Source organism: Natator depressus, chromosome 1, assembly GCF_965152275.1.
Source record: "Natator depressus isolate rNatDep1 chromosome 1, rNatDep2.hap1, whole genome shotgun sequence".
Taxonomy (NCBI): domain Eukaryota; kingdom Metazoa; phylum Chordata; order Testudines; family Cheloniidae; genus Natator; species Natator depressus.
The window spans coordinates 264184046-264256134 of NC_134234.1; the positions used below are offsets into that span (position 1 = coordinate 264184046).

A 72089-nucleotide genomic window follows, 5' to 3' on the forward strand; every position below is an offset into this window, starting at 1 on the left:
AAAAATTATTCTTTTTGGCTCAACCTAAAAGGGAATTTGTTTGTTTGTTTTTTCCTTGCTGAAACTAAAACAACAAAAACCAATCTCATTTTGGGTTGAACTAAATATTTCATTCTATACAGAATATCCCCCCCCCCCATTTTCTGTTTTGTTTCAGTTTTAGGTGGCACCTTTTTTGTGTTTTTAATAAATGTAGCTAATTTAAAAATGAAACGTAGTTTTGAAATGAAAAGTCAAAATGTTTCGAAAACGTTGAGATGACACAGTTTGACATTTTCAGTATTTCCCCCCCCCCCCAGCCAAAACTGGTCACTGATTTTGATCTGAATTCACAAATAGTTTCAGTGACCCTGAAACTGCATTTTTTTGGTTAATAAACTATTTGAATATGTCCCCCCAGTTCTACTCTGTATCTTATTTTTTTTAAAAAAATGTTTGATATTAGACACAGGGTTAAAAACCACATGTTCATGACGTTGTTTCAACAATGCAGCATTGCAAGAAACATCTAAAAATCACTTACAACCAGCATCAGTACTACAAAAGCCCATGGCAGAGCACACTTTAAATGAGCAGCCCTATTGCAAAATACAGGTGCTAAACCATGACAGGGAACCTTAAAAGATTCAGACTTTGGAACTGGTATGGGTAAGCTAAACACTCAGACACCAGAGGCAAGGAAGGCATGGGAGGGAGCGGAGATTGCTGTCCATCCAGGGGCTCTTGGGAAAACAAAGACAGATTCAGCTGTTTGTCACACAGCAACAGCCAAGAAAGTGGCCCTGTGAGGATGGGAAGCAAAAAGCAGAACAGGCAACCTGTTTCAACCCTGGAGAGAGGATCAAACAGGTGGAGGGGGGGGGGGGGGAAGAGCCATGCATGAGATTCTCACTTCAGGCAGGAGTCCTGGCAGTTGTGCACCCAGGTGGTGTCTTTTGTTTGCTTGGAATTCTGTATATTTCTGATTGGTGCATGATCACATGACACTATTTAGCTTGTTGCGCTCTACTTCACTGCATAAGAAACTGCAAGAAAACACAATCATTAGGCAATCTGGGAATGACATTTCCTAGCAACAAAAGAACGGCATTCGTTTCACTTGACTGAAAACTTTATGGGCAGCATAAAGTTGCTAGTAAAACAAATATTCTGCACACCAAGTACACTTACAGTTATCCAGATCTGGATTCAAGGCCTGAATTGGACTGGCGTGCACCAATTTAGCAACTTGGTATTTGTTCTGAAGATGTCATCGAATGGTTCAGAATTTCAGCTTTCAGAAAAAAATTAGTGACCACTACATGCCTACATGAGGATCTCTCCAGCACTGTTCACAACCAGGCTAGGCTGAGTGACAGGTTCCTTGCAGAAAATTCTGTCAATTTCCTCATAAAAGGGATCTTGTGTGAGTTCCTATAGGAGCTGTTTTGGTCCTATGCATCTCTCTAGGTCTGTCAGAGGTTTCATCACTGCATTTCATCTTGGGGCTACCTCCGTTTGGTCATCTGTCCAAACAGCTGCTTCTAAATCTTTCCAAAGGATCATAGGGTTAGAAGGGACCTCAAGGGCCATGTAGTCTAAGCCCCTGCCAAGATGCAGGATTTGTTGTGTCTAAACCATCCGAGACAGATGGCTAGCCAGTCTCCTTTTGAAGACCTCCAGTGATCCTGGCATGTCTTCTCTGGCATGGACTGGGCATGCTACTCATCCCACAGAACAATGCACCGGCAGGCTCCAGCCAGAGGCAATGACACATGCTGCACAAAGGAAAAGTGCTCTTCACTCATTCTGAAAGCAACTCACTTGCAAATGGGACTCGTGCATTTGCCAGAAGCACTACTTGAACGGGTGGGTGACCTCTAGTCCAAATGACCCCAAAGCAGTGGAGGGCAGAATACTAACCGAACAGGTCACTTCTGCAGTGATTAGAGCAGTTTAGGATAAATGGGAAGGACTATTTGCTCCCGTTTAGTTAAATCAGAAGTGCGACGTGACCATACTGCCACAAAGCCTTTACTTCTCACCAATATGTTGTTACTTCAGATGTGATACGGAGTAGATTCTGCTAAAGTCCAGAGAGCCAATGATGGGAAAGAATTTGTGTGTGGACACATGGTAGTTCCCACTGATATGAGGACAATTATACTAAGGCAATTTTCATCTAAAGACAAGGCCTAAGTCAGTTGCAAGGAAAACCATGAAAATATGAACGGTATAACCAATACAAAAATGTCCACCTGAGTTTGTACAGAGAGCTGGAGACAAAAGATCTTAGACATATGAACTGCCCATTCATCTCAGTGGGGATTTAATTCAGATGCCTGTTGGTGATCATTTAAACGTTGGCTTTAAGTATTTCACTGCAGATCAAAGCATGTAAGAAAGGAGAGGGACAATTATATTATGAGATCTGCACAATAGTCTGTGACACCTTAGTTTAGTGCTATGAATGGATGATGCTTGGAGGACACCACTATTTTTCTGTCCTACTGTTCCAAGGGGGTATGACTGGCAACAAATGCTCCTCAAAATGCCACCTAGAGGAGGCAGTAGTGGTTGTTGGAGGTCTCCGCTTCTCTTCCCTGGCACCTAGGGAAAACAGGAGACACCCGGAATGGTGACTGGCACTAGGTTGTCTCTCCTCACAGCAATGGTGGCAAAGCCTCACTGAGGAGCAACAGCATGGAGACTTGAAAACCATAGTGACCGAATCTGCTCTAGTAGTAGGGGTATGGGGCACAGTAATTTTCTTCCTAGGGGCTGCTGCCAGCTCTTTGAAGGCTCATACAGACATCAGAGTGTGATGTCTGTGAGCTACAGCCCTGTTACATTATCGCGTGTTTCTTAGCTTCCACGAGGGACAGAACTATAACTTTTTTTTAAATGAAAGCTTAGATACTGATGTCATCACCTGACTCTAGAACTGGGGTCACAGGAGGGGCCTGTTGTCATTATGCCTTAATCCAGCTCTGTCGAGGGGTGTATCCAAACTTTGTGGAGCAGGAACCAAACCTGAGGCGTTTAGCTGAGCCTAACAGCCCATTCTTGATCATATTTTTGAATGGTTGCACACACTGCTGTGAGTGGTGTCTTGTTTTGGTGTCTCAAATGGGTGGGGCTTGGTTTGTGGGAAAAGCTTGGAAAAGTACCACCTCTTTTCCCCTCCATTTCCCCAAACCAGAGGACTATGTAACTCCTCTTTTGGTGCACTGATGGTTGCACTAATTTGGTACTTATACAGATTTCGGTTCAAGGCTTAAACTGGATTGGGTTGTACGGAATCAGTGTCCTGGTACTCCTATTTTATTTGAGGCTGCCATCTTGTTCTATAGTGTAAACTCATGCTATGGCATTATTAACTCAGGATACAGTAAGAGACCTTCAGGGGTTCTTCAGCATTGTAGTCTCTTCTGGAAACCATCCAACGTAGTAAATCACCAGCTAGACCTTTTAAAGCTCCAATATCTGAATGCTTAAAATCCATACCAGACGTTTGTTGAAAAAAGTTAATGTTCATGTGCAAAGAAAACAATGTAATCAGTGTTAATATTTTTGAAACCAACGTGCTCTAAAGCACCAGTCCATGGTCAAGATTGATAAGCTCAAAGACGTTAGTTTAAAGAGCAAAGCCTTTAAAAAAATAATTCTCACCAGTGTTTAACAGCATGTCTGCTCCTCTCAGTGGGCATTTGAGATGGAAAACCAGATTACTAATGCCAAGGAGCAAATGACTAGAGTAAAAATATATTTGATACTATCAAATTTTACTCTTTTCTCCACTCTTCTAATATTAACAAAAAAAGGTGGCAGCTGGACTCCCCTTCCCCCACACATATTAAAAATATTCCTGGAAAATACTATGTCACTGAACTGAAACCTTGTATTACAAATCCAAGTTTTAGCTTGAAGCAATATTTTCCAATAGTCAAATGTGAAATCCCTGAAAATAGGGACTTCGGTGAAAATGCACTCTTACCTAAATGATATTATACATGTTGCTGTTTTACTGTGTCTTATTTTCAATAATAGTGTACGAGGGGCAAAGATGCTTCCCATCTACGTTAATTTGCTAAATTAACACCTCCAAGTCATTTGCAACTCACTCTAATCCCTCCAGTGTAGCACAGACAGTTCCATAGTCCTACATAATATGCATCAGCTGAATGGATTCCAATTTATCAGGAAACTATAAATTGCAAAATACCAGGCTGAAACAGAAGTAATAAACCCAGTGATCACTGTCCCATACATTTTAGGCTGTTATTTTGAGCCTCCTGGGATATCAATGCTATATAAAACATTTCTCAAGAATCCTGTCAGCTATATGAATCCTTTGCAACTGCTTTCACTAATATATTACAACTTGTTCATGAAACAGAATTACCATGGTCACTGTGGGATGGGAAATGATGTGAAAACTATCTGGATAGAGTCTCCTTTTTCCTTCCTGCATATGAACATACTAAAAGAGCATGCAGGTATTCATTTCCCCCTCAAGCCTGCCTTTTAGGTGCCCAAAAAGATTGTAGTAGAGTTATATAGACCTTTTGAGACATTCTTACTGGCAGATTTGTGCTCAGCAGGGCTAAGCCATGCTGAAGTTGCCCGTGATACCATGGATATGATACTATTTATACTTGTCCTAGCTCTCATTGAGTATGTGCACATGAGCTGGATATCACACCCCTTGTCATAGTATAGACCTAGCCTAAGCCATATGCTTAAATTCATCCCTATCCAAAGCCACACTTAAAGAATGTGCTTTACTGTAAGCGCATTAAGTCCCATTGACTCCAATGGGATTTAAGCACAGGCTTGAAAAGTATGTGTTTAAATGCCTTTTCTGAATTAGGCAACTTCCCTGAATCGGGGCCTAAATTATCACACACGTCTCTTAAAAAGCCCAGATAGAGCACTGGAATAAATCAAGGGTTTTGACACTCAGCACGTGACCTAATCAGCTCCATTCTGGATCTCCGAATAGAGGGACTGCCAACAAATTTAAAATGTAGCACATGTAAGATAAAGGGAGATAAACACATTGGTCTTTTCTGGTAGGAGGCAGTGTATTTTTATGTTTTCTTCTGATAAAAATAATGGAAAAGGCTATTTATTTTTCACAAAGTATTAAAGAAGAAACAAACGATTTAACTTACATGGTCCTAGCTCTGTGACACTATTCTATAAAAAATCAGGGTCCATTTCCCATGAAAACAGCTTCTCTACTTCTCCCACCCCACCCTTAGTGACTCCCAGGAGGCAGCCACAATGAGGTAGTTGCCATCATCCTAATTCATATACATATATATAATGGAATCCCTTGAAGGAGAGTATTGTACAGGACTTTAGAATACATATAATTGTAAGAAGAGTTCAGCTGCAGGTGATATTTCGACCAAATTGTTGTAAGTATCTATTAAAACTTTATCTTTGCCGCAGTCATAATTGTATGAGCAAGGTACAGTGTTTATCTTTATAGTGTTATAACTCAAATAACTACTGGATTGTGCTTTGAATTCAAACCCATAAACTAGTTGTCTGCAGTATTCTGTCAAAAGGGACCACACTACTTTGATTAATAGAGTTAAACTCTAAGTAAAGATTTTTAAAAAATCTTGAGTCTTAGGGCCTTTCTAAAAATGACAATGATATTGACTTTACATAGTGATATTCATCATGGATGACCCCAAAGTGCCCTACACACACACACACACTGTCAGCAGACTGGGTCATAGGCGGTCAGGCCTCATGGTCCGAGTGAGAGTCAGGCTTAGTGCCAGAGCCAAGGGTTGAGGCAGAATTGGAGTCAAGCATCAGAGCTGAGGGTTGGAACCAGATTACCAAGAGTCAGCAAAGGCAAGAGCAGGGCTGGTTCTCAGGCAGGAGCCATGCTGGAATAGGATGGGAACAAGGCTTGGTGCAGGGCAGAATCTGGGCTGGAGCTGTGAGGAGCAAAGAAGGAGCATGGCTTGGAGAGACAAGCACAAGAAGGCAAAGAGTCTGTCAGCATCTGCGTTGAGCAGCCAGCAAGCTACTGCTGCTGCTATGTTTAAGAACCAGCCTGCTGGCTTCCTCAGCCAATCAGTCAGGGTGGTCCATCAGGCAGTCTAGCTGGGTCCTTAGGACATCAGAAGTTCTGAGCAGGCGTAGCTGAGGGCCTTACTCCTGACACACATACACACATATGAACAATGGACAGGAGCACTTTCTCCCACCACTGAAACGTAGCCATTGTTGGGGTGAAATTCAGAAACCATTTAACAATGCAGAATAAAATTACACAGAAAGTGTTGAATAACGTTTCCAACTGAAACTACAGGGAGAACTTAAGGTAGCAGAACAGATTCATCCAGACTGGAATTTGTTCGAGACATCAACTTTAACAACCCGACTCTTAGAGACAGTGACAAATATCTTTAATAAACAGAGGTGGTGCTATAGGTCTCATCTGCAAGATGGCATCTCCAGCAGTACGGCACCCTCTGACACCATTACGGGCGGGCACTTCTCCCTCTGACTGAGAGGGAAAAATTCAGTCTACTGAAACCCCACCACTGCTTTCTGCAGAACCTAGGTGTTCCTTCGAGGTTTCCCATCTAAGTAATGATGATTTACCCTTCCTTAGCTTAGTGAGGTCTGAGAGGGTCACTGCATAAGAGGGTAGAGTTGAAAACCAATCAACAACTGATATTCTGCACACTGTACCTGACGAATGTTATATGTTTTGCAGAGTTAGTATGGCAAAAAACGTAAACCACATGGGCCACACACATTATATATGAAATTAACAGAGAACTTCATAAAAATATCAGTATCAAGTCAAAATCAAGTCAACCGAATTTTTTCCATTTTTCGTTTCAGGAGTTGTCCAATGTATTAAAAATTGAACTGAGCTATTGTTTTGATGTTATAAAATGTCAGCTATCCCAAAGTAGATTCTTTATATTATGAAAAGTATTGACATTCCTTCATCTGCATGGAGTTTTAAGGTAACTGAAGTAAAGTTCCATAAATCATATTTTTCATATGAATTTAAGACAATAAAAATCAGGGTGCCTTTTGAGAAAAATGGATCAAAAGTGGAACTTCTGAAGTGTCTTCAAATGAAACTGCACATTTCAAAAGATCTACTAAATTAAAAACAAGACTCTGACTGGCCAGAGGCATTCGAAGCCATTGGGAATCTATGAAATTGCTCTATATATGTGCAACAATGAAAATATTTTGCACAAGCAAATGCTGGAGGATTAGTTTTTCTGGCCAAATGAAGCCCCATGGACTACAGACTTGAGAGTGGCTTATTAATGTTTTGGCAGCTGACATGCACCTAGGAGTATTCAATAGAGATTACCTCATTTCTAGTAATACTACTAGATTTCTGGTGAAAGCACTGTTAGTAAGTGAAGGCAAACAGAATTATTGGGAGTATCTGGGCTTTAAGCAGGTGGAATGTGGAGTGGTTGTTAAAATGATATCCAGCCCCACAACCGAGGGCCAATCTCCCACCTTACTCCCTCACAGATGCTATGCCAGCCTTTCAGTTGGAATCGCAGCTGTAGCTCATCCATGGTTAGTTGTACAGGGTACTGGGGACACTAGACATATAAATATGGATCTATGCCCCAGCCCTTACCCCTGCACCACCTCTGACCAACTCTTATTGTGGCCTTCTGCACTGGCCTATTTTCAGTTCCAGTGGTAAGATAAGAACAATGCAGCTCTGTTCTTGGATGGCAGTAAGTTTGTAGTGTGTTTTCCTTGGCTGACTTGGTAAAATCTAGAAACAGTGATAACCACAACTCACTATTATGGGCAGCATAATGATAATAAGCTTCGTCATCAAAATGAAATTATGATGTGTTACTCACTACCATTGGGAATCCTTTCTCCTCAGGCTTCGGCATATCAGTGGAGAGAATATGCCATATAAAATCATGAAGACAAGGGGGTTTTAATGTCTCATGCTATTCTTTTAAAAATAGTTTATCTTAGGGACCTCGATGTCAGGAACACTAACAAAAAGAGTGGCACGAAAAGAACTGTCACTGTGCAAATATCATGGAATGGAGTGCATATTTTCTAATTTCAGTACATGACCAATGATAGATAGTTAAGAATGATTCTTCTCTTAAGGCACAGTCACACAGTAAAGGACAAAAAAGCCAGCTGGAGAGTATAAAAACCCTTTGGTCTGCTTTGAAATTTAGAATGCAGTCTTTGACTTTGTTAAGATAAAGTCAAAAGAAGGAATGAATTATTTATATAAATGTTGCCTTAGTAACACTGCAGCAAATAAAATAATGAAAGCTGCCTCTTGTTTTTAAGGAAAGCGTAAGTTTTAGCTCATTGGCTCTGAAAGTTAAGCATGCTCTTAAGGCAATTGTCAGGCAATTTTCCTATCCGGTCATACAGGCAAACAGTATCATAACTGCATATGCCTGACTTACTGTATGTGGTCATTTATTGTTCATGTTGAATAAAGGAGGACTTGACAGGAACTGATGCCTCACTGAGACTCATCTTGTGTGGGGCAGACCATTCCAATGTTGTCTAACACCTACTTCCACATTTTGGAATCTTTTTCTATTGTTCTTCTTTTTTCAATAACCTAATACATTCATTGCAAAAATATTTATTAAAAGAATACTAAGGCTTCAAAGCAAAGGACTCAAAATCAAGAAATGACAAAGTTAAAAGCTAAAAAATAACCAGTTTTATGGTAACACCTGTAGATCCAGAGGCTGGGATTTCCAAAGAAATGTAAGGCAGTTAGGTACCCACATCACATGGAAAATTAACAGGATATGGGTGACTGACTCTTAAAATATGGCTGGAATTATTCAGAGTAACATGTATACATACATGTGGGGGGGGGGCATGCATGCGCGCTCACCATAAACATGTTGGTTTATAGCTTAATAGAAAACATTTTAGTTTACACGAAGCATAAGAAACCATGGTAAACACCAGGGGACAAAATCTGACTTCATATCATCCATGTGAATGTCAAAAAGGTTAAGCAAGCAGCTTCAGAAAGGATCATACCACCCTCCTCCCCCACTGACTACAGGGGATGTATTCCAATTCGCCTTGGCAAAAACAACAATTGGTCACATCCCATTACTTCTAACAATGGTAAACTAAAGAGAAAAAAAAAAAAGAGAGATGAGCTTAGGCAAGGTGTGTATATATTTAAATACTGTGCAGATAGGATAGCTCCACATTTAACTTATGCCATTTATCAGCTAGAATGAGTTCCTTTACAGCATATTATGTTTGCTTTGTCTTTCCCTCTCTACTTCCCCCTCCTGCTCTCCTCCCCTCTCCCCCAGATATGCTACCATACACTGAGTACATTGAGAATACTTTTACCTGTACCATTGAGGCTAGTGGGGAGCAAGGAAGAGAGTTAGTGGGGGATGCTCAGAGTTTCCTGGCCTACAGATCTTGCCAGGGTAGATTGTAGGGGAGGCAGGGATACATTCCTCACGCCCAACACCCTGTAGATTTTGAGAATCCCGCATTACCAGTCCAAAACGCTGGCTCATTTTTGTGCCTGCTGTATATAGATTTCTCATTTCTATGAGCCAAGAGAGAATGTGGACCCACACATTTACTTTATCTTATTCAATAATAATAATAAAAAATAATCTTGATCTGTTTGAATACTTTCAAAACAGCGTTTGCAAATATTAATTGACATGCTAATCCCTGTTTGGTTCAGCCGTCCTCATATGCCTTATTCTTTGTTAGGGCCACACTGGTTTGGGGGGACTCAGGCAAAATCTGAAACCTAGAACCCCCTACTTTTCAAAAACAAATGATCACCGAAAGGAGCCCCTGGGGGGGATTGGAAAACTAGCCTGCCCCACACTCACCCCACAACAGTGACTCCTGTCTCTTGGGGATGAGCCCGGCTCCCTGCACCAGGTGCTGCCCTGCTGGTCATGATGGAGGCAGGGGGGCAGACCTAATCTGAGTGATGCTTTGATCCTGTGCACCTGGATATAAAGTCACTTGATTTGAGGCCCCTCTCAAACCGGGAGCCAGGGAAAAGTGCTCTTCCCCCGGCCTCTCCGACAGCCATATTCTTTGTTATTCACAAATACTTATATGAATGGAATATTTTCACGTCTCATTTCCACACAAACAAGGGTATTTATGCCTAGACAAAAGTATTTGCTATTCATTATTCAGCTGTTTAAAACATGCGTGTAATCCAATCAAGGAACAGAACCAATGCCATGTGACTTAGGTGGCTATTCGTATACCATGAATAATGAATACTCAGTGCTCAGTTTGTGAACAGCCCATGGTCTGAAATTTGTTTCCATAAAGGTTCTTATAGGTTTTATGTGTTTATTTTGCAAGTCTGCTTCAATTTTCCTTTTTCTTTTTTCAGATCCCTAATAAATAGCCCAGTAATAGTGTTTGTCTCTGTAAATAAGTATTGGGCCAGATCTGCAGCTGAGGTTCTGGCCCATTTTAAAAAAATCTCTTCTTCCCTTTCTCCTAACTTGTAAAATCTCATTATTTTAAACACCTGTACTAAAATAAAAAAGGAGATAGAGTCTAATATGACTGCCTTTGAAGCACACTACTTAGTATTCAAAGAGAGATTAATTGAAATGACCTTTAGCACTGGAGAATTTAAAACACTTAAATAAGGTCAGTTTGATGGCAACAAAAATTTAAATTATTTTATCCTCTAATAATAAAGATTGTATTGTCTGGCCAGATGACTGAATGTGGTCATCATATATAGCATTAATACATCCTCCATGTCTAGTGTTTTTCTCCTTCATTATCGTCTGAGCTAAAACAGTGTTTTTAAGAATTAACAAAATAGCTTAATTTAGATCAGTTTAAAACAACATCTATTAGTTTCAGGGTTAACATGGATGTTATGAAGTTCTGTTAAAAAGTTAGCACAACATATACATTCACTGGTTAAAATACACTTTATGGACAATTTATTTGTAACCCACACACCTCCTAGGTGTGGTGTTCTGTCCCATATAGTGGCACCAAGACCACTTAGACAGAGATTATGAGTTTGCTCTACAGCCTTAGCTAACAGCTAGTTGGCTTTTAGCTCATTCAGTAGAGGCTTATGCACTAAGCTCCAGACGTCCCAGGTTCAATCCCACCTGCCAACGACCAGGGTCTGTCAGTGTTACATGTCATTTTAGCAAGGTTGATGGAAATCAGAATTTAAAATAAGTTAAATGTCAAGGATATTTGTTTGGAGTAATTGGGCTTATTATTGTAGCCTCAACTTGATGACATTAAAGACAGTGGGGGTAGCTAATTCTAGGGTCTGTGCTGGTTTCTGCTGGAGTAGGCCATAACAAAGAGCCTCTCGCAGTAGTGAGTCTACCTGCACAAGGCACTCAAACCCCGAGGAAGACTGGACCCAGTCAGCTCAGACTAAAGAATAAACAGAGCTGGATGGAGAGGTGACATTGCCAGAACACCTAATGGATCAGCATCCTTCCTCAGCAGGGCTCCTATGGCACTCAAGCCACAAATCAAAGTGACCATCTGTGAATGGAACCCCAGGGAGTGAGGTTATACAATAATTACCTCCCTCCCACAAGGATGAATGCCCCACTGGTGCAGAAACTGCAGTTTGTAATCCTTCCATGAGCAGGGTTGAATCAGGCCCCCAAGTCAGCAAAAGCATTAGGTGCATTTCTAGTTGTTGTTTTTTAATTCACTAAAGATAATAAATTAATTGCGGAGCCAGGCACAGTATAGACAGGCTCCCTGCAAGTTTTGCCACACCAGTTCACATCAGGTGTCATATGGAACCTGGTGTTATTCCAATCTAAAATCTCTTCTGGGTACAGGCTACCTTTCAGACCATATTATGCTCAACTGGTTGGTGGAGTCTGTGATATAAACAAATGGCTACTGGGGACTGTACGGAAACTACCAAACTCATTTTGCTTATCATAAATTTGAACCCAAATCTCTAGAAGTGAAAATCTAGTGTGGATTAATCCCTTCGCCACACAGCTCCTCTACGATAATGCTTTTTAAAACATTCTCCATCGTGAATAAAAGTTTCATTAGAGGTTGGAAAAATAAATTGGTGAGGTGACAGATTCTATGATATGACGGAAGCTCAATTATAAGTGAATAACATAATATAACAAGTGCAGATGAAATCCTATTAAGGTCTGAAAATCCAATATCTCATCTCCATGACTTTTAATTGATCTTTACACAAATTGTCATTGCAGTCAAATATCTGAGATGATTCCCGTACACATAAACAAATGTAAACACATTAACTCTGTTAATAATTTTAACAAGTAATTTGTATTTCCCATTAGACTGTCTTACATTTTGCTTTCATATAATTAAAGATATCATCAGTGATAAGTTTAATGTGTTATTTAAAGTCTGTTTGTTTATAAGGTTTGCTTTTATCATTAACTGCAGTTTGATAAGATCTATGTATTTCCTCATCAAGAAATTAGATTTTATGCCTCCAAAGAAAATAAGATGCTCAGGTGGCAAAGGATTGTCAATGGTTCCATAAATCCAAACCATAGATTCTTCTTTATGTTGATCGGTGTTCAGCAAAACAGGTGGGTTGCATTACTGTGTTTCAATTTGCTTTACCAAGATAACAATGCGGTGACCCACACTGTATATTTTTCTTTTGGCATCACATTGCGTCTTCCTATTCTCTCCCGTCATGATGGGTGAGAGGAGATCATTCCACAAAGACCACGAGGAAAACTTCTTTTTGAGGCAGACAAAATCAAAGATTGTTTCTCTTTTCAGGGGTATGGCAAAGCTCTTTGAAGAATTGAAATTCTTTTGGTCTTGGGATCTCAAAAACCCGACAGCAGGGTTTTAAAAAACTCACCAAACCTACAAAGGAAACATGTGAGATACGGGGCTGTTTAAATCCTTTGTAAATAGGTTACTGTGTAAGCCTTAACAAGCTAACCACAGAAAATGCTGCTATGCCTAAATAACACAATGGAAATCAACATGATAAAAAACCTGCCTTTTGTCCATTTTTGTCTTCACATGTCTGTTAAATGTAAATGTGTCCTGACATGATTTTTGAGATGATTTTTTTTACATTACTTGCCAAGGAAAGAAAGAGAATTAATATGTATGTTTCCCGCTTGGGGTCTGAACTATTTGTTTATGGTACAAATGTGACATTTGGGATCTCTCTTTAGATATACAGGATACAGCCAAGCTATACACAAAAACAACCTTTTAACACCAGCTCTGACTAATCCATTACTTTATTTCAATAAGTAGAACAAACATTTGATTCATAATTAGGGCCCTACCAAAGTCAGGGTCTATTTTGGTCAATTTCATGGTCATAGGATTTTAAAAATCATAAATTTCATTATTTCAGCTATTTAAATCTGAAATTTCACGGTGTTGTAGTTGTAGGGGTCCTGACCCAAAAAGGAGTTGTATGTGCGTGTCTGTGTGTGTGTGCGTGGGGGGGTGTCACGCAAAGTTACTGTAGGGGGTTACAGTTCTGCTATCCTTCCTTCTGCGCTGCTGCTGTCAGTGGCACTGCCTTCAGAGCTGGGCAGCTGGAGAGCGGCGACTGCTGGCCAGGAGCTCAGCCCTGAAGGCAGGGCCACCGCCAGCCGCAGAGCAGAAGTACGGATGGCAGGGTATGGTATTGCCACCCTTACTTGTGCTTTGCAGCCTGCAGAGCTGGGCCCTCAGTCAGCAGCCGCCACTCGCCGGCCTCTGAGCATTGAAGGCTGCAGTGCAAAAGGGTGGCATGATACAGCGTTGCCACCCTGACTTCTGCGCAGGGCACTGCCTTCAGAGCTGGGCACCTAGCCAACAGCCACTGCTCTCTGGCTGCCCAGCTCTGAAGGCAGCACAGAAATAAGGGAGGCAATACATGGACCCCCGCCCCCGCAACCGCCTTTTGGTCAGGACCCCCAATTTGAGAAACCCTGGTCTCCCCTGTGAAATCTGTATAATATAGGGTAAAAGACCAGATTTCACGGTGGGAGACCAGATTTCATGGTCCGTGATGCGTTTTTCATGGCCGAGAATTTGGTAGGGCCCTATTCATAATAAAACAGTTGAATTTAGCATGCAAGCCTGAGAAAAGATTTCTGTTTAAATTGATAATGTTTTCATATAGAGGTTATCTCAGTAAATAAACTGATTGTGTGGGTGGAACACGAGGTGAGGGTAATTTTTCCAAGTATAGAATATACTGTACTTTGTTTTTCATTTGTGTGTTTTGATTCCACTAATGCAGCACCTGTTTCTGTCTACTTGTCCTCAATCTCTGGAGCAGAGGAGATGATTTGGACCTTAGTTACCACAACAACCAAAATTTCTTTTCACAGAAAGGCATTAAGGTCGAAGCATTTTCCTAGGAACATTTCATACAATGAAAAATTTCACTTGCCCTAGTTTTGAAAATACATAGATTCAAAGATATTTAGGTCAGAAGGGACCATTATGATCATCTAGTCTGATCTCCTGCACAACGCAGGCCACAGAATTTCACCCACCCACTCCTGTGAAAAACCTCACACCTATATCTGTGCTATTGAAGTCCTCAAATCGTAGTTTAAAGACTTCAAGGAGCAGAGAATTCTCCAGCAAGTGACCCGTGCCCCATGCTACAGAGGAAGTCGAAAAACCTCCAGGGCCTCTTCCAATCTGCCCTGGAGGAAAATTCCTTCCTGATGCCAAATATGGCGATCAGCTTAACCCTGAGCATATGAGCAAGATTCATCAGCCAGATACATCTAGGATTCCTCCAAAAATTCAAAAGATTCCCCCCCAAAATGCAAAGATGCTCTAGGTCAGCAATAGATTGGTGATCTCTTGTTGCATTTGATTAGTCAGAGCAACAAAACTGATGCCTCTTCATCCCTGAGACCTCGATTTCCTCTCCTCTGTACTGAACATTTTCAAATCTATTGATTGAAATATAACGCTAACTCAGAACTGTTTATGTATTTGTGTTGTTATAATTTTGTATGGATTTTATGTAAAGTTTAACAAAACACAGTTTGCATAGCTTAAAGATGACTTTGGGGAGTTCCTAATAAATTGCATTTCAAATCCTTAATGGAGCATTAGTAATTATTGGACACGATGTGATTAAAATCCATTTAGAAATAACAAAAAGAGAGGTTGAGTACAATATTACAATTTGATATCTCTGACAATTTGTATTCTATGAGGCACAGAAAATGCCTATCATATATCTCGCAGATAATGTATACTAGGAAAGACTTTTCCACTATCTTACCAGTTCTCAAACAATTCATATGTTATGTCATTTGTAATGTATTGTAATTTTATATATTATTTTCTTACCTAAAATCTGCTATGATTCCATAAGCATTCTAAAGGTATAAATGTTTAATATGGATATGGTCCAATGCATATAGAAGACTGCACCACAAACTTACACCGATTTTCAACAAAATCCAAGTGAAAGTGACGAGGTGTACAGCCGCTAAAAGAAAAACAAATATTATATACACATTTCAATCAAACTGAGCACAGATCCCCCATTGAGACATAATGATCTAAAACTCTTGCATGGGGCAGATACTTGTTTTATGGTAGCTGTACACCACCACCAGTGATGATTCAACCTGGTGATATTCTGAACAAAAAGAGCTCTCAACCTTGCTTTTGGCAGTTTCCATCACTTCACATTTACTCAACAGATGTTTTAGGCCACACAGAGTGACAACCTTGAACTCTTATTGTATAGATGGTGCTGTGGCTTCAGCTCCGATTCTCATTCACCATCACAATCTCTTTTCCATCCTCATCCTGTTTGCAAGACTAACTTTCATTGCTCCTTTCTGTGCTACTTCCTACCCCACCTCTTCCATGTCTGTATTCGAATGATTTTCTCTCCATCTTCCTACTCTCCCTGTGTGCCTTACTATACTTTCCCCCCAACCTCTAATCTCCCATGCCCACTCCTTGTTCATCCAACCCCTATTTCTATACCTTCCTCTCTCTTTCTTTCCTATCACATCTTCAGTCTCTTCTCTCCTTTATCCCTTTTCACTATTTCTCTTTGACTTACTACCACTCAACCCTCATTATATTCCCACTCCATCCATAGCAAGCTTTGCCCAGTCCCCCAATAAATTCCAGCTAACCCCCCTTGCCTTTTATCACTTTCTTCTCTGGGAAATTTCTTGCCCTTTACTTGGCCCCTGTTGGAGTAACTGAGTTCCTGTCAAATCTAACCAGCTATCTTAAGCATTTATAGTGCTCCAGTCATTACAGAACATAGGCACTGCAACCTCCCCCTAAATCACCACATCCCATTAGACTCACTTCCTTAAAACTTATTCAATGAATGAGATATTCTTACTGGTATACATACTGCTTTCTCAGTCTCTCCCACAGTGATAAATTAATATTCTTAGTGTGACACAAACAAAGAAACAAATAAGAAGTCCACATGGACCAATGAAAAGCTGGGAGACTAACTATCCTAGTTATCTTCCACTGTACCGGACTGGACAGCATGAAACAATATCAGTGCCTCCTATCACCCATCTAAATATCGGTAGATCCACTGGGCCAGACCCCCTGCCCACTTGCCAGTGACCTCAGTGGGCATTGAATCAATTTCATTATGCCCATCATCAGTCAGAAAAGGAAAGCAAGTAACGATATTAAGCAAAAATTCTTCAGATTTAAGAGAAATTTTATTTTATGCACATTTTGAGTGTGGTACTAAGCTGGTGCATGTTGACTCACTATAATTGTGGGACTGTCCCTCAGAAACACAAAATTCATAGATGCATTCCATACAGCTATCAGTCTCTAGAAAGAAATAAACCATATACTACAAGCCGAGAGTTTTCTCTGTTGTATGTCCTACCCTAAATCTGCTTATTCCCATGTGATACAGAACACTTCCTAGGTAGGTCTAAAACAAGGCAGAGATTGATTGGGGAAAGAACTGCTATATAACTTAGACATTATCTTGCTTTCCACTACCCGAACCACAAAGTTACAACAGCATTCAAGTGACAAACCAATTTAAAAACAATTTGACCCCCAAGACAATCAGAAAAAGGAAAGACTAAGTTGCGGCAGGTATTCCAATGCAATTACCATCATTAACCCTTTGGCCCAGCAGCAAATCAGGAGTTTCCACTGCTAAGAGTTTCTTTAAAATGTCTGGTATTGGCAAATTGATTTCCAGCAGTGAGGAGTTAACACTGTGGCAATCTCTTCCTTACAGATTTTTAACGGGCTCCAGGTGGTAAGATCTATCTATACACAATATGTTAGTACTCGAATCTCAGTTTGTAAGATACAGCATTCAGCTTCTTGACTGAATATACTGAACAGAGTATCATGGCAACTGCAACTGTAATAATATGATGAAACATTAAAATTAGGGTTAATATAATAATTCACTGTGTTTTCTTCCATATGACAAATTATTTTAACAATTAAGCTAAATCCCATCTGCTTCTTCAGAAGGAAAACATAATAAAACAGAAAGTTCACAGTCATGAACCATTATCTCTGGAAATCACATAATACAGGTTCAGTATTGATGGCGTCAATTCAACAAACACTATAGGGGAACACATATATGTCAGGTCAAATCAATGTGTGAACTGCAAACATGGTTACATGTGGGACAGACAAGACTGTCCAGGACCATACAGACTCTTGTATCCTTGCTTTGTACTGTTCGCATTTTTCACCTAAGATGTTAATGTGCCTTGCTTCAAAGTGGTTAACAATGACATGAAAAGCCTGCTGACACCTTGCTGTGTTCTGGGCTGTTGCTTCCCAGTTGCTGGGGTCTACCTGACTTTCTTTCAAGTTTGACTTTGGTGTGTCTTTATATCATTTTTACTGGCCACCATGAGACTAGTTCCCTTGCTTCAGCTGACCATAAAATATGGCACTGGGTATTCTCGAGTTGGCTGTATAAACAAGACGCCTAGACCAATACAGCTGAATTTTTGTGAGCATGCTTTGAATTCCAGACATCTGACAACGATTAAGGATTTCGATATTTGGAATCTTGTCCCACCATTTGACCCTGCAAACAGTCAAACAGCACATATGGAACTGATCAGGTTCGCTATTGAACATACCAGTGGTCATCTATATGAAATCTGCTGGATTAAAAAACATTTTCTCTCTCATGCTAACACTGATGTTGAGAGAAGGAGCTTGCTTTCTAATTTCTATCTCACCAAAGGATCTTAAGAGCTGGTGGATAATTCAAACCATAAAGAAGCTCTGACAACATTCAGAATTGCACAACACTGTCATTCATCCTGAAGATGTGAAAAGGCCACAGCAGAACTGAAAACAGCAAAAAGTACAGATTTAAATATTTCCTGAACTGAAGATACTGTCAATTCAGGATACTACTCATTCTGTAGCAATAACAAGACAAATAGTATAGTCCACCCACCTAATGGGTGTGCTGTTCTTTGGTTTATATTTAAATACATTGACAGTATGGATCTGGAGAGCTTTTATCTTTATAACACCCGACAAGAAGTATGATTACTGCTGTATGTGTATCAGAATAACAACAACAAAAAAGTCCTGTCTATGAACCTTGTTATTTACCACACTTTGAAATGCATGTCTAACTCGATAGAAATTATTTGTAAAATTGCCTTAAAATAATTATTTTCCTTCCCCCCAGATGATATGTGAGTCACACAGATCTGACCTGCACTGTCTGTTTCTGTCCTCATGTGACCTTTTCTGGCCGTTTTGTACCCAGCGCAATCTGAACTAGCCATGACCATACTAAAACCACAGCTTCTATAGCGATCATTCCACACTTGCAACAAACAATAAAAATGATCATCATTGCATCAGAAAAATATGAAAAAACTAAGAAAAATTGCTAACTGCAAATTTATTTCCACATTTACTGTGCCACAAAAAGCACGGGATGCGAACATTGGATTCATTTTGCAGGCAACTGCCTGCTGGGATACATGCAACCAAAAATTAAACACTGGGCCTAATGTTCAAATATGGCCTCCTCAGTAAATCCTGCATTTTCACATGAAAATCAACACTCAGATGTGCAAAACAGGAATCTGCATTGCTGATTTAATTCTCCAGCTGGAAGATCTGGCAGTCTTATTAAAGCCTCCTTCTGCGAAACTTGAAACTCATTGTTAGCCCTCTAAAGTGCCCTCTTTTTCGGAACCTTCTTTTCTAAGGAGATAGGCTTTCCACCCTTTACTTCGTTGCATGCCTGCTGGATTCTAACACAGAAGCACCTCAGTAAATCCTCTTAAAACAGTTATGAATCTGAGTGCAACACATCTACCTGTGTCACCGAGTCCTAGGTTTTGCATTTGGATCTGGCTTACTTAAGTTGAAAAATAAAAGGGTAAAAAGCTCATGTAGCCTGAAAGCTCCCTATTAGCTACACAAATAAGGAGACTCAAAAGAAAAAAATATTCCTGCCAATTATGATTTAAGTTCACTGATTTGCCTCTGGATTCATGTCTCCCAAAGAACAGAATGTGGAAACACATATGTACTTGCTCAAAATGCTCATTTTAGCATTAACCATGCTTCCTCTAGGAGATCCACTAACACGATACAGATTGGGATGTGGAGCTGAGCCATAGTTTCTGATCAGTGTTTTACTGCAAAATATTTTTGTACTTCTGATATCCACAGTGTGGATCTGCGAGGAGCATTTGCCCCTGAATATACATACACAGCCAGTGTAAATCAGGATATTTGCATTGGCTTCATATTTAGATTGGCATTCTACAGAAGCTGAACAATTGCCATTTTTCACTGAAGAGCATAAAATGGTTTAAAAATGACTCTCCTCTCTCAGTCCCCTCTTTAAAACCCATTTCTTAGAAAAGGCCTTTTTTCCACAGCACTCTCCCCTGACAAGTGTTAATAAACTAGATGACTGAAAATCTTTATGCCTTAGAAAAAATTCTAACAAAATCATGGAATGACTAAGAGGTGCACTATCCTTCACCGCTCAGTCACACTGCTTTTGTTGCTTCACTTCCTGCCTTCCTTTGTCTCCATATTGTCTGCCTAGGTTGCAAGCTCTTTGGATCAGGGATCTTATCCTCTGACCCGCCTGAAAAAGCACCGCAGATATTGCTTTGCTATGCTAATCCATAATTAATATATAATAACCATTAATTCAGCAAATGCACATTCAGGCAAGTGGTGAAGTGGTATTTATACTGAAGACAGGGTCACCGATAAAAGATCAATTGTGGCCTGTTGCATTATTCACCACATGCGCTCGTGGTATTTTTTAAATGATAAAGTAAAACAAAAATGAATTCAGAGAGAAATAATACCATGTATATGCCATTAAAATTGAGATATAAACCACCAGAAGCCAGGAAATGCAAAGACACAGCTATCATTTTTGCTGACACTGAGCAGTGTGACACAGTGTCAGACTTCACTTTGAATTTCCTGGCTTTGCTTAGTTTGTGTTTCAACCCTGAGACATCATTTAAATGTAGTTTGTTGTCTGCGACTATAACTATAACTCTTATATATCAATAATAATAAGGTACTTCCCCCCTTCGGGGCAAACTCTCAAACAAATGGCTTGTGAATCAATAAACACCTTAGTCTGCTCTCTCTGAATTTATTTATTCATGAGATGCTTATCTCTTTGTAAAGTCCTTAGGAAAAATCCTTAAGCCTACCATATTGAATTGACTGTTTATCAGTTTTAAATTAGATCTTTTTAATTTTTTCCTTGCTGGAAATGTATCTCATATGATATATTTTTGTAGAGAATTAAATTTATTTTTGTCTTCCTTTTCTCTCCCTGGGACTAAACTCACCAGTTAAGAACAGGAGTTAAGTTATGGCTGCAAGCTCCCATACATAACTGTGCTTGTATTTGGATATCCTATAAGCTACACGACCACCTACATGTAAACGTTTGAATGCTATAACACAAGCTCACCAATGCTTGGCTTTTCACTCATCAGTGACAGGCTGATCTGGTTTTCCCTTTGTTTTATTGCCGCTCGTTGGCAGCTGCTCTAAGCTGAGACCAGCTGTATCATGGCTGAGCACAATTATATTTATAGGGTACAAAGGCACTTACAAACCCTTAAGTATAAAACCAAATCTGATGTTCAGGTCTTACCTACTGACTGTGGCAGGAAATGCTTGCTCAAGATCTAGGACCTCAAAAAATAATGTTTTCCTGTGGGCTCATTTGAATAATCTCACCACTTATTAAACACAGCTGCAAGGCAAGGAATGACAGAGTTCAAAAGGCAAACCAAGGGAATATATTAGTAATAGAATTATTGTCAGAGCCTTTAGGCATGTTTCCCCAGTATCCCCATACACGTCAGCACCATTAATTACAATAAGAATAATTTTGTTATTTGCAAATGTTTAAAAAGACTATAAGAAATGTAGCACAAATGTATATACTTAGAAACCCTGTAATTAGGATATTGTAACAGTCTGTACATTTTGGCAATCAGCCAGAATGAGTTTTCATGATTGTTGAGTTTTAAAACCCACATAATGTGTTATTTTCTGAAAACATTTGCTGATTCCATTTAAAGTATATTGTTTAATCCTAGAAGCTAGAAACTGCATGAAAAACCCTCTACTCAGGGATGTAAGTAAGGTCATATTTTGCTTGTGTTTTTATATATTATTATCATTAGGACATGTGTTCATAATCTGTATCCAAATGGAAGCCACTGGCACATCAAAAATGCACCATTTCCTGCCTTTTGTCAAACTGGTGGCATGCTTTTGACACATATTTACTAACACACCTGTTAAAGCAAGATGATAGCTTGGGAATAGAACTGTTTCTCTCAATTCAATTTATACAATTTGAGAATGCCAAAATGCTTTCAGGGTACCGAAGTGTTGATACCTTTAGTGCAATTTCATCACTCTCTTTGCTAAATAAAATAAACTATCAATATGGCTCTGGAGATTGGAGTGTTGCCTTTTTTCTCTCTCTACAAATCAAAAGGGTTTTCATTCTTTGATATTTATCAACTCGCAACCAGAGGGAAATGTCAAAACCACAAATTTCCCCCCCCACAAAAGGCACTTGGATTCTAGAAGTAGTGATTTTAATATATCCTATATTTTGGGAAGGTGGGTGTGGGGAGAACTTTGGGGACACTTGTGGTAGTGGACATTTCCCCAATACACTATTGTAATCAGAAGTGGAAGTGGCCAGAAGGTATTTTCTACACAGTACTGCTACTGAGCTAACAAATGGAGTATGGGGATTGCTTGTGAAAATATTGTAATTCTGAGGACATCTACCTGGCTACAAACCATAAGAAGTTTAATAGATGCTTCTAATTTAGGAAGAATTAAATGCAGGTGAAGAAAGTGAATGGAAAACCTGTCTTATGAAAGGAGACTCAAAGAGCTTGGCTTGGCTTGTTTAGCCTAACCAAAAGAAGGTTGAGGGGAGATATGGTTGCTCTCTATAAATATATCAGAGGGATAAATACCAGGGAGGGAGAGGAATTATTTAAGCTCAGTACCAATGTGGACACAAGAACAAATGGATATAAACTGGCCATCAGGAAGTTTAGACTTGAAATTAGACGAAGGTTTCTAACCATCAGGGGAGTGAAGTTCTGAAACAGCCTTCCAAGGGAAGCAGTGGGGGCAAAAGACATATCTGGCTTCAAGACTAAGCTTGATAAGTTTATGGAGGGGATGGGATAGCCTAATTTTGGCAATCTTTGACTGTTAGCGGTAAATATGCCCAATGGCCTATGATGGGATGTTAGATGGGGTGGGATCTGATTTACTACACAGAATTCTTTCCTGGGTGTCTGGCTGGTGAGTCTTGCCCACATGCTCAGGGTTTAGCTGATTGCCAGATCTGGCATCGGGAAGGAATTTTCCTCCAGGGCAGATTGGCAGAGGCCCTGGGTTTTTTTTCGCATTCCTTTACAGTGTGGGGCAAGGGGCACTTGCTGGAGGATTCTCTGCACCCTGAAGTCTTTAAATTATGATTTGAGGATTTCAATAGCTCAGACATAGGTTAGGGGTTTGTTACAGGAGTTGGTGGGTGAGATTCTGTGGCCTGCGTTGTGCAGGGGGTCAGACTAGATGATCATAATGGTCTCTTCTGACCTTAAAGTCTATACGTCTATAAGTTATATTATGAAAACTTTAAATAAAAGGGACTGCTGAGGAAAGAAAACAAGCAGCATGTAGACATCCAGCCATTTCTAACTCACTTGTAAAACTTACATATGAAATGTTCACCTTCCAAACTTAGGCCTTGACTCTTCAAAGACTTACAGATCCGCTTAACTTTAAACATGTGAGTAGTTCTATAGACTGCAATGAAAAGTGCTTAAAGTTAAGCATGTGCATAAATCATTTGCAAGACTGGAGGGTGGTAGGTGGGGCTGCTCTGTAACATCACCCTATGGGACCAGGCATGGTACTGCAGGTGTTTCCTACCTTAGTCTATATGTTTTGGCTGCCTGCTTGGAGCAAGGTGGCCCGGGTTGTAAACCTGGCCCTGGGGTTCTCGTCTAGCACTATCCCAGTCTCACTCCGCTGTGCCACGGAGAAGAAGCAGGCAAGCCTTTTTAACTGGCCTGCTAGGTCTTGACTGGCCAGTATTTCTTCCAGGCCACTCTAGACCTCTGGAGGACTGTCTTATTGATAACCCAGTCTGAGTGGATTTTTCTTGAGCAAAGGGGTCAGGGTGCTGATGCATCCAGCAGCGGGAAGACAAGGCATGACAGAGCCTGTCACCTGGGCCTTACACTCATTCCTGCAATCTGATTCATGTGGGGGCATCCTTTAGACCACATGGAGCCCCACTGATTTTTACAGGCCTCTGCACCTTGCAGGATCAGAGCCTTAGTTGATAGAAAATGAGCTGTAAGTGGCTGTTGGACAGTATACTGCAGCTGATACGACAGGCAAGTTTCTGGGGGAGAGGAGGAGGGTTCAAATAAAACCTTAAATAAATAGAAAAGTTAGATAAATAAATCAATAAGCAATGAATATGCTGAAAAGAGTAGAGGAAAAGTGTCTACATTTTACCTTCTGATTTCTCTCTTCTCTGCTATTATGAACTATTTTTTTAAACAAAGATATCTGAAATCGATCAGCCGTACTCCACTATCAATAATCCACAACACAGTATGCTTTAGAAGGTTATTGGTGCACTTCTTGAGTAGGTGAAAACCACCATGCTTCAGTGGTGCCAAGACTCTTAGAAATTACATAGACTTTAAGAGGTAAACCATTTAACAGGCAATAGTAACTGAGAAAATTCCAGTAGGTAAAAGAGAAATTTTGGCCTCTGTCAGAAATTTAGACACACAGTATTGACCTCTGATTTCCCTTGTAAAGCTATAATCAGATATAATGTGAGGAGAAATAGCAAATATTACACTTCCCACTAACTGAAGGATTTACAATATACAATATGCAACACAACTGCCTGCTGGAATCCAAAAGCCACAGTGTATTGAAAGATGGGAGAACCTTTTTCCTTACTTGTAAACAAGGTTCACAGAGAGAAGCAGAAAGCACTTTAAATGCCAAATCACCCCATGCGAAACTTAGTGAAAATAGCTGTAGCTCACGAAAGCTTATGCTCAAATAAATTGGTTAGTCTCTAAGGTGCCACAAGTCCTCCTTTTCTTTTTGCGAATACAGACTAACACGGCTGCTACTCTGAAACATTTACAGAAGAAGCTTGGCCATGAAAAAGGATACTTAGGAGGACTTTCGATGTTTGACCTGAAGGTGCATGCAGCTCTAGTGACACAGTTTACCAAGGCAATCTAAAAGTTTGCACATATTACTTCACACAAGGCCCAACAAAACCTACCGGTATCTCTGTTTTGCTGAGTAAACATGTTTCAGGAAGAACTGGAAAGATATCAAAAAATGGTAGACATCGCAAATCTTCACAATAATACCTAACATTTGGTTATCAAAGCACTAACAATGCGGAGTGCAATTGTGAGTCCAGCTGTGCCCCTGCACAAGGGAGCAAGGGGGTGTAAAAAAGCCTGTTATCCCCCTGCATGGGCTGCTCACATCATGAGCTCCTGCATGAGAGGCGAGCAGAGAAAATGGTGTCAGGTTGCTATTCCCACTCCCATGTAGGTGGGTGGGACGTGAGGAGACAGGGGCATGGAGTGGGCAGAACCTTAGCTCCATCCCCCTCTCTCACACTATCTGGGAAGGACTGGTGCATATTCCCTCACAGAGCCATGGGGAAGCAGGGACTCAGAGTCACAATTCAGTACCTACCTTGCTCTTGGGTAGTGCAGCAATGTTCTGCCCTTTTCTTGGGCTGGATTGCAAGGTGCTGTTCCAGCATATGGGGTTGTGCAAATGAGATTAAGGAGTGCACAATTGTGTTTAAACAAATATTTTATTCTTTTGGAGCCTGCTCTTTCAAACACTTCGGCCAGGGTGGGCAAACTTTTTGACCCGAGGGCCACATCTGGGTATAGAAATTGTATGGCGGGCCAGGAATGCTCACAAAATTGGGGCTGGGGTATGGGAGGGAGTGAGGCCTCTGGCTGTGGGTGAGGGCTCTGGGGTGGGGCCAGAAATGAGGAGTTCAGGGTGCAGGTGGGGGGGTCCAGGCTGGGACCAAGGCATTGGCGCCAATTTCTACTGACGCCAGTGAGTGCTCAACCCCCCTCTGCTCCCGGCCCTGCCCCGACTCCACCTCTGCCCCACCCCCTTTTTCCCCCATTCCACCCCTTCCCCAAAGTCCCCGCCCCAACTCCACCCCCTCCTGCCCCCATTCCAACCCCTTCCCCAAATCCCCACCCTGGCCCCGCCTCTTCCCCGCCTCCTCCCCTGAGTGCACCACGTTCCCGCTACTCCTTCCTCCCTCCCTCCCGGAGCTTGCTACAGCTGTTTGGCAGTGGCAAGCACTGGGAAGCAGGCAGAGGAGCAGGGACGCAGCATGCTCAGGGGAGGAGGCGGAGGAGGAGGTGAGGTAAGGTGGGGCAGGGAGTTTGGCTGCCGGTGGGTGCAGAGCACTCACTAATTATTTCCCCTCCAACTCCTACATGGAGGTGTGGTCAGGCGGCTCTGCTGCAAGCTGCCCCATCCGCAGGCACCGCCCCTGCAGCTCCCATTGGCCGTGGTTCAGGTGGAGCCTCAGGGGTGGCGCTTGGGGCGGGGGCATCGTGCAGAGAGGAGACCCCTGGCTGCCCCTACGTGTAAGAGGTGGAGGGGGGCCATGCCACTGCTTCTGGGAACCTCAGGGAGTGGCCCCCCGACCCTGCTCTCCGGCTGGAGCACTGGAGCAAGGCAAGCCTCAGACCCTGCTCTCCTGCGGGAGCTCAAGGGCTGGATTAAAATGGCTGGTGGGCCGGATCCGGCCTGCGGACTGTAGTTTGCCCACCCCTGATTTAGGCACTTGAGTAACTTTACTTGTGAATAAGTTTACTCAGATGTGAGTGTTCCCAGGATCAGGTCTTTAGCTAACTACTGCACAACACCACCTGCTTTTAGTTTTTCTATATGTGAACAATTATCAGGCTACCAGTCATGAGCAAAATGGAAAGAGATTGTGCAATATTTTGTTTCACAGGGAATTAAAACCATTAAAAGCCAAGAGACTATCTCATTGCAGAATTTAATTAGACCATTATTCAATGGTTTGTATTTAGTTCAGTTATTTATATTTAATGTGGCTGCAAACAGCAAGCAAGAAGGTTGGCTCACCAGAGTAATGATTCATTATGTTAGTAACTAAACTCTTGAGACTTTGCAATCCTGACATCTCTGGTCAGGTCAGCTCCTGTTATTAAGTTTCTGGAGTCAAATTTGAACTATGCTAGCACTGTTCTTCCAGAGAGGAAAACAAAACCGCACCAGGAGGCATTCCAGTGTCTTAGGAACAAATTTGGAGCTAGTGAATAACATGGAATGCTGCAGTGGTTCGGGTTGATATCTGCCAATAGGTGTTTCTGATGTCAACACAAATTACTTCAGATGGATTGAGGAAGGTAAATAATTATTCTTTGGTAAGTCTGGAAGGACATGCTACAAACGGTATCTGTATAGCTGAAATTGAACTGCTACCATTATTCAGCACAGAGGTCAAAATCATCCCTAGCATTTTAAACAAAGCACATTCCACAGAGATGAAAACCAGCCAAACACAGACTCAGTTATTACAACTGACTGCTATCTGAAGGATGCACACTACATAGCTATGCTCAACAGCACACAGGAGGAAAATACTTTGAGATTAAAACCCACAGTCAAACAATCAGATTTTTGAATATAACAGAAATAGGATGCTACAGGTTTCAGAAGACCTTCCCCCTACCATCTCTTATGTTCCATTAACCCGGCCTGCAGCCTTGAAGCTTATCAGGCCTGCAAGATACTCTTAAATGCCCTGATCCGTGATAAGGGTTATCTCTTTCCTAGATTGAAAAAACAGAGATGTGCCTGCCTGGGGCATGTGCTGGTAACTTATGAACAGACAAGGGGGGAGGGGGTGTCATTTTGTTGTTTTTTGACTATGCTCTTTAACAGAATTTGCAAATATGTCAGTACTCTGATTGGATTTGACCATTCCATTTAGTCAAAATGTATATTTTAGCAGTTAATTTTTTGAACAAAATTACTAGTGTGTATAACAACGTTTTAGGCTGATAGAGACTTTAGCAAACCTCTGGAAAGTTAAAGGGTGCACTGAGAGTTTTGAAATATTCAGTGATCATGAATTACATGTAGTATAAGGAACCTAAATGGAATAGAATAGTAAAGACAAATTGAAAACATTCTGGATAAAAAGTGATCTAAGTGCTTTACTCCACTAATGGGCCAATAAACAAACAAACAAACAAATAAATAAATAATAGAAGCTATCCTACACGTTGAAATCCTTTACATATAGGTATATAGGAATGGTGTATAGGCCTTGTATATGCAAATCATTTCATCCAGTTGTTTTAATGTAGTTGCCTGTGAGGTGAAACTCAGTAACTGTTTAATAGTGCCAACAACACTGGGCAACAGTTTAGGACAGCAAGTGAAAAATAATGTGTTCAATAGAAACTAAAGAATTTTAGTTAGGCAGAATGTAATTATCCAAACTGGAATTTACCCAGGACACTTAGTTACATCATCCTACTGTATACTTGTGAAAAACAATTTTGGGATCTTTAAGGACCACAAATGCCAGGATGTCAGATGTCTCCTTTGAAAGAGAGCTCAACAGCACAGTGGAGAAATATGGTTTTGTGACTAAGGCACTGATAGGGACTTGGGAGATTGCTGGCACAGACCTCCTATGTGACTTGGGGAAGTTAATTGATCCTTGTGTGTCTCTATTTCCCTTCTGTAAAATGGTGATGATAATGCTTAATTTCTCCCATCCTTTGTCTGTCTTGCCAAGTTAGACCGTAAGATCTTTGAGGCAGGGACTGTGACACTTCACCTGCAGAATCAGGCTTAGGGCCTCTAGGCACTACTGTAACATTCATAATAACTAACACTAACAACAGTGCCCCTAATACTCTGCTATGACAGTAGCTCAGTAGTGACTCAGAAGATAGAGACGTAAGAAGTAGATACCACAAATATTAATCTGGAATTAAATAACGTATTTCAAGGGTGCTATTATAAAAGATCTAAATTCCATAAATATAAATCCTATTATCTTAACTACCTAAAATATTAAATATCAAAGTACTTAAGAAATAATAAGTGCATATATAGGGTGTTCAAAAGTTTATTAGTTAGCGATTGAATTATAAGAATTTAACCTAAATTCAGAAATGCAGCTTTAGTTGTTGCCCAAGAATGACATATAGGACTTTGAGGTTGTTCAAGCTAAAACTAGCTAATCACATACTGCAAGTGAGTTTTTGAAAGGAGGGATAAAACAACTGAAAGTTAATCATATTAAATGATTGTTCAGTAGATTAAAAAGAGTTTAAATAAGTGAGCTTTATTAGGAAACTGAAAAATATGAAAGGGAATTTGAAGGACCAGGGTGCTACTCGTTATAGAAATGTTTTATCAGTGGAAATGCGGACAACCAAATTGTTACATAAATCTGAATCAGTGCTTAAGCTGCTACCAACAGAGAAGAATAACTACCCCATTTACAATAAGTAATATCATTAACATAAAGGAAATTGATTAAGTTAATTCTAGAGAGAATTAAAACTGTTTTGAAAGCTTTGAAGAAAGAGTCCCTGAAATGACAAGTGTCAGCTTAATAAAAAATCCTCTTTCTAGGGAAACATAACCACAAGGTCAAATAGTAATATTTGCTATATTAAATTAATGAATGAGTTAAACATGATTTATTTGTTACAATAGTAACAGGTGAAAGAAATATTAGTGCTTATATGCATTTATATATTAGAGATCAGATTAAATATTTAAGTTATATGTCGGAAAATGTTGATTTGTACTATTTAACTTATAAATTGGAGAAGGCCATGTGGTATGGAAAATTTCATGTCCAACCAAAGTAAAGTGGGAGTGTTACAAAAACTAGGTAACCACAAAGTTAGTTACTGCCATATTTATGGTTAAAAATACACAGATTGAATACTCCAAAACAGATACAAAGAATGTGAGATAAAGAATAATGAACAGTTGCACTCAAACAGAAATTAAAGTTCTGCATATCCATCTCATCCTGCTAGTAACGCTGAAGGATCTGGCAAAGATAAGCATCTATTGTCTCTCTCTTCTTTTCAGCTAAATCAACACCATATTCATTTGCTTCTATGTTGTGTCTCCATCCCCTGCCCCTTGTTGTTTGTAAACCCCAATGGGCAGGAACTGACTCTTTTCTGTGTTTGTGCAGTGTCCTGCATAATGGGACCCCAACTTAAATTAGGGAGTTTGGGTATTACCGGAATATACTTATTTTCTGCTATCACTAACAATCATACTTGGGGAGTTATTTCCTACACAATGAAAGGGTATCAGAATCTGACCCTTAATAGTCACTACAATCTTAGAATTACAGTCTTAGCATCTTCACTTACCAAATACCAGAGGGATGAATACAAAGTTCCTCACACACCAACAGTAATTTTGATGGCATTATCAACTTTGTTTTCTTTTAAATTAAAAAGTAATCTTGGGTCTATTTTTTGCTTAAGCAGTTGCAATCAAAGGAATTTGTGAGAAAGCTTAGTATAGTCGGTTAATTTTAATTAACTATGCTGTTGTTATGTATTGTGACAGGGTCAGGCCAGATGGCTACAAGAGAGTGGTTGAAGGTAGATACATTAGTTCCAGGTTAAGCAGGTCCCTTTTCCCTGGATAAGATAACAGGGACTATTCCAGAACACTCAGGAACTTTCTAGAACTAATGAAGGCAGGCAGGCCAATTAGGACACCTGTAGCCACTTGGGAAGCTGCTAGAATTAATTAAGGCTAATCAGAACACCTGGTTTAAAAAAGCTGTCACTCCAGTTAGTGAGGTGTGCGCGTAAGGAGCTGGGAGTGAGAGGACTTGCTGCTGGAGGACTGAGGAGTACGAGCATTAACAGACATCAGGAGGAAGGTCCTGTGGTGAGGACAAAGAAGGTGTTGGGAGGAGGCCATGAGGAAGTAGCCCAGGGAATTGTACCTGTCGCGCAGCTGTTCCAGGAGGCACTCTAGACAGCTGCAGTCCACAGGGCCCTGGGCTGGAACCCGGGGTAGAGGGCAGGCTTGGGTTCCCCCCAAACCTCCCAACTCCTGACCCAACACAGGAGCTTCTACCAGAGGTGAAGGTCTATGAGCTGGTCCCCAACCCACATGGTGGATCAGCAGAAACTGCAGGGATTGTTCTTACTCTTTTTTTCCCATGCTGGCCAGTGATGAGGTTATCTGAGTGAACAGCAGATTTGAGCCATGAAAGTGGCCAAACTGAGGGCTGCCATGAATCTCTGAGGCGAGCAAAATCCGCCAATAAGGGCAGGACCCACCAAGGTAGAGGAGGAACTTTGTCACAGTACATATAACCTATTGTTCTCAGAGTTTCTTGCAGCTCCCCTGATTTTCTTCAGCTTCCCAGTCAGGTATTAAGTAATCTGGACCTTAGTTTTGCGATGACAAGATCACAAGTTGATGTGTATTGTTATCTATTAAAAGTCACTTAAGGCAACTGTTGATACCATTGTAAAATTATAAACTTGACAGCAGACTGTTTGTTCAAAAGAACATAGTAATTTTATTTCTTTCCCATTCCTGAAAACATCTTCGGTGACGTGAAAGAAATGTCAAGATAAAGATAACAATTCATGGGTCATGATATCAAGTGTGGGTTCATTGTGCTATTTTATGCTTGTGAATGGATGAATGCTCCTGGTTTTCTGGAATCCATAGGTTAGGTGAATTAGTAGATATATAAAAAAGATTAATTCTCCGAAAGCTTGTACACGGTTTTAAGGTTTTCATCTACCAAAACACTTAAAAAGATTTCCCAGCAATCCCTTCTTCTCCCTCCTTCCCAAAAATATAATTTGAATTAATAATGACAGGAATGAATAGGTGGTCCTAAAGATCCCTTTTCTGGGTAGCATATATTTTTTTCCAATTTGTCTCATATGATGAAAAATAATTAAAAGGCAGATGACTATTATTTTATTAAAAATAATTAATAAATCAACATGAAAATAAAGGCAGAGGCTGACAATCTGACAAAAGCAAAGCAAGGAAATTAAAAAATTAAGGCCTCCAGTCTTAGGGGTCTGTCTTCACTGCAGAAAAAAGGTATGCTCTTAATTTGGGTTAGGTAACCCAAGTTAGCTAATCTGGATTAAAATAGCAATGAAGACACAGCAATGCAGCTTTTAACTCAGGTTAGCATCTTGAGTTAAAGCCTACAGGGGATTCAGGGGTTGAACTCAAACTGCTAACCTAAATTGAAAGCAAATTTGCTGTTTCTTCAGTGCTATTTTAACCTGAGTTTCCTAACTTGGGGTTAGCTAAACCAAGTTAAGAACACTTTTTAAAATGTATCTAGGAGCCCTGTTATTTGGCAAGCACGTGTTCTGTTCTGAGACTTCTGCTAGTACAATGGGAGACAAGAAGGTGAAGTTTTAGCCCAGTTCTGAATTCCACTGCTTTAAACTACATAAGTCAAATGTTTACTTTTTTCGTAATACAAAATTGCTTATTCTGAATGAGACAGACAAATCAGAAATCTAGTAGAAGAATTGTTATTTTGAGATACCTTTGTTTTCAGTTGTCCTATGATAATTATGGAGTTTAGAAACTATCATGACAGATATGGCAATTTCCTGGACAAACCTTACTGAATTAAGTTAAACATTATTGAGTTAAGTTTAAGTAGTTTAGGAGTTCATTGTATTCATAGAATATCAGGGTTGGAAGGGACCTCAGGAGGTCATTTAGTCTAACCCCCTGCTCAAAGCAGGACCAATCCCCAATTTTTGGACCTGATCCCTAAATGGCCCCCTCAAGGATTGAACTCCCAACCCTGGGTTTAGCAGGCCAATACTCAAACCACTGAGCTATCCCTCCCCAAAAATGCAAATGTTTATGTATTACTGTGAGATTGTAAGTAACAGCTCTAAGGGGGAGCTCTGACTAATACAAACCCTGAGAACTGTTATGCGCCTCAAAGCACTATTTGAAACAATGTGTACCTTTAAAGTTAAGTGGACTTCCCAGGGGGCAAGGGAATGCAAATTTCCCACCTCCAGACTCAGCCTTTTGAAGCTATGTTCTGAAGTCGGGACCTTTTATGTTCTGATCACCTATTACGTGAGGACAGCTCAAATACATGACTCACAGATTCAGGGGGGTGAGTTAAGTGGTTATGAACTTGTACCCACAGAAAAACCTTTTGGTGGGATTTGAAGGGCTGTTCACTGGCCAGAGCCCTTTTGGGAGTTGGGGTGATTTGTGGTAAGCTTATTTGTATGTATGTAGGTTCTTTTATTGTTTTTAATTTGTTTTCTCTGTAGTGCTCCACCTTAAGAATAAATGTGCTTGCTTAGAAAGAGCTGTGTGATAGCTTAACAGTAGCAATTACATTATTTATAGCATCTGAGGAAGGTAGGTAAAGCAGGTGTGCTTAAGGTAGGGAGGGAGCTGTGCAGCCTGGACGTACCCTGGTCAACAGGAAGAGAGATGCATATCTCTGCCCAAAAGAGGCAATATGTGGGGAGCCAGAAGCCTGAGAGCGGATGCCCTTGCTGGACCACAGAGTGGGAATACAGGTGCAGTTGTGCCAAACTGTGACAACTGCATCTCAGAATGATCTGTGCATAGAGGAATGTACAAATAGAGAGATACTGACAGTCACATATGCCCATTTTAGAATTTATCCACCTACCATCAAAGATCCAGGCATTCACAAAGAACAGAACTCATACATAAGAATGACATAGGTAATAAAAGTTTAAAACACTCACACCAGAGAAAATCCATAGATTGGAAAGCATTTTACCTGGTTATTTTTTTCTGAACAGTATCATGTGTTCTGCTAGTGCTTGAGTGCGTGAACAAATTAAGTTTACAGATTCTGTAAAGCAATTCATTCTGTCTAAATATAATAGCAGGAATTTTTCATGTAAGTCAGCAGAATACAGTCCATAAAGGAAAAATACTGCCATTATTTTTAACTCTGTTGTTTTTATTCAATCCAAGACTGAACTGGGGCTAAATCATCTACTGTGTAAAAATTAAAATTTTTAATTGTATGCTATTCCAAAAGAAAGGGTAGCAGGGAGAGAGGAGCCTAATGTCTCAGCAGTAAAATAATCTAGGGAGTGTATTTCAGCAAAAATGATTACTGATATCTATAACTGAACTGTAATAACTCAATAGTGTTTTATAAATTTTTGAATCACTTTGCATTTTTCATTTGACAGCGAGCCACGTTCCCGTTTTTAGCTATCCTCTGTGTATTAAATACTTCACAGTAAATTCCTTCATAAAAGTGGATACTCTTTTCTCACAGAATACTTCATTTTTGCCAGCAAAATATTGTTTCAGGTTTATATTCAGTTCCTATTTGGCTTGATCATGCTTAGCACAAAACCAAGATATTTGCTGTCATATAGCCGCCAATATTTATCTCATAGAATGAGTTGCTCTACTTTAACTAATTCAGTTATTAATTAACTAATCCACCCTATAGCTTGTAACATTTGACTGACTGAAGGCCCAAAGACTTTTGCAGGTGAATAAGTGTACTCACAGGAGGATTCCCTCTCATTGACTTTCAAAGTACCACTTACCCATAAGTAATTGTACTCATGTGCATAGGTCTTAGAAGAATCAGGCCCTACATTTTCACACAGTATACATTTGAATAATCCTTAGTCTGCATATTCTAACAAGAGTTGGTCAATAAATAAATAATTTTCTGTCAAAGAAGTTGACCAAAAATTGTCAATTTTTCTTCAAGTTTTTGCTTTTTTGACCAAACCCACCCCCTCAAATTTTGAAGAAAATTTATTTTCTTGCCACAATTTTCATTAAATTAAAAAGCCTTTTTTTCATCAAAAACATATTTGGACCAAAAAAATCAAGCAGATTTAATGTTGACTTAGTCAAATGGAAAATGATTTTTTACCTACATAGTTACATAGCTATACCATTGACCTATAGCATTATTATAAATGAGTAGTAGCAAGAAAATTAATTGATTGGGAAATATTTGATGTAAAATAGTTTAGCTTGACTCAGTTACCTTGTTTCCTACGTGCTTCTTTCTTACGATCTTCTATTTGTTGGTACAATGCCTAGCACCACACTCTCAGGGTGTCTTACTGACCCAGGTCAAGGAGTTTTCGTCTTGAGAGGATGGGAGTCTCTAGACTCCAGGTTCTCTCTTGTTGACTAAAGAGGTGACAGTACTAATTGCTGAAGGCTCCAAGAATAATACTGAATGATCCCAATGTTGTCAAGAGACCGAGAACCTGATCACTCACAAGTAGAAGATTAAGAATTTCTGCTGGAGCCTCCTAATGGTAATTTCTAGTTTCCAAGTCCTCCTGGAAAAGGGGGAAGCTAGCCCTCCAGCTGAGTCTGTAACTGCTCCTGGATTGTGTGGGAATGAGAGAAGTTGTTCAGGCAAAGAGATTTAAACCATAGAGAGCAAGAAACAACCTGAGGATCATTTGCTGGATCTGGACTAGATGAGTCAGTTGTCTAAGTAGGAATTAAGTAAGTACTAAAGGGGGTTTGCTTCCAGAAGTTGATTTTATGGGAAAATAAGCCATGTCATTTAGAGCTCTATTTCCATTGAAAATTTCATAGCCTTCTTTATGGAAAAGGTCACAGAGCAGGTTTCTACACCTGACTGGCCTATTCTGGCTAAATTTTAACTGGCTGTGAAAGCTCATTTGGCTCATTCCCATGAAGAGCCAAAGAGGGGACCGAAGGTGGAAGCTCATTAACTTTCACCACTCCTGTGCAAAACTCGAAGTAATTATACAGAGCCAACAAGATGTCCCTAAGTCCTGCAGATATATTGTTCTTATTTTTCAAAATTAATCTAGCTGGACTTGCAATGATACATCCTCTCAATCACAGCTGCAGAAGCTTTGTACAGAATGAAGTTTTGATGTCTCCAATTTGCAATAATTTCCTCAGCAAACAAAGCTGATATAAATAAATGGTCTCTTGCCTGCCTATGTTCATGTCCATCTGTTTGGAAGGCACAGTGCCCATTCAAAAGTTGCCCAGAACCTTGGCATAGAAGATTTGTGCCAAGCTTTACATGGCACTCTGCCTAACCCTGCAAGTGCCATCTTTTCTGCCATAGATCCTCACACTGAACGAGAACTAAAGCGCTGGCACCAAAGGTCTCTTTACACTTGATCACACCTGTTGTTAATTCTATGCCAAGACTAGGCCACCAGAACAAGGCAGATAAGGAAAATGTGGCATTTATAGGTATTTCAGACTGCCAAGTTTGTAATTCAGTGAATGTCTTGGAACTTCATGGACACTACGTGTGGGATCTAATTGTCTGGAGTTTTAAAGAAATCACTGTCTTTAGGGTGTCCTCATGTAATGACACTATAGACAAAATGAACCACAAAAATGTGAATTAAGATTAATACAGTAGTTGTGTCCTAGCCCCCAACCAATAGTCAATCACCCAAAAAAGTACAATATAAACGGACTGCGCAATGCCAAAGTGTATGATGGCCATTCAGTAGCAGAATTATCATGGCACTGTACGTGTTTGCTCTGCCTGCGCAGCGTTAACAGTGAGGATCCTAAGAAAAGATCACATATTATATGGTGAACCATCTCCTAGAGGTGGTCATTATGCAGACACAAATTAGCAAACTTGGTTGTCTTTCAGAGACTGTAAATTCCTTTTAGGAAAATACATAGCATTTTCTCTCCATTTTTCATGTGGCTGGTCCACTGTGGTAATGGTATGGGAGCACATCAGAACACTCTCTCATGTCTCAGTGTTAGTAATCTCTAAGGATATGATCCCTTTAGTTAGTCTGTGACCACTGTGGGCAATCAGGGCAGATAAGCATATAGGGGAACTGTGACTTTTAACTTCTCGCTGGATCTGGGTGTTGATCATCCTGAAGGAGAGAAAAGTGCCTCCTTGTAATAGCAAGGAGTAAAGGAGTGAATGGAGAGTGAGCCCATTGTATAAAGATGATAAAGAAATTGTCTGAAAACAAAATTCGAAAGAACCAGAGACTGACCTTCTCCCCCTCATGATAAATCAATTAACAGCTGATAGCTGGCAAGTCTTTTACAAATGTTACATAATGTTACAGGAAATAAGCAATCTGAACAAATAAATAAGCCACCCCCATCAATGGGAGCTTTTGCAAAAAGCACACTTCAAAAAGCAATGCTCATTATTTTTAATATATGCTTTCCATTTCCTAGAGGTGGGCATCAGAATTCTCAGGTTGAGTGAGGGTGACAGATGGCCTGGGCTGCAGGGAATGTGGAATACATATGAATGACAGACAGGGTTGAGTTAAAGATTACCTTTTGTATTGTCAAACAATAGACAGATAACAGTCTCAGACTCACTCACCTCTATATCCTCTTCCTACTCCACTAGCATGACTTCACCTCTGGTGTAACAATTCCTTTTCACACAGATAGCCTACACAACATCAAAGGAAGCATGGAAGGAAGAAAGTGTGCCACTGATTTGCCTATCAACATTAGTTTAGTTTTAGTTAGTTTACTTTTTCTCTTTTCCATGTCTTAGGGAAGTGAATGAATTCATTGTCCCCCTACAAACAGCAAAGAAGAAAATTAACACTTCTCTTACTTCTCTTCCCTAACAACATGAAAAATATCTAACAGCAAACACAGAAAAAATTCATATGTTGTAAAAATAGTTTTGTCCCCCCCACTAAAAATATGAACAAGTAAAGTAGGTTTCCTGAATACTATTCAGTTATTTCTTACCAATGCCTGACTTATTTATAATTTTCCCACAATAGTAGGGTGTTTTTTAAACTTCCCCATCACACTAGCAAAAAGATACAATTTGACCATTTTCTCTTTGTCAGCAAAGTATCACCAGAAAATTGAGCTGATCATAAAGACTTTTATTGTTTTCAACTTTTTATTGTACAAAGGTTTGATCTATGATCTATAATAATTAAATTCCTTCACAAATATTAATTTGAAATGTATAAACTAGATATGCTTAATATGAAAAGTGATACATCTTGATTTAATAATCCTTGTTATCCAAGATAGTCATTGGTGGTAGCTTACTTTATCACTTTGCCAAGGGAGAGCCAAGTTTTCTCTGCGGTTTTCTATGGAAACAGCCATTCTTCCATTAGCAAACACTGCTCCCAATACTGAATATTTGATTTCCAGTTGCTGTCAGTGTTTGTGAGTCATTGTTCTGCTGTCTTGACATGAATGCCTCATTTTTTGGTACCATGATTCGCTACTATGGCAAATGTCGTGAGAATGCTTCAGTGGGGCAAAGTGAAATTCAGCAATTTCTCAATCACTTGAACAATTCTAAGTCAAGCAGCAGCAACAGAGTGGTGGGTGCCTAACATACTGCATTTCACTGGTTTGCCTTGTGTTTCACAGAAAGAGAAAACATAATCCATCACAAAATTAGTCTACCTAGGTTTTTATATTGCATCCATCAGTGTGAGATACAAGCCCTTTTCAAGATATAATAGCTTCTTGTTTCCTTCCTGCCTACCACAGTGTATTCCTCCAACGCCCATGGATTCCCTGGGGCATATATAATCGCTAAAACTTTTGTGAATACTAATTAATCTTGTATGTATCTAACAAACTCCAAAAAGGTTGGTTCCATTAGGAGGATAAGCATTCTAAAGTTCTGTGTCCTGATCCTTCTGTCTTTTATACAAGTGTGACTCAGGACTGACTCCCTTCAAATCCAAGGAGATGGACAGAGGTTAAAATCAGTATAAATGAGAGGCACATCAGACCTCAAATATTTACCTTCAGCATGTTTCAGTGTATCTGAACCTCTTTGGCCTGGAAAGCAAAATGGGAATCAGTCTCTCTCACATGACTTTTAATGTTTCTTTGCTTTGGGCATACTAGCCACGTCAGAATAATAGCTCACTGAGCAATATATTCACTCCTCCTGGTTGTGGCTGGAAATGCAGCAGCATCCGAACGTATTTGAAAGAGAAAATAAGATGGTAACAAAAGTGATAACCAAAGTGTTCTCAAACCACAGAAGAGCCGGTTTTGTTGTTAGTTTTGGACAAAGATTCTGTTTCCCCCCCATTCATTATCCAAACTAGTTTGCCCATCCCCAGTGCAGAGCCATGATTCTGTGTCCTTGATTCCCTGAATTCACTGATGTCTGTGGAAAGGTTTAGAGCTATTTTACACCACCGTATTCATTTTCAGAGGAGCTATAAAGCAGGAAGGAGGGAGGGGATGATGGAAAAATGAATGTGGAAGATCCTCTAGGAGTCAGGAATTGTATCATTTGTGACTTCACCTCCTCCTCACTTCTTGCCTTGGCATCTTTGTTCTCATAGCCACTGGAACTGGTATTTCCATTTTAAATGGTGTTTCAACACGGCTATCCCCAGGTGTCTTCTATCCTCCCCTTGACTGACATTTGTGTGGCAGATGGCGCAAATGGCCCAGCAAATATTTACTGGATCAGCGTGAAAAAGCCCACAGCTGCCAGACTGATGGATTTCTTGGCACTCTGCCTTGTGGCACCAATATCAGGGCAGGGAGGCACCACAGGAAAATAATGGAGGTTGAACTTGCTGGATTTTCCAGAGCACCTTTGTATAACTTTGAGTGTAACCCAGGGAAAGGTGAGGTGCAGAAACAGGTTCTTTTCTCATTCTATGTAAACTACTGCATTCTCCTTGGTGCTCACTTAATAAAATACTAAGGAAAACTGCGATCAGAACTGCCCACTATGAGAGTCATGCACACAAAAATAAGTGCTTTGGGGGACTGCAGAGACCACACCCGGTTCTTATTTGAGAAGGAGCCCCGTAGGCCTACCTCTAGCACTAGCAGGGTCAGGCAGTCCCATGGCACCCTCTGAGGGGCAAGAGAAGCCTCACTAGGAGAGCTCATTGCTCTTGGGAGTGGATGGGGAAGTGTTGAGCACCCTTCAGTCCCGCTTCATTAACAGGGAGAATAATAGGAAGGGAGCAGTCACCTTATAATAAAGCAGGCAAGAAATGTCCATGCTGCCAGACAGGATGAAGCGTGGGTGCTGGAGACAAGTACTACTGCTGTCAGGTGTAAGTGTAAGGTGAATATGCAGGTTAGGGAAGCTAGGATAGCAACAGGAGGGAGGGTCTCAGAGCTCAGGCTCCAGCATGAGCCTGAACGTCTATGCTTCAATTAAACAACCCCATGAGCCTGAGCTCCACGAGCCCAAGTCAACTGACACAGGCCAGCCACAGGTGTCTGATTGCAGTGTAGACATACCCTAAGTCTCTGCGCAGATGCGCCCTTAAAATATCCCAAGACTGGCAAGTTCACTATGCAGCATGCAATGTATACAGTCCAACTAGGGTAACTAACTCACTATGGGAGTGTAGCTGGTAAAGCAACTTACAGCAGGGTGTATAATGAAACAGGCCCTCCTCACCCTTTAACTTATACCTTCCTCTTAGCTCGTTTTCCTGTTATACCCCCTTCTCTCCATTTGCTTGTAAATTGTACTCATTGGGTCAAAATCTCTACTGCTGTCAATGGGTAAAACAGCACTGAATTCAATGGAGCTGCACCTATTTACACCATCAGAGAAATGGCCTATTTTACCCCCACGAAATTGTTGCAAATTATACTACCACCCCATTTACTGTATTTGGACCCATTTACGCACCACTTGTCACTTATGCCACCATCAAGCCTTGGGCATCCAACTGCCACTGAATTTCAATGGGTGTTGAGTGCCTAACTCACTTAGGCTCGTTTAAAAATCCCAGCCTAAACCCCTAGTGAATTTGGCCCAACACTACTAAACAAACCTTAACAACACAAAGCAGGAGTAAAACTGACTGCAGATAGTAAAGTTCCCTTCTCACTGTCAATGACCATGGTTTCCTCACATACTAACAACATATTAAGGCCAGAATTCAAAACTAGCTCAACACCCACAATCTGGGACAGATTTTCAAAAGATTGCAGTAGTGGGGACTGCTGGGTGTTGAGCTCTTTTAAGAATCTGGCTCTAATATTGGGCCTGACCTCTGGCCCCATGCATTTCATAGAATATCAGGGTTGGAAGGGACCTCAGGAGGTCATCTAGTCTAATCCCCTGCTCAAAGCAGGGCCAATCCCCAATTTTTGCCCCAGATCCCTAAATGGCCCCCTCAAGGATTGAACTCACAACCCTGGGTTTAGCAGGCCAATGCTCAAACCACTGGGCTATCCCTCCCCCCTATTTTGACTTGCTATGATAACTTAAGAAACATTTAAACATTATGTATATGTTTGTTACTAAGGAAAATAATTTCCTCCTACCTCCGTCTGGGGAAAGATATCATCTCATTTTAGGAGCCTACCTGAGAGAGAGATTGTACAGAAAACAAATATTAGCCAGGACAAGCTAGAAAAATCTGGTCCCCCTGAAATTGTATTTTATCCATTCATCCACAGCTACCTGTTGCAAATTACATGAAAATTTCCCATGAACTGGAAAGAAGGAAAACAATTTTCATTGGTTAGAATTCAGTCTGAGTCCTCACCTTGATCTGATGGCTTTTTAGAAAACGTCACTCCCACCAGTTACTTAGATTGCACAAATGTCATTGCATCCTTAGTGTTGAGAAAGAAATAGGATTGTCCCCTGCTTTCAGCTGAAAGCTGTGATAGCTACAAGATAATTATACAAAAGCCTGGGTCTCTCCCGTTCACTTGTATGAATAATGTTATGGCTTTTAAACCCAAACCAGATTATCAAATCCATAAACCACGAATCAAAACCTTTGGGGAAGTCCAAATCCAGCTCTGGATCTGAATTCTGTGACTCAGGCTTATGTCTAAAATAATTTGAGCTGCATCAACCAATATGAACACCCAGGACCTCTAAGTAAGTTTAAATTCCGATTCCGTTCCACATTCAAACTTTCCAGCTCTGGTCTATTTTTTCTTTTCAGTAGATTCAATTTATAATAAGGCTAAATGTTGATATATAGAGAATTAAAGGTCAGAAAAACCATCAGTATGCACTCCAGAATCATATTTTCCAAGTTCATTTTCCAAGATTCTAAAGTGCGAGTGTAGATTTTGGAGGAATAAAATCTATTGCTCAATGTAGCCTTGATACTTATAGGGCCCCCATCATTATAGTACCAGTATAGTGCCTCAAAATCTAATGTATTTATGCTCACAAATTGAAGACTTTTTCAGGGAAGCCATCAGGCTCAGACAATAAAGGTTCAATTTGCTCTTCAAGTTGATAGCTCTCATTTAGAATAAAAAAATAGCGGTTCCTTGTTTAGAATGCTCCAGCATTCCCATTTTGCACATTGCTAATTCTCAATTTAATCTCAAACTTGTCTGCTTTTCCACTGGATGACAGCTGAACTTTTGCAAACAGACTCAGCTAAATAGACACAGAGCAAGTTACGAATTCAGCCTTATTTGCAGTTTTGTTCTTAATCTTCTTCACACAGTCCACCAGCTTGATTTTTTCTTCAATCATTTTCACCATGTCCTCTTAGTGATTCCCAAACAGAAACTAATCTCTTCTGAAGCATCGGACATTTCCTAACTTTTGAGTGCTTAACATCGCAACCTTAATCATTTTCTCTTAATATAGTTTTTATGCGTGTGATATATATATAGTGAGATAGACAAATAAAGATCCATGGGGGTGTCTCATACAGATCTCTATTGGAATGTGCAAAGAAGAGTGTAATGGCTGCAGTGCAATGGGAAGAAGCTAATGGCACTGCCCATGTACGATTTAATAGGGAAGCAGGTGTACACAAAAAGAGCACAGAGGGTGTAAAAACGGGGGAGGAGGGTAATGCTGAAAAAAGAGCAGAGTAAATGCAGAAATCTGTAAACCAAATAAAGAAATCTTGGCAGTCAACAAGCTTCAGCCTTTGTCCTCGTACCTAACAAACACCAAGTTGTGTAATTATTAGACCTTAATCGCATTCTGTCATGCCTTATTGCTCAATTATGTGTATATTTCATCACAACATTTTGGCAGCAAACCTTCTATTGAATAAATTATGTGTACTTTGTTTTTCCCCCAACCCCCTCTGTTCAGTTCACTTTTTCTTTTCTCTTGTGTCTCTTTCTCCTTTTCTCAGATGCTTTTGGTGTTTGTGTTTTCCCAGAGAAGCTTTTTTACAATTTTACATATTTTTTCTCTAAGTCCACCCTCCTTGTCTCTTATCAAGCAATTTCCCCCATTCTTTTGATTATTTTCTGGTTTTAGTTGCTTATTTTCCCCTTCAGCATTTTTTCTCTCTCTCTCAGTCCTCTCCCTTCCACGCCCCGGCTTCTCATCCCAGTCCCAGGCTCCCCATCTGAGTACCTGTCTCCCTTCCCTCTGTCCCTAGGCTCCTCTTTCCTGTCCCCACTGCCGCCAGCCTCCTTGTTGAATCAATCCCAGTCTCACACACAACTGGATCCTCATCCAATCTGTCTCTCCCATGACTGTTCCCAGTCCCCACTCCTGTCCTTTCCCCTTGACCCACCTCCAAGTCTCAGTCTCCTTGCCCAGCCAGTCCTAGTCTCCAGTCCTGGATAGTCCCAGTTTCTGGATAGTCACATTATTCCTGAATAATGTATTCTGTATATACCACATATTTTGCAGAAAATGTATTTTAGAAATATTTTAAAGCATTTTCTTTTAAATGAACTGTTTTTCTTATCCCTTTGTCTATGAAACCAGCTCATGTCTTAGCAGCACAAATACCACTGTATAGGCAATGAAGGGAGAGAAAATTTTTACCTTGCACATTTTAGAAATCTTGAGAAGTTACCCAAATGGCTTTTGTGTATATAATAATATTAGGATTTTAATGTCTGATGTCTACTTCCATGGCTAGAAGCCTGATTGGGAATATTTCCTTTCCTAAGAGGATATCCTCTGAATTTGGCCTTCATGGACCTTTCAGTATCAGCTTTCAGCTCTGTTCCTGATTGCTGTGGTGAATCAGCGCCTTAGAAATGTAGACATAGACAACAGCAATATGTCCAAACACATAGCATAAATGAGGAGGTGGTTGCGACTAAATAAACACAATGGGTCAACACCTAAAGGATTTAGCAACTCCTGAAGGTATCCTGAGATCCACTAAGCTCCATACAGGATGGGGTGGCACAGGTTTAGAGGAATAGGAGCAATCCCAAGAAGAGGACCACCTCCACCTCCTACAGGCTGTTGGTGCCCTTCAGAGTAATATTTCCTTGGCCCTGGCATGCAAATGCAGGTGTGGATTATCGATGTGGTAAAGAATATGACTTGAGATTATATGAGTGGGATACTCCAATTTCAATAAAATACTTTCAGTAAAGCCAACTGTGGCTTAACTTTCAAAACAAAAAGCACACAAAAAGAAAAAAAAGTGGTGGGGGGGAGGAATAAGCAGAAGGAGCGGGAGGGGGAGAGAGAAAGCGGAGAGAAGGGGAAGAGACAAGAAGCATAGAGAGAGGGAGTGAAAGAAGGGGGTAGTGTGTGTGTGTGTGTGTGTGTGTGTGTGTGTATAGAATGACTTAGGGAGAAAGGAAAACCTAAGCCAAGAAAAGTACAGACAGCAACAACAAATCTAGAAGTGGGCTCCGTGGGCCAAAGAATCTGCAAACCCATACCCCTATCCTCGATCTGAGAGGAGAGTGGGAGTTGCTGCCGGAGTGAGACAGGGGTGCCAGCTATCCTTGCTAGCCATCCCAAGGCTGTGCTCTGTGTTAATGGGCCAACCAATTTTCCTGTGGCACTAGCCTGGTCAGGGGTGAAGGACCTGACCTCTACCCATTCTTCCCCTGCTTGGTTACCTCTGTGGCGGACCAATATTCCTTACCGTGGGGGCTATGGGCATGGGTGTCTGCAGCTCTTCCAGTGTTTCAAGTAAGGGTCCATATGGGGACTGCCCAGAAGAGCCCAAGGAAAAAGGAAGCTCCTCTCATACTGAGAAGGATATGAATAGACATCCTCCTCTGACCTGCCCGCCCCTTCCTAGGCTACGACTCTCTCAAATTGCAACCTCCCTTTTGCTCTCCCAACATGGTTCTGAGAGTACAACTTTGTCTCTTACATTCCCTGTCATCTGCCTAGGTCTTATCCCGGGAATTCTTTAGTAAGGCCCTAACAATTCCTTCACTCTCCATTGTCTGCTGTTTCAATCCACACACTTCTGCTGCAACCTATTCTTCTCTTGCTCACTGTCACACCACTGCTTCTGCAGTGCCACTCTCTGAGCTGCCCTCACGCTGTATATTTCTTTGTCTTTCTCAATGTTCTCTTTCTTTAACTCCTCTATTTCTGCCTTTAACTGCTTTCTCTCTTTTATCTACTATCATCACTACCATCTGCTTATAGAGCTGCAGGAATGCTCCAGGACCAGTAAAGCTTCCAGGCTTCCAGAGACCATTATCATGCTCCTGTATAAAATCTGCCAAGCTGCTATCATTTCCAGCTTTTCTTTCTTTCCAGATGTTCCCTTTCCTTCTGACATATCTTCTAACCCAACCATGCTGTCAGCCTGAGCCCTGAATCAGTAATGGAATGTGACCGTAAATCAATTCACGGGCTACAACGTGGAAAATTACAGGTTGTGACCCTGTTCTGCTGTCCCCCTCCACTATTGCAAACAAACAAACTAATTGTATCAATTGTCCCCCCCTCCATCGCTCCCGGCAACTGTCTCACCAGATGTGTTATCCATGGTTTTCAGAACCCAAAGCAGTGGTAATTTAACCGTTTCACTGCCATGCGGCGTCAGGGATAAATCAATGGGCACACAGCGCTTCTGGCTGATGAAAGATTAATACAAGTAAGCGTGCTCTTAGCTAAAACTACTATTTATTCGATTTAAGCACAAACAGACATAAGCAATAGCTTTAGCACATCCTAAATAATCACCTAGAACATCAGATGGTATTGAGTAATTAGCAGCAGTTCAGCAATGGCTGGTTGCTTCTCCACCAGGGAGTTTAGTGTCAGGAAAAAAATCTCTCAAGATAGCTTCAGAGAACTGCTCCAAAGTACACTCTATTATCTAGTTTTTTTATAACTAACTTGTACAAAACATCCAGCTCATAGTGACCACTACTGAGTCGTCGCCTCTCCTAACTTCAATAAACTACTTATCAACAAAACATTCCTAATAATCTTAGTCATAATTAGGGTCCTATCAAATTCACAGTCCATTTTGGTCAATTTCACGGCCATAGGATTTTAAATATAGTAAATTTCATGATTTCAGCTCTTTAAATCTGAAATTTCACAGTGTCGTAATTGTAGGGGTTGTGGGGGGTGGGTGGGTGTCACAAGGTTATTGCAGAGGGAGTTGCAGTACCACTCCCCTTCTGTACAGCTGCTGGAGGCAGCGCTGCCTTCAGATCTGGGCAGCTGGAGAGCAGCAGCTGCTGGCCGGGAGCCCAGCTCTGAAGGCAGAGCCACTGCCAGGAGCAGCACAGAAGTAAGGATGGCCTGGTACGGCATTGCCACCCTTACTTCTGTGCTTCTGCTGGTGGGGCGCTGCCTTCAGAGCTGGGCGCCCGGCCAACCGCTGCTGCTCTCTGGCCACCCAGCTCTGAAGGCAGCACAGAAGTAAGCGTGGCAATACTGCTACCCCCCGTAAAATAACCTTGTGACTCCTCTGCAACTCCCTTTTGGGTCAGGACCCCCAATTTGAGAAACGCTGGTCTCCCCTGTGAAATCTGTATCGTATAGGGCAAAAGCACACAAAAGACTAGATTTCACGATCCGGGACACATTTTTCATGGCCGTGAATTTGGTAGGGCCCAAGTCATAATAAGCTTCAAGATCAAAGGTGCCTAAACTCAAGGTCTCCATCCACCTATTTTCTTTCAGTCTCAGTTTGTTGACTCTTTTCTCCCCTCCTTCCATTCTGATTAGCAGAAACTGCAAGCCTGCAGTTAGCATTTGACCTTGCCGCCAGAAGCCTTGCTTGTTCAAATTAACCCTTAACTAGGTGGCATTCTATTTTATTAATTCATGGTGGCAGAATGCACAGAATATGGTTGCAATTAGCTTGATCAAATTCTGGGGTAACATACCCCTCCTTTCCAGGTTAACAGTACCCAGAGCAAATTGAGAAAGTGTAGCTGCATCAGGCCCAGAAGGCCTTCCTGCCATTCAGTGTCCAGCCACAAGCCTCCTGAGTCTCTCAGAGAAAAACATAGATTTGGTTCAACTGAAACGCTTGTGAATTTGTGCTGATTTCAGTGAATTGTTTTGGTCAAAATTAAAACTTAAAACAAAATTCCAAAAAAGTCTCAACGTTTTGTTTTAACATTTTCAGAATGAAACATCTCGGTTTTTCTATTCAGAACAACTTTATGTTTTGCTATTTCCTTTAATTTTATTTGAAAAATTAAATAGTGTTTTAAAATGTTAAAAATCAAAATGGAAAGTTTCATTCAATCAGCAGCAATTTTTTTCAACTGTGTTTTGTCCCCCAAAAAATAATTAAAAATTATTTTTGGGTTGATGCAAAACAAACTTTTTCCCCTATTTTTCAGAATTGCCAGTGAACTGAAAAATCTGTTATTTGCACAGCTCTAATTTTGCCTTCCTTATCAATGCTTCTTGTTGTTTTTACAGATGATGAGAGAGAACTCATCTATTCCGATTCCAGATATCTCTTAACTGATTTAAAAAATGAGAAGCACTGTTAAGTAGCACTGTAAAGGAAAACATTTTCATGTTGTTTATTTCAACAGATGCCAGACAAGCAATGTTGTTTTACTCACAGTGTGCGATAAACTGAAATTGCTGCTGGCCATTCTGGAAAGTCACAGTGTTAACAGGACAGAACAAGGGGGTTTGGGCATATGGGAAAGCCTTTACAAAACCTCACTTAGAGTTAATGTGAACAGCAAAACACTATAGTGTTCTCTTGCAGATGGGAAGCCTGAATCCTTAAAGGTAATGAGCATCCACAATTCCCATTGACTTTGCTCGGAGTTGTTGGTACTCAGCACCTCTCAGGATCTACCCTGTGCTTTGTGGGAGTATCCAGCCCTATACCCACATTCAGAGGAACTGGGACTTTTCTGAATTAGTTTAGCTCATCTCTGTTTCCTGTGAAAGAAATTGGTAATTGTGCAGCTAGCAGGACATTCATTTCACTTCTACAAAGCTTGCACAATCGGTCTTTAGACATGTGAAGTGTGCATGTAAGGAGGTGGCACTGTAGAGACAATCCTGGGACCCGTCTATAGGCTGGAATACTGGTTTCAGCCCCTCAGCTTCACTTTCACAGGATATGGGGACCACTGGGTTCACATGATTTTGGATCTCATGGCCAACCTTGACCCCATCTCCAGTGCCACTGTCCACAATGACCCTTACAGGGACAGCATGGAGACTACTTCCGCAATGTACAGGGGTGCAGAGACCTCCCCTCCATTGCTGCTCCACAGTCTATCCCCCTACTGCAGATTTTAAACCGTGTGGACACTCTTGTGTTGGCCCTCTGCACCCATGTAAATTTCCCCTGATGAATTACATTGCTGCACTGAAGCAGTTACTTCCCTTCTCCACACAAAATAGCCAATTATTTTAAATCACACAGGGGAATTTACTGCAATACTCATTGAGAAATTCGTGTGAAGGAACAGAACTTCCAAGGCAGGTTTTTCAAAAGCCAGATTGGGAATTGATGACATTTAATTTCCAGTTTCCAGTCATCATCTGCATCTTCTTCATGCAATGTCTATGTACAGTTCTTGGTGGGCTGAAGAGGAACTTTTCTGTGGATATTGATCCAGTTGAATGTTTTCCATGAGCTTTAAAAAGCCATATTTGCACGTAGAGCAGGGGCTCTCAAACTTCATTGCACTGTGTCCACCTTCTGACAACAAAAAGTACTACATGACCCCAGGAGGGGGGACTGAAGCCTGAGCTAGCCCAAGCCCCGCTGCCCCGGGCCAGAGGGGGCCAAAGTCAAAGCCCAAGGGCTTCAGCCCCGGGTGGGAAGGGGGCCTGTAACCGGAATCCCGCCGCCCAGGGCTGAAACCAAAGCCTGAGCCCAGGCCCCAGCAAGTCTAACGCCAGCCCTGGCGACCCCATTAAAAGGATCCCGACCCAACCCACAGTTTGAAAACTGCTGACCTAGAATATTAGATAGCACATTTTGGGCCCAAAAACATTTAAGCTCATGCTTAACATTAAGGACATATTTAAGTGCATCCCTATTCATCAAAGCATTTAAACACGTGCTTAATTTTAAGCATATGCTTAGGTACTATTGGAGCCTATAGGCCTTACACATGTGCTTAAATGCTTTACAGATCAGGACTTGAATAGAGCTAAATAAATAAATAGTACTTGAAATGTAGCCATCCTGCATAGATTGGCAGAATTGAGTTTGAAAAGTGTATTTTAAAATTTAAATAAAAAAGCTATGAATAGAACATAAGAAGAAACATCTCCTGTCTGCTTCAGTACACGGTACTAAGCTATTATTCTTGCAACATGTTAACAGCATCCCTGTCATCTAAATGAGACATTATACAATTCTATTTTGATATTTTAGCTGCAGGCAACTGAGCCATATGTCCAAACTGTATTTCAGGTTATATGGACCTATAGGTCCAAATTGTCTCCAGCGGGGATTTTTTCTGCATAGCAGGTGGGAAACATAGATTTGGTCTCAGGGGAATATCCGTCAGCTACACCATTTGCCAGTTACACAATTGCACCAGCTGAGGTTCTGCTCCACAGATTTCCCCCATGATGATTCTGTCGGGGAGGGGACAAGATTTGTGCCCACACACCTTGCCCTGTTCCCCTGCTTTTTGCTCTGAGCAGCTCACGGAAGCAGCCACTTCAATATTTTGTGGCTGCAAATGTGCTGAATACGGAACATATTGCAGACACCATTTGATCCTTCATTGAAGTTGCACAATTTATTATTTTATAGCGCCAACAGTGTGACAGTGACAGAAGACATACAAATCTTAGTGTATTAAAATATGTAAATACTTTCCTAATATTACTTTTCTATGTACACATTTATTGCAGTTGCTCCAGGGATGTTGTGCAATCATAACTGAGATGTTTGGAGAGGAGGTGATTGCTCTACTAAAATGTAGTCTACACTAGGAAAAATAATAATAACTGGATCACTACATTTTCAACTCTTAATTTAATTTAATTGCATTTAATTAATGCAATTTTTTTAATAAGAAGGAGCATCTCATGTAGAGTATTAACTCTGCTCTTCCTGATCCCTTGAAAATCACGTTTCATGTTTTTGGATGTTACCAAAAGCTGTGTCGCTGGGGGGGATAAAGTCCTTATATTTCAAGGATATTGAGTTCAAACCCTATGTAGTTTGCACTTTCATTAAAATTTCTATTAACTTTTACCATCAACATAGCATGTGTAATTTAATTTTACCACTTTCCTAAAGCAAAACCTGATATCTGATCTAAAACATTTCACACACAGGAAAAAGTCAAGTTAGCAAAACAACAGTTCATCTGTTGGTGAATGTTTTTATAGCTTTTCACATCCTTTCATGCCCCCCCAACCTTGTTTTTTAATATGTAAAATATTTTAAATACGATATTCTTTACATTTGTTCCATCCTAAAATACTCAGGAAATCTACAACCCCACTCAACTGGTACCAGTCCCCAGGTTTTACCTTGCTGTGCTATGAAATCCAGTACTGTCCATTTTATTAAATAAATTAAAAGTATGTATGGCAAGATGTGCACCTGCGTAAACAAAAATGTCCCAATAAGACTTAAGCGCTTACTTAACTTTATGCACTCCAAGTAGTCCCATTAAAGCTAAACAATCAAAAATTGATCACACCGTCTCCTTTTTTATCTTTATTTTATCTGTTTTTCTGATTTGTTATTCTCTTCTCTTCCCTGCCCCCCACCCATGGCACTCTGTTGCCCAGTCTATGTCAGTGTAGTTTGCATTATGCTTGATAAGAAGTCCTCAGATCAGGCAACAATCTCTATTGATAGCTACACCTGTTACACTAATGATCATATTGACCTGCATATATCAGATGATTATTGTGAACACAGATGTAGGGTGTGCGGTAGGGCCATGAGTGGAACCAACTGTCCAAAGGGAGTACAAATGGACCTATACAGCCTCAAAGGTGTGGAGTCTTTGTCTGGCCTAGCAGGAGGAAAAGGGGTTCTCTTCTTTCATCTTTCTTCTTCCTCCCACCTTTCTGAAAAGCCAGGTCCCTTGTGGGTTGAGGGAAGAGCAGCTGGGAGTGGGGCTGGCATTGGCCAAGCAGATTGGCTGGTTGGAGGAGGGCTCAGCAGAAGCCCATTGGCTCCTACATACACAAGCGGGGGTCATATAAGCCTTTTGCCTGCAGTGAGACACCATTGCATGCCCAGATCAACGGTTCCCACCCCTGGGATTTTTGCTCTGCTGTGGATATTGCACTAGTTACCTTTTTAGGGCCTGGGAAGGAATTCTTCCCTCACTGCCAGACTGGGTGGGTTTTCTTGCCTTCCTCATAGCAGCCCAAGGATGCAGTGGGTAGGTCAGGAGGTACAGTTCAAGTTGTCACAATTTGGTAGGTGTCCAGTGCAGTGCAGATTCCCTGATAAACTGGAACTGGTAGTGGACTTAGGAGAAAGCATCTCCTAAAGAAACTGGGGATCATGGCTGGGGCTCCTTATGTCTGGTACAGTGAGGAGACAACCCTCTTTCCCTAGCCCCTTAACACTCATACTAGGGGAGGGCAGTGGGGTCCCAGGAATGGGCTAGACCCCAGGGATGGCAGGCTGACAGCCACCCTCTGCAAAGTGAGCAGATTAGGGAAGGAGAGATGACCTGCACTGAATGGGTTATTGCCGGACAGTTCCCAGAGGAGTTAAGTTAACAAAGTTGAAACTTATTTAAACCACACCCTCTCACATCTTGTCTTTCTGCCTGCGTGACTGGGACAGTTTTCAGTTATTGTCTACACTTCCTTATGTGAGGGCAACGCATTGCTAGGGAAAATACTGTGAGCCTCAACAGCTAGCTCTACAAAAGCATGACCGAGCCCTTCACTGATGAAGAGATGGATGTGGCACAAAATTACAACATTAAATGTGAAATCCCTTCTCTGTCTCTCTGCTTTCCTCCCTCCACTAACCTAGCGCTGCCTCACTCTCTCTGTTCCTTTGGAAAATCCTGTTATTCTCATTAAAAGACTTTCCCCTCCCAAACTCTTACCACCTGCAACAGTCTTCCTGAATCCGCCCATCTGACAGACTCGTCGTACCATTGCAAAACACTGCTAACAATACGGTCACTTGCCCTGGCCTTGGCTTATTAATTTGCCTCTCTCTTTTCTGTGCCACCACTGTATATTTTAATGTTGTAACTTAATTACTGAATATTGTCTTACACTTCTGGATCCAGTTTGTATGAAGGGACCTTTTTGTCTTGCCTTTGCCATTGAGTCATATACTATGCTTCTTTCTCATATGGCATATTTGCTTCTAGGGCATTATGAAAATGAGAACATTCATGACTGTGCACTGCTGATTCAAGCCACATGTTTGTTTTCATTTTGGAAATTCTTGTTTGTTAAATGTCTTTGCTTCAAAAAGATATTCATTTCCCATCCTCTCTGTACCGCTTCTTCCTCATGCTCCCTTGTCACTGTTCAGTTTAGATATAGATTAAAATATAGTACAAAACAATCTTCTTATGGTACTCAATTCATTGCAGTGCTAGAAAGAGGATGTATTACAGGAAAGAAGCATGTATATTCTTTAAACGATTGAGTTAATAAATTTCCCCCTCTCAATATCTAAAAACTGTAAAAAGCTGGATTTAAATTTCAATCTCAATCCAGTGGCCAAATTCTGCCCTGATTTTCAATGCAGGTGTGATAAATGAGGGGGGAGGGGGCAGCTCCCTTTTATGGACACCCAGCCAGCCAGTTAGCTATAAAATTCCTCTTAGTAGCTGTTCTCTACTTGCTTTACACAGTAAGGTCCACAAGTAAAAGGAAAGGAATGGGCACCTGAACAAAAGAGCCCACGGGAGGGCTAGAACTTTTTAAAATTGGGAAAAACTTCTCTTTTTCTGTTTTGTTGTTGTTCTCCAGAGAGAAGGGACAGAGCAGAGACAGGGGTGGGACTATGCTGTAAAAAGCTTTTTGTCAGGTATGGAAATAATCAAATCATTCCTAAAACCTACTGATAAATCAGAAAATGTCTAAAAAGACACAATTAGATTGATTTCTGTTTATTTCTTATTGGCTTGTGGACTCCTCTGTGCTAACCCCAAATGTTTTTGTTTTGCTTGTAACCTTTAAGCTGGACCTCAAGAAGGTTATTCTTGATGTTTAATTTTTGTAAGTGGGTTTTTTATATCTAGCAAAAGCCTAAGTTCCAGATGTATATTCTTTCTTTTTGTTTTTAATAAAATGTATCTTTTTTAAGAACAGGATTGGATTTTTGGTGTCCTAAGAGATTTGTGCATATGTTGTTGAATTAGCTGGAGAAACAGCTAATTTCCTTTGTTATCTTTCTCAGCTCTTCCCTGGAGAGGGGCTGAAAGGGCTTGAGGGTACCCCACAGGGAGGAATTCCCATGTGCACCTTCCTGGGTTCCAAAAAGGGGGGTTTTGCCCTTGGATGGTGGCAGCATCTACGCATCCAAGGTCAGAGAGAAGCTGTAACCCTGGGAGTTTAATACAAGCCTGGAGTGGCCAGTATTAATTTTTAAAATCCTTGTGGGTCCCCAACGTCTGCACTCGAAGTGCCAGAGTGGGGAAATCAGCCTTGACAGCAGGCAACACCCTTACTTCCATGAGGCTGGAGAGGCTGTAAATCAGAGCAGGATTTTCCATAATTGGCTATCACTTTTATTATTTTTATTCCTGCACTGCAAAGATACTTTCATGACTACTCTCTTAACCCAAAGCAAGCAGTAGCTAGAAGTTTGTCTGAACCAGTCACTCTATTTTTAGTCCACTTAGCCACATTAAAAATAGGCTATGTGAAATTTGTCCTCTTACCATTTAGCTATCAAATTCAAAAGTGGGTTTAAACAAATTAAGTTAATTTTACAATGAAAAAAAATCACCAGCTATTGATTAAACAAAACACCACCCAAACAAATCTCCTGAGTCTTAGAAATCAAATGGCAAGCCCTTCTGGAAAACTGCACTACAAAATAGGCTAAACATGCAAATATAATTAAAATGGTTAATAGTTTTCACTACAGGAGCTCTGTTCTGCTTTCTGAAACACCTACCATCACTCCATTCCTGTGAAACTGGATCAAATCCGCCATACAGCTGTCCCATAGTGATAGCTTTTGGCCTGATGAAAACATATTCCACTCTATGTTCATCCATTAGACCGTTTGCTTCCAGCTGTTCAAGAACCCCAGCAAGTACCTTCAAAGCAGAGGTTTTACCCCCCTAGAGGGCTTCCTACCAACATAAAACCATGCCGAACTAGCATGATTTTGTAGCTCTTGTAAAAAAAATTGCATTTATATATAATGATGAAATATTGAACCCAGAGGGATCGCTCATTTCCCCATAAAAGTAGTAGCTGTGCATATTCTAATTTTTTTCACTCGAAAAGGACAAGATTTAAATTTTCTCCCAAAAGGGAGGGCTTTGTAGAAATTTAGTCTAAGAAGTTATGGTATGAATCTAAAAGTTATGAAATGCAATAAATTATACAAAATGGAGGCAGTTCTTCTAAAGGGCAAGATCGCAGTTTCTCTAAATAAAGAAAACCTAAACAGGGAGTTTTCTTTTCCTCCAGGGGGAAACCATTTTCATTTGTAAAGATTTCACACCAGAAGTGTTTATCAAGTTGTTTAAATGGTACAGAATAGCAATTCTATCACTAGAAGAAAAGCTACATATGCATTTCAAATATTAATATATTAGGATGGCTTCAAGTTCTTTTCTATTACTTTTAAACCAAATAACTCAGTTGACATACTCAGGCTGTAAAGAATTAGAAGAGAAATGGCCTGACTTGTATTATCTTCTTGATGTACCAGAGAACAAGCTGCAGATTCATTTTCTGCATGATTTCCCTGATGGATACATCCAGGATGCCATGGTCAGGAGTTGGTAAGACAACCCTTGGGAAGAGGTCAGAAATGATGCTATCAAAGAGAGGACTGTCATGAGACAAGAAATGAAAACTGGAAAAAAGAAAATGAAAAAAGGAATATGCAGTCAGAGCCATCACTAAAGTAATCAGTTTAACTTCCCTTATTTAAATCCCCTTTAATCTTTCACCTACAATTAATAAGAATTGCTATTTTAAACAGTTCAGAGGGATCCTCATTTATTGCTGAAATATAAAAGTAAAATTCTGGCCTTTCATCATCTAAAACAAATCTATTATATATATATATATAACTTTGGGGATCAAAGTCTCTGTTAAAGATCTCTGAGGGTGACAACTTTAAAAATGCCAGCTCCTCACAGCTTATTGTCTAAATCCTAACATACAGCAGTAAAAACAAAAGGCAAGATGAGCTGGTTCTCAGTGGTGCAAAGAACCAACACTGCCGAGAGAGTTCCATGGGTTTTAGCAAAATTTAATGTAAAAATTTGCAGCCTTTAAGGCTGTAAAGTAAATCTTCCTCATATCCACCAGCGTCAAGCTCTCTGAGAGCACAGGACAGTCAGGAACAATAGCTCTAAAAAACCCCTGCCCTAATACATCCCAATGGGGTGTTGACTCTCATACCTAATAGCCTCAATTTATTTTTCAAAAATGGACATCTCTGTGTGGTTTTTATACACAAATTAGGTATTTGTACATGCAAATGGAAAGTTTGACACATAAAGGGCAAAGTTCACATATAAATACCAGACTTGTTTATGAAATCCTACTAAATATGCACAGAAATGCCTGCTTTGTGCATGCAGTCAAGGTAAATGCTTGTACCAATGGGTCATTCAATTAAAAAAAAATCAACCTGTCTTAGACTACTAGAACAGAGTATGGGGGTACAGACAGAATGAACAGAGAACCATGGTTTCATTTTTTTCCTTCCAATCTGTCATCAGGGTGAAGAGCAACATTAATTTGATCACGTAACTCACTAGTGCCAGAGGAAAGCTAAAGGTTAGCTGGGTTAGGTTATGCCACCCAACCTAACTCGTGGAAAGCTGTGACCATACAGAATATAGTACACCTACCTTCTCAGAGCAGTCATCTGGCAGACAATGCCATTTTCTTACTATATACACTAGAAACAGTAGCGGATTAGCCACTGGGCCAACGGGACCTGTGCCCAGGGGTCCCGGCCAATTGGGGGGCCCTGGAAAAATGGCTGCCCTCACACCCTGACCCCATTTCCCTGTCAGGAACACCAGGAGGGTGGGATGGGCAGGGGGACTGCAAGAAGAAGGGGTGGGAAGGGGCCCCCACTTGCTCTGTCCCAGGGCCCCACAAAAACAATCTGCCTCTGACCAGGAGATAAATCCAGTCCTAATTTCCATGGCTATAGAGGGCTCCTTGGCAGAGGACCTGGTGAGGGTCTGCTGTGGCAGAGAGAGGAAGCTAATGGAGTGAGTAGGAGGCATGCAGGGGATACTCACTCCCTGCATGGCACAGAGCCCACTTTGCATCAGCTCCTTGCACCAGGGGCTAAACAAGGGCGGGGTGAGGGTGGATAAGGACAGGGCCAGAAGATCCATTCCTGTATGGATTCGTCCCCTGCAAGATGCTAAATGAGGGGACTCTGGTCTGCTGTAGCCTCCAAGGAGCAGCTCAAGAGTTATTCTGTGGCCTCTGAAAGCAGATTCTTTTCTCACACTGCCCCACACATCTGCCCAGTGGGCCAGTACACAGTGCACTTGGGCTTGGAACTGGGTTCTGGGCAGATGGACTCAGCTTTTAATAGCAAAGGAGCCCCTTTCACCAAGGAGAGTTGCAGGGAGCCACAACGTAAGCTGTGGCATTATCTTGAGATGTTCATACCCATGATGTGGCATCAGTATTAGATGTGTCATCATGACTGCATATCATAGAATCATAGAAGATTAGGGTTGGAAGAGACCTCAGGAGGTCATCTAGTCCAACCCCCTGCTCAAAGCAGGATCAGCACCAACTAAATCATACCAGCCAGGGCTTTGTCAAGCCAGGCCTTAAAAACCTCTAAGGATGAAGATTCCACCATCTCCCTAGGTAACCCATTCCAGTGCTTCACCACCCTCCTAGTGAAATAGTTTTTCCTAATATCCAACCTAGACCTCCCCCATTGCAACTTGAGACCATTGCTCCTTGTTCTGTCATCTGCTACCACTGAGAACAGCCTAGCTCCATCCTCTTTCAAACCCCCGTTCAGGTAGTCAAAGGCGGCTAGCAAATCCCTCCTCATTCTTCTCTTCTGCAGACTAAATAAACCCAGTTCCCTCAGCCTCTCCTCATAAGCCATGTGCCCCAGCCCCCCTAATCATTTTCATTGCCCTCCGCTGGAGGGCATCATCACATTATTATTATTTATCTAGACGTATAGACACATCTATTACAACACAGCATCTTACCTTTATCTAGTCACTCTTACACAACCCGCATTAATAAACATACTTACAGCAACTAGCAACAACTCATCATCAAAAGACATACTTAAGATGACACCACTTTTCAGTATGAGGTAACATTAATCAATTTCATTTTCTACCTTTGTGGATGCTGAGGAGGAAGAATGCTAACTGACCTTACTTTGTTCCTGGCATCCCTCCCCTCTAGCTACTGGGATTGAGAATCCCTGCTTGGCGGCTGAACAGAGGGGGACTCAACAGTAGAGGTGTTTGGGGATTTTTTAACCAACAAAAAATGTCTTGGAAAATGCCAGTTTGTTGATATCAACCCTGTGTGTGGGAAAGGGTCAGTTTCGATTAATTTCTCTTTTTGAACATTTTTTGTGGGGAAAAAGGTTTAGAAAAATGTGGAAATGTGCATTTAACATTTTCTAAGCCAAAATTTCCATGTTTTCAGTTACAAATGATGTTTTATTTCAAAATTTAAGTGAATTATAGAAAAAAAAGTCAAAATTGAAACAAAAATGTTCTGATTGACCTGAACTGAATGTTTTTTCAAATGGTCAGTTCGCGAAAAATTTCACAATTCTGACTCTGTGTCCCAACTTGGGAGGGGAAAATTTTCCCCAGGATAAGCAAAATGTTTCCAGTCCACCTCTACTCAGCATTTCCCTAATCTGTGTTTCCCCTGCACTTCCAGGGCTCAGTATTCCACATCCCACACTTGGAATCGGGTAGAGAAAGTGGAGTGCTATTGAGACATCTTCCTCATGAGAGCCACTCACATGGACATGGAGAGACATAGCTTGGAGTAGCAGTGGGGGAACATGTGTATGTAAGGAAAGATAGAGACATACAGTACACATACACAATAGATTCATATATTCGTATATGGCCAAGATATTAAAAGGTGGCTAATGTTTCTGTCTGCCTCAGTTTCTGGGTACCCAATTTGATACAGTGTAAGCAAGCCTGATTTTCAGAAAGTGTTGAGCATTCATAGTCTGAAAAACCAGGCTCCTTTAAGGTGTCTTAAATTGGGTCCCCCAAAATTGAGGTACCCAAAATGACTAGTCACTTTCAAAAATCTTGGCCACATAATATAACAGATGCATATCAGGATGGTTATTTTGAAATAGCAGAACCAGATTTGTGTTTAACAATAATGTACCTTTAAAAAATTGTGTAAAAATAACAGTCACATATTTGTAAGATCACAGCCATTATTTCAACTTGTAAACAATCTCTAAAATCCAAGTCCCCAATGGCACAAACAGCTCTCTCCTCAGAGTGGCTTTACTCTGATCAGAGATTAGGTTGAAGTCGTGCCAAGAGAAACATTTAAAAACTGCTCTATGATGAAGTCAAATAGAAACTTTTAAATGAAACTGCTCACTGAGGCATTTGCAGTGTTGCTGGAGTTGTGTTGGTCCCAGGATAGATAGGTGAGGTAGTCTCTTTTACTGGACCAACTTCTGTTGGTGGAAGGTACAAGCTTTTGAACTTCACAGAACTCTTCTTCAGGTCTGGGGAAGGAAATGAGAGAGTCTGCGCTAAATACAAGTTGAGAGGGACACACTGTTAAACATAAGGGGCTAACATGTTGCAAAACACCACTTAAAATGAAGTGGGCAATTAAGGGTTAGCAGACAGTGGGGCATGTTACAATTTGTTGTATTGAACCATAAAGCCAGTGTCTCTGCTGAGTCCATGGATTTTACTGTCTAGCAGAGGTATTTATTTAAGTTCTCAGGCTCACTTTTTGAAGTTGTTATGCAGGTTTTCTTTGTGGATGAGGACTGAGAGGTCAGATATGGAGTGATCACTTTGTGAAAAGTGTTCGTCCACAGGTGATATGGCGTTTTTGTCTTTTATCATTTTTTCTGTGAGAGTTCATTCAAGAGCATTGTGATTGTCTGGTTTCACCCACATAGTTGTTGTTGGGGCATTTGATGCACAGGATGATGTACATCACATGTTGTGATAGGTATGTATGGGCCCCATGGATTTTGAAAGGTGTGTTGTGGGGGGTATTGATCATCAGAGCTATGGATATATATCTGAAGGTTTTGCATCTGTTGTTCTGGCAGGACCTTGTGCCACTTTGAGTTGGTATGACCTGGTCTATTGGACACTTGCTTTTGATGATGAATTTGGCAAGGCTGGGGGGTTGTTTGATGGGCAGAAGAGGGTGTTCCAGAAAGATTTCTTTAAGGATGTGGGTGCCCATCAAATATGGGTTGCAATTGTTTGATGATACCCCAGTGGATTCCGGTGTTGGGTGTCAGGTGACAACTAGGGTTGTGTGGTCAGTGGTTTGTTTGTTTTTCTGTATTGAAGCCGCTTCCCCCATGGTATTTGTGTGGCCCTGTCCATGATGTGATTCTACTTCTTGATGGAGTGTTCTTGTTTAGTGAAGGTGGTTTTAAGTATGTTTAGGTGTGTATCCTGGATGTTCTCTTCAGAGCAAATTCTGTAGCATCTGAGTGCCTGGCTGCAGATAACAAGTTTTTTTGGTGGGAGAGTGAGGTCCCATCATGATGTCATTTCCCCGTTTTATATCTTCTTCCCACTTTCTGAAAAGCTTTTTTGCTGTGACCTGGGTCAAACAGTTCCCATTGTGTAGTGCTATCTCTGAGAGGTTCCTATGGTACACAGGTCCTGGGGTAATCCTTGCGCCTGTGTGCATTTCCTCAATGAGCCATTAACATTGTTTGGCATTTTTACTGTTGTACCTGAAAGGCTGCTTGTGGGTGTTTTCAGCCTCACAACACGTTTCAGTAACACATACATAGCCAAACTTCATAACTTCACATATGACGATAACACATACAATCCAATGAGATTTTAATGTCTAGCAGATCAATACTTTTAGACTGATACCTGAACAAGGCACACTTTGTGCAAAACATATCCTAATTATATAGCAGTGGAGAATGAGCGGGTGCCAGGGTCTCACACTGGTGTCTGAGTGTTCTAGAGAGTGTTTGACAGATGGGTGGTAGTTATTGTGGTGAAAATCTATGAGGGAGATTAGGTTGTCTGTCCAGAGCAGGAAAATATCATCAAAGTACCTCAGTTATATCACTGGTTTCATGGTGAATTTTTCCAGAAATTCTTCCTCAAAGTGGCCCAGGAAACTGGAGAAAAGGTCTGAAATGAATAGAATGAAATTCAATAAGGACAAATGCAAAGTACTGCATTTAGGGAGGAATAATCAGTTGCACAAATACAAAATAGGAAATGACTGCCTAGTCTGGAAGAAAAGGATCTGGTGGTTATAGCGGATCACAAATTAAATATAAAACAACAATGTAATACCATTGCAAAAAGAGAAAACATCATTCTGGGATGGTGTAACAGGATACACTCACTGCTGGGGATCTCCTTGTGGCAGGGTCTGTGAATTAGTCTCACCTGGTCTGGCGCCCCATTCCATCAGTTGCTCACACTTGGCCTCTCTCTCTTTGGGACTCTGGGTGTTCCTTCTTCGTGATTTCGCTCTCCAGTCAGGTCACTATTAGTCTTCTCTTTGCGAGGTGTTAAAATCCCACTGGACAAGCTGTCCTATGCCATGCCAGGCAGTCTTCTGGTCCAAATCCAGGTCAGGAGCCACTTTCCCATGGGCGGCAGGGGAACTGGGGCCCACACAATATTCCAAGTTCCAGCCAAGGGACTCTATACCTAGCAATCACAGTCTACTCGATCTCAGACCCTGTTGCTGTTTCCCTGGGCTCCTTTCTACCGCACTTCTCTATCTCCTGGCCCAACTCTGGGTTTACCAGACTTAGTTTCTCCGCTCCCAGTGAGACTCTGTAGTCCAGAGCAGGATATCAGGGCTTAGTCTTCCCCAGTGGTGCAAACAGAAATCATTTCTTGCTAGTACTGCACTAATGGGAGGGACACAAGGGGGGGCACATGACCTCCCCACGGGACCCTCCATGTGACTCCTCCCCACCCTGACCCTAGCCCGGGGCCCCCACGCTCTCCTCGTCCCCTCCGACACCCCCCTTACCTGTCTAAAATGATGCTTTGGGCCCCTGGAGCTACCTGTATTTCCAGGTATCATTGAGGATCCAGCAGCACCCCAAATTGAAAACTTCTTAAATGAAAGAAGGATAAGAAGGACAATCACCCCACTTTCCCTTAACCCACTATCAGTGCCTCCCTTATGTCCAAACTAATCTTCTGCCAGCTTACCTTTATCTAAGGGTATGTCTTCACTACCAGTGTTAAAGCGCTGCCGTGGCAGCGCTTTAACATGGCTGTATAGTCGCGGCACCAGTGCTGGGAGACAGCTCTCCCAACGCTGTAAAAAAACCACCCCCATGAAGGGAGTAGCTCCCAGCTCTGGGAGTGTGGCTCCCAGCGCTGGTGCACTGTCTACACTGCCACTTTACAGCGCTGAAACTTAGGGGAGCGTTTTTTCAAACCCCTGAGTGAGAAAGTTTCAGCGCTGTCAAATGGCAGTGTAGACAAGGCCTAAGTATTGCTCTCCGCCAGGCACTAGGAAAGCAAAGATGCTGCCCCATCTGGGTTTGATGTAAAAGAGGCATAGAACTGTGTTTGCCATGTGCATCTTGACAGAACCACAGTCCAAATTGTTTTATTATTTTCCTCAGCATGACATACAGGAGGGGGCAATCAAAATCAGCCTGGCAGAATGTGCATGAGAACTGTCTCTGGACAGATAAGCAATTGATCAAAATCACATTCTCTGATCTCTTGGGGCCAAATCCTGTTCCATTGAAATCAAAAGAAGTTTTGCTATTGAGTTCAGTGGGAACAGGCTTTGACATTTCGAGAGGAAAGAACAAAACCACTCAAGCAAGGGCTATGTTGCTTATACCACAGGTATCAAAGGCTGCTGACTCATGTGAGAAAGTCAGAAGACATCTTATCTTCGTCCATTGCAAGGGAGAAATCAGCAATCAATGAGGCTAGAACAGTCTCTGTACCATATCCAACTCATAAGTCCATCTGCAAAGGATCAAGGAAATATAAAGGCTCCAGATTACCTTGGTTAGAATGCTCCCATCAGTATATGTTCATAGTCCAGAGGCTGGAGCAGGAATCAAAAACACTGTTTAAACACCTTCCATCCCCCTCACCCCTCCCCTCTTGAGGACTCCTGACCAACTTAACAGCACAATACATATGCTAACAAACTTAAACAAAAAGAAAAGGAGTACTTGCGGCACTTTAGAGACTAACAAATTTATTAGAGCATAAGCTTTTGTGGGCTACAGCCCACTTCATCGGATGCATAGAATGGAACATATAGTAAGAGAGAGAGAGAGATATAGATATACAGATATACATACAGATAAGTTGGAAGTTACCATACAAACTGTGAGAGGGTTATTAGTTAAGATGAGCTATTATCAGCTATTGTCACCTACGGATAATAGCTCATCTTAACTAGTAAGCCTCTTACAGTTTGTGTGGTAACTTCCAACTTATCATCTGTGTATATATCTTACTATATGTTCCATTCTATGCATCCGATGAAGTGAGCTGTAGCCCACGAAAGCTTATGCTCTAATAAATTTGTTAGTCTCTAAGGTGCCACAAGTACTCCTGTTCTTTTTGTGGATACAGACTAACACGGCTGCTACTCTGAAACTTAAACAAAGCTTTTGTTTAAGTTTGTTAGCATATGTATTGTGCTGTTAAATCCGTATAAAGAAGGAATTCCCTCCCTAGCCACATTCTGCTCCTTTAAGGAGCCGAGTGCAGCTCCATGCCTCCTCCAGAGGGCGGGACTAGCATCCCCAAGTCTTTCCAGTACCCCGTACCCACTAAAAATCTCTTGCTGGTACTGCGTACTGGCGCATACCACCCTACTTACACTCCTGGTCTTCCCCTAGAACTCCTCCCTGACCCTAGCAAACTCTCTTTCTCTCTAGGAAGTGACTGCAGAGCTCCTCCCTGAAGCCCCCTCTTGTCTCAACTCCCTGGCTGTATACAAACTCAGCCTGCTCCTGGGCTTCATCTTCAGTTAGGCTTTATCCGTCCCTGGCTCTCCTCCAGGTGCAGCCTATAGGGTTAATTGGCTCTTTTTATACACACACCCCTCCCCCGCCCAGGCCATGTGTAGGGTGGATACCCTATCCCAGATGTATTAGTAGGAGCATTGTAAGCAAGGCATGAGAAGTAATTCGCCCACTCTCCTCAGCAATGGTAAGGCCTCAGCTGGAGTGCTGAGTCCAGTTCTGAGCACCCCACTTCAGGAAAGTTGTGCACAAATTGGAGAAAGTCCAGAGGAGAGCAACAAAAATGATTAAAGGGCTAGAAAACATGACCTATGAGGGAAGATTGAAAAAATTGGGTTTGTTTAATCTGAAAAAGAGAATACTGGGGGGGGGGGGACGACACACAATAATAGTCTTCAAGTACATAAAAGGTTGTTATAAAGAGGATGGTGATACATTGTTCTCCTTATTCACAGAGGACATGACATGAAATAATGGATTTAAATTACAGCAAGGGAGTTTTAGGTAAACTTCCTAACTGTAAGGGTAAATAAGCACTGGAACAACTTACCTAGGGAGGTTGTGGAATCTCCATCACTGGAGGTTTTTAAGAACACGTTAGACAAACAACTGTCAGAGATGGTCTAGATAATACTTAGTCCTGCCTCAGTGCGGGAGAATGGAAGAGATGACCTACTGAGGTCCCTTCTAGTTCTACATTTCCACAATTCCATTCAGAGGCTGGCTAATTGGGGAGGCATCCTAATATTCATGGCTGTTCCCATGGTTTGGACAAAGTGATGTTAAATGTGAAGTTGCTGTGGATGAGGATGAAATGGATGATCTTGGCAATTTGTTTAGGATGGTTTTCCGAGTGTTATACTTTATCTCATAGATATTTGAGGCAGGCAGTGATGTTGTCATGGTGAGGGATGTTGGTGTGCAGGGAGGTGAGAGCCACGGTGGCAAGGAAGGTGTTCTCAGGGATGCATTTGAAACACTTTGGCTGCTGCAGGGCCATATAAATTCACATACCATACAAAAATGAAATTTATTACATAATAAATGCAATTCAGATCAACAATGAGAACTGGCAGTTTCAAAAAGAAAACAGGCAGAAAATACACAAATGTGTGTCAAAGGAAAAACAACAACATGTACTAAAAACCCACATTGCTAAAATGACATTTCAGACTTTCAAACAATAAACAACACACTTTCAAATACATTGCAAAGAGATGAGAGCTCTACAGAGCTTACTGCCAGAACAACTTTAATTATGATGCCACTTTTCCATTCATGTTCAAAAGCCAAATGGAGATGGATATGAAGCACTAAAGTCTAAGATCTATTTTCAACGTGTTGAGCTAACACATGAAAGTGAAATGTTACTTAGTCTCCCTAACTACCGATCCCATCTTCATTAACGCAAGACAAGAACTAAAAGCTAAACAAAAGCATTTAAAAGCCACAGGAAAGGGAGGTTAAAAACACACAAGGAGGTTGTCTCTCAGACGAAATCATAAATGAGCTATATAGGAAACAATGTGTTTTTATGACAAAACGTAATGTGGCTCTAAATTGCAATTCAGACACAAGAAAACACCTAAATATGCCATTTAAAAAAGTGTACTATTCAGTTCCTTCCTATTTTTTTGAAAATTTCTTTTTTTATTGTTGTTGAAAGTGGAAAAAGAAACACGTACGTCCAGTTCACTTGAAAACCCAAATGAGATCAGGATAGACAGAAATGCAAACAAATGAGATGGATCTTTACCAAAAGATTACTGTACTGTCCCATCTTTAAAAAAAGAACCACACATCGAAAACCCATTAGTTGCTTCAAATGAATTACATCCAGGAGTAATGAGGCACCTTATTTGGCAAATATAGTTCATGCTACAGAAACAAAAATAAATAAATAAAAAACAGAAGCTCAACATTCAGGGACAAATTTTCAAGGAGCAAGTAATCACATTCTGTGCAAAAATGCACAGAAGATGAAAACAAGTGTTTAGAACTCAGTAGCCCTCTGTGTATGGAAAAAGCCCTTCACGCTTTACTCCCTGTAAAGTTGGAGGATCCATGGGAAATGTGACCTCAATGTGCCATCTGGTTTTAGTGACGGATCTTCTGAATTCTTTCCACCCAGCCCCCTGGCAGCATAGATAGCTAGTTGTCATGCTGCCATTTACTCCCCTACTACAATTAAACACTTCTTCCCCCACCAAGAGAGGGAGATAACATTGAAATAATCATCATTAACATGCATAGTAATCTGGCATATAAATTAAGGCCCTTTCATTTGGAGCATATCACACAGGGCACTTGCCTGCCACAAGAATGAATATCTTAAAATGCATATTACTGTCACAGAGGGAATGCTGCCAGCTACACACTAGCAGGACAATACCGTCCTAGGAGAGAGAGAGGCAGTGTGATCTAGTGGACCACAGGAGCCAGGAAATCTGTATTCTATTCCCCATCGACTTGCTATATGAGTTTGGGTAAATCACTTAACGTTTCTGTGCCTGTTTCCTCTCCCACCCTGAGTCCTTCTTGTCTCTTTAGACTGCAAATTCTCTGGGACAGGAGTTGTCCTGTGCTAAGTATTGAATACAGTGCCACGTACAATGGGGCCCTGATCTTGGTTGGCTCCTCAAGGTGCTACTGTAACACAAATAATTATTACTAATAATAGGTGTGTTCCACATTTCCCTTGATCCAATTGGTCCCTTTTGCATGCACTTAGTGCACATTTGTTCTTCTGTTCACTGCAGAACAGAGGCACAGAGGGGAACATCTGGTCCTCAGAGTTTCTGAAATTGGACTTGAAAGAGATTCATAACACTGCATATCAGCTAACAGCTAACCAGGAAAATGTTACTGGCACAAACCAAACAACACACCACTGTCTGGCTACACAGAAATAGTGATACATTATTTTTACTTACAGATTCTCCTGGCATCTTAGCCAGATGCATTGTGTTTGGCCAGGAAAGGATCTGTATAGTCTTTCTGGTCTCACAAATTGGATTAATTAGAATCACACACGCAAACCTTTCCTCCTATGCTTAGATTATGCAATAACTTCAGACTTTGTAGCAACTATGGGTGAATGACCCTTTGATGGTTACCAGTATAGAATCATAGAAATGTAGCTCTGGAAGGGACCTCAAGAGGTCAAGGCATCAAACCTGATTCTCCTTTCCCTGATAGAAGTGTAGATCAGAAGTAATTCCATTAAAGTTAATGGAGCCATGTCAGTGTAAATCTGGTGTAAGTGAGAGGTTCAGAGTTCTGCTCAATAAGTCAACATCACACTATTTATTCTTTATTCTCCTCTTGTGATGGGGTATTCTTCTGCCCTGAAAATTTCCTTTTCTTCTTAAGATCTGCCTTTTGAATGACTATTTAATGGAGGAAAAACTTGTACAGAAATTTGGGGATTGTGTGTAATAAAGCATTTGTAGACTGTAATGGGAAGTGTGTAAAATTAGCTGTTAGTTTCAGTAATTGATGTGAAAAGCTGATTGGGTCCTGAGAGGTGGAGAGTTTCCCCAGGTGAGCCTGACAAACAAACTGTGAGTTAGAAGCAGAAGCTAGGAAAAAGCACATGGAACCATCAAGGGGTCCTGAAAGACAGCTGAAAAAAGCAGGGGGAAAAGGCTCAGCTGGGAATTAAAAGTATACTGTATAAAACACATCACTGAGTTCAAATGCTGCTGTTTTTAACAGTAGTCGAAGGATATAATCACAACCATTACTTTTACTGTAGAGGAGTGATGGATGAACCTCTAATGGTTAGGAGGTCACTTTGGTTCTTGCTTTGGATAATGTCTCTTGCGCCTACCGATTTGGGCTTGAAATCTCATGAAAACATGCCTACTTGTGCAACTCCAGGTATTTCTATTTCCAGTTCCCAAAGCAGCACAGAAGTGTTTGAAAATGACAAATAATGACAAAGTTGGTGAGGTAATATCTTTTATTGGACCAACTTCTGTTGGAGAGAGAGGCAAGGTTTCAAGCCACAGAGAGCTCTTCTTCTGGAGAAGATACTTTCCTAGACCTAAAGAAGAGCTCTGTGTGGCTTGAAAGCTCCTCTCTCTGTCTCTCACCAACAGAAGTTGGTCCAATAAAAGATATTCCCTCACCCACTTTGTCTCTCTAATATCCTAAGACCGGCACGGCTACAGTTACATGGCATACAATAAATGACAAATACATGGAACTAAACTTTTTCAAACCCTCAAAGGACTTTGATTCATTTCCAGTGTTGGATGAACATATGGAGGGTTTCTTATTTTATCAGAGCAAGAGATGGGCCACTCTTTCATATACATATATACAAAGAGACCAAATGACAATGTGATGTGGTATAAGATTTTATAAGCACTCCTTTGGGCTGGCAGCATTATTGCATTTGTCATGCACATTTGTGTGTTTAAGAAAATTGATTTGCATCATTTCTCCCTGGTCAGCTCATCAAGCACATTTAAATTTACCATCAGTACAGCACCACTTCACTGCTTCATAACCTCAATCATCCAAAGTCACTTAAGTTAAAAAATGATTATAAGAAGAATTGTATATTTGATCCATAAGGTGACTCACCACCACAACTAAAGGAAACAACTATATATAATAGCAATAAAGGTTAACATTTAATTCTGCCTGCTTTAGACCACACCAGCACCCATACCTACAGACAACCCTGCTGTAGCAAAATATGTGCACAATGGATCTCTGATTTGGTTCACATGCCTAAAGCAGGTAGTATTCCCGTAAGCTGCAGATGAGAGTGAGGGATCGTCCTTCAGGATAGGTTGCCTCCAGCTTTCATCCAGACCACACCACACGATCCAGTGTCTACAGCCAAGCTCTAAGATACAACTGCATTTGCTCCAACCCCTCAGACAGGGACCAACACCTACAAGATCTCTATCAGGCGTTCTTACAACTACAATACCCATCTGCTGAAGTGAAGAAACAGATTGACAGAGCCAGAAGAGTATCCAGAAGTTTTACCCACCTACTACAGGACAGGCCCAACAAAGAAATAACAGAATGCCACTAGCCATCACCTTCGGCCCCCAACTAAAACCTCTCCAGAGCATCATCAAGGATCTACAATCTATCCTGAAGGATGATCCCTCACTCTCACAGATCTTGGGAGACAGACCCGTCCTCGCTTACAGACAGCCCCCCAACCTGAAGCAAATACTCTCCAGCAACCACACACCACGCAACAAAAACACTAACTCAGGAACCTATCCTTGCAACAAAGCCCAATGCCAACTCTGTCCACATATTTATTCAAGTGACACCATCATAGGACCTAATCACATTAGCCACGTCATCAGGGGCTCGTTCACCTGCACATCTACCAATGTGATATATGTCATCATGTGCCAGCAATGCCTCTGTGCCATGCACATTGGCCAAACCGGACAGTCTCTACGCAAAAGAATAAATGGACACAAATCAGACGTCAAGAATTATAACATTCAAAAACCAGTAGGAGAACACTTCAACCTCTCAGGCCACTCAGTAAAAGACTTAAGTGTGGCAATTTTGCAACATAAAAGCTTCAAAACCAGACTCCAACGAGAAACTGCTGAATTGGAATTAATTTGCAAACTGGACACCATTAAATTAGGCTTGAATAAAGACTGGGAGTGGATGGGTCATTACACAAAGTAAAGCTATTTCCCCATGGTTATTCCCCTCCCCCCCATTGTTACTCTCATCTTCTTGTCAACTGTTGGAAATGGGCCATCCTGATTATCACTACAAAAGGTTTTTTTCTCCTGCTGATAATAGCCCACCTTAATTGATCACTCTCATTATAGTGTGTTTGGCAACACCCATTTTTTCATGTTCTCTGTGTATATACATATTTTCCTACTGTATTTTCCACTGTATGCATCTGATGAAGTGGGTTTTAGCCCATGAAAGCTTATGCTCAAATAAATTTGTTAGTCTCTAAGGTGCCAGAAGTACTCCTTGTTCTTTTTGCTGATATAGACTAACATGGCTACCACTCTGAGAACATAAATGGTTAACTGGTTAATTCCATTGCAAGCTCTTCTGTCTGCCTCTCAGTGTAGAGCCTTTAGAAGAGACTACCTGGGATTTGGTGGGAGCACCATTTTTCATGGTAGGTTGAGAGCAAGGTCTTATTTCCCCAAATGATTGTCAGTGCACTCTTAGTGCATCAAAAGAAAATGAAGACTGTTTATAAATTTGTTTAAACAAATTTGTTTAAAGGCAGGTGAGCTCTGTCTGATTATTATTAATAACCAGACAGTTTATAGATGGGCAAGGTAAGCAATCAGAACTAAAACCTATGAAATCAGAGACAATATTTAAATCAGTCAATTAGAAGATGCCATTTAAGGAGCTGTCTTAAAACTGGCAAGTTAATTAATATTAAGAAACTTAAATCTAATTAAATTATCTGTTTATTAGTGGTTAGCTCTTGTCTCCACTCGAGGAATGCATGGCCTAGCCACTTGGTGATTAACAAGAGAAACTGTTAATATCTTAAATTACATCAGTATTTCCATATTCCAATAAAATCATTATGAGTTTTAAAATCTAATCCCTTGTCAGTTTTTTAGTTAACTTCCTCTCATCAATCCATGCTGAGGTCTTGGGGACGTAGGTGCTGAGACTAGGAGTGCGCAAGGTGCTGCTGCACCCCCGGGCTTGAAGTGGTTTCAATCATATCCAGGGTTTACAGTTTCATTCAATGGCTCTCAGCACCCCCACTATACAAATTGCTCAAGCACCCCTGCTTGGGGAGGTTGTCCTTACTTTGGTTTCTTTTTGAATCATCTTTGTTCTTCTAAGCTGTCTGTGGCACCTTGCTTGCAGAGATGGACAGGATGAGTTGTGTTGAGTGCTGTGTGATTGAGCAGGATAGCCAAGGGTGTGTGGCTTGGTGCTCACTTGAGAATTTTTATACTCTTCTTCCTATTTTCATGAAGTTATAGGAAAACCTCTTTCAGACTTGTTTAGAATCAGAGTTGGCTGCTGTCAGCCTTTAATTGGTTCCTGCCTTTGGGGGTTGGTGTTGGTGACATCTGCAGCTGCTGAATATGCAATCTGCTTAATCACTATGCAGCACTTTGCTCTTCTGTGGCAGGAAAATCCCAAATAACTTTTTGAAGTTAGAGTTTAACTGTTTTCTTTTTGTTTGGTCCATTTTCTGAGATATTCCTTCAGTTTCCTTATGGTTTAACAGGAAACAAAACTGTGTTTTTATTTCTCAAAACAGTCTTTTACAATTAAAGAATTTTGGGGGAGTCTTTAGCTTAAAAAGCTATTAAAGGAGTTGTTGATTTGTCATCATTTGGAGAGATGATTCTTCTTGTCTTTCTGAGTTGGGTAAGAGAGTTGCTTGATCACAGCAATTAAATAATTATTTATTTCTCCATTAATCTAAATATTTTATACCTAAGTGGCTTCTTATATTAATAATCAGTTTAACAAGGTCTTTAGATATTAGGTTGTTACATAAAGCATTTTGCCATATGCATAGCAAAGATATTAGGAACTTACATAGAAAGCTTTGCATTTAGCAAACATATTTGCATGTCTACATTTCACAGTGCCACCATAAATGTAAATATATATAAGCGGGGGAATAGTCCCAGTGAAGTGAGCTAGCGAAAGGATCTCAGTCCTCGCTCCCATTTCCTTTACCCAGTGGCCTCCCTGCCCTTGAGGACTCCCCTTCCACTCTCCTGTCTGGAAGAGTCCTCGTAACCCCAACAAGGCTGGGCCCAGGATTCCTGGGGGGCTCGACCCCCAACCCTGCTGTGGTCACCTAGGACGGGGCTAGGGTGTCTCCACTCCGGGGTACTCTCTCTGCACTGGGCACTTCTCTGACCCACTGACCATTACATACAATTTAAAGCAAATGCAAGTTATTTAATCAACAATTAATTTTAAAAAGAATAAGGAAAAATGGGAAAGGTTAAAGGAAGCACATCAACCCGCTCTGTGGCAGGGAACATCACAAACAGTGTCTCTGGAATGTCAGGGCAGTTCACAGTCTGTTCCTTGTAAGTCCCAGGCCTTCTTCTCAGGCCCTGGCTGTGCTGCAGGGATGCTGTGGGTTGGACACTTGCTCTGGTGGTGGCCACACGGTCTCAGGCTCTAAGTGGTAGGACCCTTCTTCCTAGTGTGGTCCCCACCCTGTCAAGATTACGATCCAAGCCTGGCCTGCAGAGCCCCTTGGCTGAGGTGTCTCCCTGTGCTGGGCCCGCTGCCCAGGGTCCCCCTCGCTCTCCCCAGCTGCTCACCGCACCCAGCTCCGGACTGCTCCAGCCACAGCTGCACCCCTCTGTCTCAGCACTGCTGCTGCTGCTCTGCCTCCAGCTCCCTGGGCTGCTTCTTTGGCGCCTCTAGTTGCTACAGCTCTGCTCCCAGGACAGGTCTGCTCTGCAGGCTGCTTCTGTGACTCTGCTCCCAGCACTGACCTGCTTCCTGGGCTGCTTTTCTGGCCTCTCTGGCTCTGGTTGCTGCAGGTCTGCTCCCAGGGCAAGTCTGCTCTCTCTGGGCTGTGCCTCTGGCTTTGGGGCTGCAGCTCTGCTCCCAGGACAAGGTCTGCTCTCTCTGGATCTGGCACAGCTCTGCTCCCCAGCTCAGCTTGCACCCCTCCTTTCTCTTTAGCTCAGCCACCCTCTGTCTGACCCAGGCAATTCCAGCTCACACGGAGGACGGGACCTCCCTGGCTTCCTGACTCCCTGATTAGCCTGCCCACCCTGCCATTCAGGCTGACCTGGAGCATTGGCCTCTCCCCATTGTTCCTGGTGACTATCAGTCTCAGGGTCCTGATTTCCCATAGACCCTTCCCCTTTTAGTACTGGGAGCTAGCCAACCAAAACACCCCCACTGAATGTTAGTAAGGGGGCAACAGTCCCCTTA

At 41.3% G+C, this 72089-nt stretch overlaps 1 pseudogene; it reads right to left on the reverse strand.

Moving 5' to 3' along the window:
- Positions 1 to 15396: 15396 nt before the first annotated feature.
- On the reverse strand, positions 15397 to 55847 carry LOC141989095 (dynein axonemal heavy chain 3-like; annotated as a pseudogene).
- Between the last annotated feature and the right edge of the window lie 16242 nt (positions 55848 to 72089).